The sequence below is a fragment of the Cryptomeria japonica genome, chromosome 1 (genome assembly GCF_030272615.1).
Source record: "Cryptomeria japonica chromosome 1, Sugi_1.0, whole genome shotgun sequence".
NCBI lineage: Eukaryota > Viridiplantae > Streptophyta > Pinopsida > Cupressales > Cupressaceae > Cryptomeria > Cryptomeria japonica.
In genome coordinates, this window is record NC_081405.1 from 98,458,166 (window position 1) to 98,530,254 (window position 72,089).

Here is a 72,089-nt window from a genome sequence, read left to right on the forward strand (position 1 = left end):
AAAATTCAAGTGGGGGGGGGGGGGGGGGGGGTGAATGATTTAAATAAATGTTTTATTTAATTTATTTAAAAGAGGAAAGGGGGATTTAAATTAAATAATAAAATTTATTCATTTAATTGATTGTGAATTTGGTTTAATGAATGAATTAAAATAAATTGAATAATTTATTTAATTAATAGAAGAATATTTGAAGATGAATTAATTAAATGTTAATTTAATTAATTGATGGATAGTGAGTTTTTAATTAAATAAATAGCAAATATTCATTTAATTAAACTGGACAGATGTATGTGACTACATTTGCCCTTCTTTGAGATGATGCGGTTTATCGCATCGTTTTAAAGAAAGAAAAAATAGGTGTGAAGAAACATGCCCCATAGAATGTTAATTTAATGGGTGGTATGCCCCCTCTAGAGATGGGCCGAAAAATTTCAATAAATCGGGCGATCTCTCGAAAAAGAATGAAAATTGGCGAGGTGGTAGAAGAGAAGATTTTAGCAATACTGGTGAAAAATAGAAGAAAACAGAGTGAATATGGAGGAACAACAAGCTAGTGAGTATCCTTAGGTCATGCAGGAGATACAATGAAAATGTGGTGGTTGTGCTTTCGAGTGATGCTATATAATTGATCAAAATTGGTTGAACAATTTGGTGCAATTGGTGAAATTTCCCTGGTCGAGTCAAAGCGTGACAATTGATGTTAGTTGGTCACTTGTACAAGATAAAGTTTGAGTAGGTGAATCACAGTGACCTGATGGTGACTTAGACAATTGATGTAATTGCCTGATGAAGTCAAGGTATATGAAGCAAAATACTCATTGAGACTTAGATAATTGATGTAATTGTCCATTATGATTGTGTTTGATTGGTTGATCAATTGATAGTGTGTGTGTGTGTGTGATGGATGGCTATGGTGAATCATGGCAGCCCCGTTGAGACTAGGTCATTATGAGAAATGTCTATTGTAGTCTAGGATTACCATGATCGATTACCTGTTGATACCTAAAGATACTTGATCAGAGTATCTATTGATATTCTAGGTGTACGTGTGTCGATGTGCTTGTGTAGATAGAGTAACTTGCTTGATTGGGTTGACTTAGGATGGGAAACACAGTCCGTCCTGTTTAGATATGGATGGTGATGAACATGGCTTGATTGGGTTGATGGGAAACAATGAAGGGATTATGATGATGACCAAGATAGGGAGGGTGAGGGGGGGATTCAATGTTAGATAGAAGATATGGAGGACCTAGGACTGAGTCCTATGGAAGAAGATGAGTAAAATGGAGTATGCATTGTTATGACAATGTATGCATGATATGCAACTATTATGAATGTATGGATGGGTGGAATGCAACAAAATGCAATATATACAGATGAGATGAAATGACGATCCATAGTGCTTTATTTTCATCATTGAGCATGATAATATCGAACTTGGATGAGGCAGTAGGAACCAAGGATGGAGCACTGTACCTGCAAACAAACAACATAAATAAAGAATACAAAATATGGACCCTCGATAATGGTTCATGTTCATATGGTCGAGGTATACGTTGTAGTCAACAAGCCATAGCGATCCATGACTGTATTTTGCATATGATCACGTAGCTTAGTGAACTTCCCACGTAGACACCATTAGGACATGCCCCAGAATTTCATTGGATTTATTCACAGAAGAGATACAAACAATGCTTAGGAACCATCCCAGCCACTCTAATCACTTGTGGATATCTCGGAGTAGCATAGGAACTTGATATAAATGAGTAAATAACCTACAAACCAACCAAGTACTTGATAGCTTTAAAAAGATTTTTCTTGTGAAAGAAAACATTATCTTGTCTTTGTTTTGGTAAGGAAGGATGCATCCTTGCTAAGACAGTTTGTGTGTCGATTGTTGATTGTTTGGTTGATTGGATAAGTGGTCATCGTTTGATTATTTCATAATGTGTGTTTGGTGTTTGTTTGAATGTGTATGTACAAAGCATTGCCATGTGTTTGATTGATTTTTGATTTTGTCAAAATGTTTTTGGATTTTGTGAGATAGTTTTCCAATGTTTTTAGTATTTTGATGATTGTTTTCCAATGTTTTTGGTATTTTGAGAGATAGTTTTGAATGGAGAGCTTAATGAATCACAAGCAATGTAGAATCCACTTCCATCAAATAGGTTAAGGGCATTGCCCCTTGTTTAGACATGACTATGAAAAAGTGGGATGCAAGACGCATGAAGTACTATCTTTGATTGCAGATCAATAACAAGCCATGGTGTGGATGGATGGATGAATGGATGAAATGAATGTGATCGCAACAAGTCTGAAAGACAATGGAGCCATAGCATGTACGAGTGGCACCTATTTTCTAGGTTTTCACTATCGTACTTACCCAAGGTGCCACCGGCATGGTTGTTCACCGTTTGGATACATGATTTTTCCTTACTATTTTGAGTTTTTTTGTATTTTCTTCAGGACATTTATCTGAATGTTTTTGGTGTTTTTCCTAATATGCATGGGAGCCTGATGCTTTGTGCAACTTAGGTATAAAACCATTTGAGGTGCATGCTATTAATCAGATTTTCTAGCGGTTCTCCTTTTGAAGTAGCCAACTGATATGCCCCGGACCCAAATACAACTGTGATAACATATGGACCCAGCCAGTTTGATTCAAATTTTCCCTGATGTTCTTTGTTTGGTTGGTTACGAGGATTCTCTCGAAGAACAAGATCACCTACCTCAAATGTATGAGGTCTAACTCGATGATTATAGCTCCTGTTCATGCATTACTGATAGGCTTTGAGGTGATTGTATGCAACTTGTCGTTTCTCATCAAGTAGCTCTAAATCTTGGAGACGCGAGACTCTGTATGCTTCATCATCTATGAGATTATGCAAGGAAACCCATAGTAATGGTATCTCAACCTCAATAGGTAAGATAGTCTCTACGCTATAGACTAGTGAGTAGGGAGTTGCGCCTGTAGGGGTTCGAATGCTAGTTCGATATGCCCATAGTGCTGGATTCAATTGAACATTCCAATCACAACCAACATCATTGACTGTTTTCTTGAGGATTCTTAATATGTTTTTGTTTGATGCTTCAGCCTGACCATTTCCTTGTGGGTAATAGGGAGTGGAAAGCAGTGTTGGATGTGAAGCTTCTCACAGAGCTCACAGACATCCTGATTTTTGAATGGGAGTCCATTATCTGTTATGATCGACATGGGTACACCATACCGGTAGATGATGTAATTTAGAATGAATGAGGCGATTTGCTTGCCGATGACTTGGGTAAGTGGAACAACTTCGATCCACTTTGTGAAGTATTCGGTGGAGGTAATGATGAATTTGTGGCCATTGGATGAAGATGGATGGATTTTACCCACAAGGTCAAGGGCCCATTAACAAAAAGACCATGGTGTTGTGATTGGTTGCAATTCCTATGCTGGTGCATGGATCAGGTCTCCATGAACTTGGCATTTCTTGCACTTTCTGACAAAGTAGTAGGAGTCTTTTTCCATGGATGGCCAATAATATCCAGTGCACATGAGATTCTTGGCTAGGGACGAACCACTTGCATGAGTTCCACAAATTCCTTCATGTACCTCTTCCAAGGCCTTTGTTATCTCATCTTGTTTCAGACATTGAAGGAGAGTACCATCAAGATTGCATCGGTATAGGGTTTCAACAATAATGGTATATCGAGCGGTTTGGCAAATGAAAGTTTTACGTTGGTTATTTGATTGGTCAAGAGGAAGTGTGTGATCGTGGAGGTAGGTGTAGAACTCACCATACCATGGGGATTCAGAACCAACAAGGTGACATATCATTTCAAATTCGCGGATATCATAAGCAGGAATCCAAAGCTGTTCTACCAAGAACTCATTGTGTGTTGAATTCTGTGAAAGATCCAGGAGAGATGCAATGGTAGCCATAGTGTTAGCAGCTCAATTCTGGTCCCTGGGTATCTGTTCAAAGGTGATAGTAGTAAATGATACCTTTAATTTGTCCACCATTTGTTTGTATGGCATGAGTTTATCATCCTTGGTCTGATATTCATCTGTTGCTTTTTGAATGACCAGTTGGGAATTGTCATATACTTGTAGTTCTTGTAACTTCCATTGTATGGCTAGCATGAGTCCTATGATCAAGGCCTCATATTCAGCTATGTTGTTTGTGCATGGAAATGTGAGCCTGTAAGACTTTGAGATGTTTTCACCTTGATGTGTGATAAATAGAATGCTTGCCCCCGAGCCATGCCTAGTGTATGAACCATCAAAGTATAGTTTTCATGGTTGTGTTGTTGTGATCATGAATATCTCTTCATCTAGAAAATTGGATATGAGGGGAGCATCGACCAACTGATCTACAATAACTTGAACCTTGATAGCCTTACGGTCCACATACTCGATGTCAAATTCACTTAGAATCATCACCCATTTGGCCAAACGAACTGTCAATGCTGCTTTGCTGAGTAAGTAATTTAGTGGATTGATCTTTGCAATGAGCTGTACTTTATGTGTCAACAGATAGTGCCTTAGTTTAGTAGCTGCCAAGATTACTGCTTGGCAAGCTCGCTCAATAGGTGTGTAATTGAGTTCATAGCCGACCAGTGTGTGAGAGATGTAGTAAACAACACACTCTTTCCCTTTTGCATTGTGTTGTGTCAATAGTACACCCAATGCTGTATTTGTTGCTGAAATATAGAGCAATAGAGGTCTACTCAGATCTGGTGGGATCAACAATGGTGTATTCATGAGATAGTCTTTAAGCATCTGGTATCCCATTGAAAGTGGATGTTCTTGTGTAACAACTATGTAAATGGGTGACACTTATCTGCCAGTTGTGCAATGAATCTTCAGATGGATTGTAGCCATCCTTGTAATGTCCTTAGCTGACTGATGTTCTTTGGTGGTGGCATGTCGATGATTGCTTTGACTTTTGCAGGATCAACCTCAATACCTTTACTTGAGACAATGTATCCTAGAACCTTCCCTGAGGTTACTCCAAAGACACATTTCTTTGGGTTGAGTCGAACATGATATTGTTCTAGTCTATCAAAGATTTTATCTAATATTTCTAGATGACCTTCTCTTGTTATTGATTTTTCTAGTAAGTTATCAACATAATATTCCATTATGGTATGCATCATGTCATGAAAGATGGTGGTCATTACTCTTTGATAGGTCTCTCCTACATTCTTTAGACCAAAAGGCATTACATTCCAACAGTATGTGCCCCATGGACATGTAAAGGCTATCTTATGGTGATCCTCTAGTGTGATCTTTATCTGATTGTACCCTAAAAAGCCATCCATGAGTGAAAGCATGGCATGTCTTGCTTTTAGGTCCACTGTTATGTCGATGTTTGGTAGGGGGAAGTCATCTTTAGGACTTTCTTTGTTCAGATCTCTGAAGTCAGTACAGATACAGATGCCCCCATTTGGTTTGCTGATAGGCACAATATTGGATATCCAATCCGCATAATCAATTGGTCTAATAAAACCAACATCTAGGAGTTTCTTAAGTTCTGGTTTGACGAGTACTGCAATCTGAGGGTGCATCTTGCGAAGCTTCTGCTTGACAGGTTTGGCTCCTTCTATGATGGTGAGGTGATGCATGACTAAATCAGGATCAAGACCAAGCATGTCTGCATATGACCATGCAAAGTTAATCTGGTGCTTCTGGAAGAATTCAACAAACTTAGGCTGTTCCTGTGGAGTTAAAAGAGATGCCAGATGTATGTGGTTAGGAGTTTCAAGAGTCCCCACGTTGTATTCTTTTGTTTCCTCGATGAGAATTGTTGATCATTCATGCCATATAATAGAAGGGAGAATGTCAAACCTTTCATCCTCCGGTGCCTCAAAGAGGTTTTCACTGGAAGATCCATGTTTTATTGTTATATTTTTGCAGTTGAAAGGTTTGGCATTTGCCCTAAAGTATGCTGCGCTATTAAGTTCTATGGCGAATCTAGCTTTGTGTTCCCCGCTTGGTATGTTATCCCGTAGTTCCAAAAAGTCAATGATTGCCTCATCGTTTTGGAAATGGTCAAGACATGGGGGATTCGGTTGGTTCCATTCGATGAGTTTAGGATGGATAATGGGCATTACCTCATCGATTAGGTTAAGTTCGTTAGATGTGTCAGTGATGGTTAAGACATTGTGGTGAAGGTCGTTGATGGTACTCTCCTTGTTAGAATCAGGCGTAGGATGTGACGTAGGATCTGTGGAAGAATTTTCCAGTTTAGGAATCTAAGAGGTCTTTATCTGTGCTTCTCCATAAACAGGGATGTCTTTGCAAGGTGGAGGTAGTTATTGTCTTCCTCATCTGAAGTATTAAGTTGGACATAATCAAATTCCCACTCATGTGAGTCGGTCTCTGAGTCGCTTTCTAATATTCGATTACTATACCATACTGGGATATCCTTTGAGTTAAACACTGCAGGTGTGATCAACTGATGTACTTGGATAGATGGAATGATTGGTACTACAGGAAGAATTATAAGGATTAGTGAATCTGATACGGGGAGTATCGATAATGTTGAATCTGCTGCTTCTACTGGAATTTCCAGTGTTGTCATACTACTAGGGGTTCTGATACTGCTAGTGGTGTTGTTGATGTGGTTGCTGCGGTTGATGGGGTTGCTAGTTTGATTGGTGGGATGACTGGTGTTGTGGATGGTTTTGCTGGGATTTTTAGCCTCAATGGGGTAGTTGTTATGGTGCATGGTGTTGCTGATATAACCAAAGGTGGCCTCTTTGTAATAGGCTAATATAATGGTTTTTTGGGTTTCCCTTTGAATCTAAGTTTAGGAAGGATCTCCTTTTGAAAGCCTAATCCCATGTTGTCTTTGGGCTTGAATTGTGGCTGCAGCAGTTCATGTCTTCCTTGCTTGCAAGGTTTCAAAGCACTCTGACCATCATAACCCATTCTTTGCATAATGAGAAGGCCTTTGCCATACTGATCTGTGGGAAGCTTAGCTTGTGGGATGTTCGCGGTGATTGGGTCTTTATAGATCCATTCTGCTAAGTCCTCATCTCTGGTTTCTTCTTGTTGACTCTTTCCAAGGATGAATGACGTCAAAGTACATCCTGGCTTGACCAGTGGTGTTTGAAGTAATCGTTGAGGTTTACCATGAGTTCTAGGAGAAGTAGGCATTTGTCCAACACAAAAGAGTTGGCTCAAATTGTCCTCCCCAAGACCTTCCTCTGCTATTTTCATCTTGAGCTTCTCTTGCTTGGGTATAGTGATGTTTGAATTGGAAAGAGAGGCTAGACTTACATATGAGGTGGATGAGATGGCTTCTCTATTATTGGGAATGGTAATTTTTGGTTGATGACTAATATTGTGACAATATGCAAAGGGGTTTGCATCGCCCAGGATTGTGATTTATACACCATTATGCGGGAACTTGATACACTGATGGTAAGTGGATGGAATGACTTGCATGGCATGTATCCAAGGTCTTCCTAACAACAAATTGTATGGCAAAGGAAGGTCTAGAACTTGATAGATGATGTGTTTCACCACATGGCCCACTCAGATTGGTAGCACTACACTACAGCTCCTTTGGATGAACGCTCTACATCATCATAGGCTTTAATTGTTATCTTCTTGCGGGGATCCACTGATTCAATTGCATATCCCAATGCTATGACCAATTGTAGTGTACAGATATTTAGGGCAACTCTATTGTCGATCAAGACTCACTTGATCCTATGTTGATTGATAAACCCTTCAATGTGGAGTGAGGCATTGTGAGGTTGCTAGAAGGATGAGTTTTCACTTTCAGAGAAAATGAGACAAGGTTATGATCTTAGGTTTCCAACCATGTCTTGGAAATGATCTGTGTTTAGGTTTGCAGGAACTGACACCTCTTGGAGAGCTTGATCCAAGATTGTTTTATGAGATGGATATAGGCGTAATAGCTCTAAGATAGATATTAGTGCGGGCATTTTATCTAATTGATCCACAAGGCTATACTACTTTGAGATAGATGGGGTGCCTTGTGGAGCTTCTTTTATGGTAATCTTGCCGTGACGTGTAACAACATTGCAGTTAGAACTGGGATTTTTAATGGTAATGGTTGCAATTTGTTCACTGGCATCATATAGGTGATTCACAGTGTAATTATACACGGCTTGCATATAATCAGTGGTATCTGTGTTTCTCCCTAAAGTGGAAGGACCCCTTTGATCTTGTGATGGAAGTGGATTTTTAAACATGAGATGATCATTGTTTGTTGTCTTTGGGTCATGTCCTTCGATTTTGATTTCACCTCGGTCAATAAGATCCTGAATAAGATCTTTCAATCTATGACAATTGCTTGTCTTATGCCCTTTCCCTTGATGGAAATCGCAATTTTCAGTATCCCTCCACCATGAAGGTTTGACTTGAGGTTCATAATTTGATGTTTTGGGTAAGGTAACCTGATTTTGAGAAACCAACTGATGTAACACCATTTCAATGGGTTCCCCTAAGGGAGTGTGTGTTCTTTTTGGTTTAAAATTTTGTTGACATTGTCTGGGTTCCTCTTGAGATGTATTGGATCCTTGACTTGGAGGAGCAACTGTGTTATTCTTGGGTGGGGGGTTCTATCCTACAAATCGAACCACAGGTTGTGCACTTTTGATAGTTCTTGCATCCACAACCCTGTCATTAACGAAATTTTTGTTTTTGTTCCAGAAGTTAGGCTTGTCACTATTGAAGCGTGGGTGAGGGCCATCCTTTGGCTCATTATATATCTTGATAAGACCTTTTTCGATGAGAGCCCACTCACATTTTAATCCTTTGGTGATCATGTCATTAAAAGAGTCTGTGTCTTTTACGTCTAGGTGAAATTCCATTTCATCATTTAAGTTGGAAATAAATATTTCCACTAGTTTTGTTCAAGTAACTGAAGAGAACGTCTGCTAGACATTTGACGCCATCGTTGCAGAAAGTCTGAAAATAGCTCACCTGGTTTTTGTTTAGTGTTACATAGATCAACCATTGTGATATCACGTTCAATGTTGTGTGAGTAATGTGCCAGGAACTTCTGGATGAGTTCTTCAAATGTCCTAATGCCACCGGGTAATTGGGAAAACCATGATGTGGTTGTTCCTCCCAAGCTTTGGGGAAAAAGTCGCATTAGGTATGTGTCCTCGTATGCCACTTCGAGGCAAGATGAATGAAATTCTCTAACATGATCATGAGGGTCTCCTTTTCCTCGATACTTTTCAAACTTGGGCCTATCAAACCCTCGTGGAAAAGGTGGCATATGAAGATTCCTATCAAAGGGATAGGGACAAATGTCATTAAGTGAAAACTGATTAGTTTTCACACCACTATGAAGCTGTTGGGCAAGATTTTCAACTTGTTACTGCAACATGTCTATTTAATTTTGAGGAGGAGTAGGTGGGAGATTACCTTGATGAAGGTTGTATCTGATGTGATCTCTACCTCTTTCATCCTCATTGTGACTTTGGTGTTCTGATGTTTGCCTTAGTTGTGCAACATCAAAGTCAGAGGGTAGTTTGGCTCCTTCTTGAGCAAGTTTTAAAAAGTGAGCATCAACATTGCTCCTGAGTATTTCATCAAAAAGTCTATTAAAGAGAGGGTTGTGTTGTTTCCTTTCTATTGCTGCAGGAGTAGGAGTACTTGGATTGTCATCGTTTACATTTCCTCCAAGGGCTTCTTGGAATTCATTGATATTTTCCTCCTCTTCCTCTTCAATTTCTAGTTGTCTAGACCTGGACCTGGTATGAGCCATTTTGTTTATAAGTTTTTGTTGAAGTTTGATGAAAATGATGATGAGTTGGTGATGAAATGAAAGATTGATGTTTGGTGAAGTGTTTTGCATATAGATCTCTAACACTAAAGGTAGATGTTACCAAAGTTCTTTCTTGGATTGCTTGTTGTGTTTGATTGACAAAGTTTGATGTGATAAGATTTAGAGAGATCTGAGATGTGTTACAGACCCAACTACCTAGTAATGAGAGGATTCACTCATAGACTAGTTTTAACCTACGTAGAAATGCCTCTTAGGATGAGTTTATCCTAGATGTAGAGACACTCTAAAAAGTGATGTGTTGTGTTTCATTTCAAGCAATATCGAAAATAGAACTTAGGACAAAAACCTCTTGATGTTTTGAGAGTTGGAATAGATTTTGATGAGATATGAATATGATAATAGATGAGATGTTTAACTTCAATAGAAACTTTGTGTTACAAAAGGAACAAACTCTTCCTCTTCTTGTTCAGGGGTCGGTGGTTCTACCCTAGCTGAGTTATATGTGATATAAATATCTGGAAAGAAGTTAGGATTGATTTTGCCTCCTTTGTTCTTGTGATAACTCAAAGCTCGATATTGCATAAACCTCTGCGGTTTAATGACTCTTGATCAAACTCATTTGATTTCCCTTGAAGATAGAGACACATGTGACGTAAAAAATCTCTATGAGAGACAAAGATTTGTCTATTAAGACATAAGAATTTCCTCTTTTTAATAAAATCCTTTAAGCTCAATGGTCTTCTCTTCAAGTTGACATGTTGATGAAGATTCTTCTTTCTCAAGATGTGAAGAATGGTCATATAGTTTGACACTTTTGTTATTTGCACTTTGTTTTTGATCTCTTGTTTTTGAAAATGTTTGTATTGGATGAATACTTATTCTGGATTTGGATTTTATGATGTTTCTTTGACAAGAAAACAAATCAATCACACAAACACAAGAATGTTGCCTCAAAAGGCACAAGTAGGTATGGGTCTAGATCAACCCAATATTTTGAACTTTTATGACCCTTTCCTTCAAATGTTTTTTAGGTGTTTTCCAAAGCTTGAAGTCAGCTCAATTTTCACTGGTCTTGACTCAAAAATGAAAATACATCAAACACTCTTTATCCCTAAGGTCAAATGGCCAGTTGCGATAATTTCAGCCCACATCTTGATATTTCTTCAACTTTGGTACTACATACCTTATGAATCCCACCGTGGCAGGTAAGGATGTGATATACTAAGTCTTGCATGAGCATAACAAATAGATGATCCCTATGATAGGGGAGTCACCACTTTTATCGGGCTACAAGCAACCTTTCAAAAAGCTATGTTTCTACTCAAGGAAATATGTATGGTGAGTATCTTGGGAGCAAAACCTTCTATGCTCTTGCACTGAATTTATCACAAATATCCTCAATCAACAGAATGGGTGGGCTACTACTTTAGAGGTGTTCAGTAATTTTTGATGTTTTTGGACATAAGTTCATTCTGCAGTGACTCACTTAAGAGCCTTGTAACTTGTGGTGGGGCCCATTTGTCCTTTCGGCAAGTTACACTGTAGGAACAACTATACCCAAGGCTACAACTTTCACTCTCACCTGATTTCTATAGCAGCTCGAAGGATTTACCGCACGAGGTCATTCCCAAGAGTGATGTGTCTCTTGGCAGGCCTCTCTTAAAAAGATAAAATTTTGAGTGTTACTAACACTTTTCTCTTGCACCTAGGACCACGAAAGCCAAGGGAGAGGATAGTGTGTGTTAGAAGTAGGACCACTCGACAAACTCTTTTTGCACAAGTGTGCCAAACACAAAATACACTTGTTCTTTTTAACTTGTCATTGCAATGATGTTCTATCTATTTGAAGATGTTGCTCCAACAACCATGATGTTCTTTTTAACTTCAAAGGCAATATGTTTCAGTAAACTAGGAATTTGAAATCCCGGTCAATTGAAATTGAAACACGTATGCATGAAGTAAATCATTTTTGCAAATGAAACAAATTGATTGTTCTTTTTACTTGGACAAAATTGAAGTGTTGATTGTGAATTTCCTTAAGTTTGATGCAAGAAATGAGATTTGTCTTGTCTTGTTTTAAGCACCAAAATAGAGTGTATCCTAACTTGCAATGAAAGCAAATTTGTTTGTAAGTTTTAGAGCACCAAAAATAAAGTGAATCCTAACTTGCAAAGAAATGAGATTTGCTTGTAAGTTTTAGAGCACCAAAATGAAGTCGATCCTAACTTGCCAAGAAATGAGATTTGTTTGTAAGTTTTAGAGCACCAAAAATGAAGTGTTTTTTATTTTAAGCAAAAAAAAGAGGGAGTTTAAAACTTGCACATGAAATGAAAATTTAGTAAAAATCCAAACATATGGTGGGCTTCCACAAGCCTAAAATAATAATTTTATCAGTTACAAGGCCTTTTTTACAATGTTTTGTTACAATAGCGCTACTCTGTGTAAAAACAAAAGCGCTACATAACACAAACGTGTGAAAGTTTAGACAAAAATGCTAAAGAATAAGACTTAGACAACAATACAAATGCGCTAAATATGGACAAACGCGCTACTTAATAGTCAAAAGTGCTACAACATGGGCAATAGTGCTAAATTTGAGACAATAGTGCTATTGTAAAAACAATAGCGCTAAAAGATCAAATTTCAATTACGCTAAAGCGCGAACAAAAGCGCCAAAGTGCGACCTGTGTGTCAAGATAAACAGTCAAAAAGTTAGTTTTTTAAAAAAAAAAATTAATGTTGGATTCACGTCGGGTTCACCAAATAATGCTCTGCAAAAAGGAGATTGTTAGGATGACAAAACACAAACAACAAGCATTAGTGTTAGAAAATCAGAATTTAAACAATAGCCTAATCAAGCATATCAAGAGAGATACTAAATAAGAAATGGAAAGCATTCAAAGATACAAGAAATAAAACTGAATTCCTTCAAATGCTGACCAAAACATCATAGTGGCTCCTCCCTTTTTCCTCTCCTCTCCAGGTTCCCAAATGAGTGTAGCTCTCAGTAGCTTTTTGCACTATTTTTGCATGTCTTATGGAGATTCAACATTATGAAATAACAAGCTCATGAAATGCAAACATGAACAAACTAGATATGAGATTATTGTCTAATCTAGTGTTGATTTTAGTCCAAAAGAGTAAATGTAAATGATTATGTTAAATGCTCTCTAAAATTCACTATAGGTTAAATGCATACAAGTTTTTAGGATCTGGATTATGAAGAAATGGGCTCTATTTATAGGAAAAATGGAGAATGGATGGTTGAGATTGAGTAATCTCAACAAGGGTCAGGATTGAATGATATTAATCCATGTGAGGACTTTCAACCCAATCCTAGGATGATAAGTGTCAACATGAGAGGGGTTGAGAGGAGAGGGAAGAAGCATTAAATGCTTAACATGACCTGAGGGTTAACTTGGGAGTTAAGGTCAAGGTTGGGTTGAGTGAATAAATTCATTATCCAAAGAATAATGCTTTTATCCAATGGATAAACTCTTGTGCAAAGGTTAAAGGGATAACCATGGTCAAAGCATTAAATGCTTGAGGAGACACATGAGTCACATGAGGGTTGAGTTAGGGGTTAACCATAAATGGTCATGTAAGAGCCATAAGTGGTTTGGAAGACTTTAGAGGTTAATTTGTTGAACACACAAAGCATTTAATGCTTTTCAAAGACTTTGAAGTCTTTGAGAAGTGACTCCAAGTTGCTTAGGAATGTGACAATAATTAGGGGATGGATTAGGCTAATTAGGAAGGGGTTAGAAGAATCTAGAAGGGGGTTTAGGAGTGCAAGTGGATTTGGTGGGTGAGGGAAAATAGGATTTTAATTAAAATAAAATTAATTTATTTCAACTTGTGGTTGCAACTTGCATTTGTAGGAAAATGCAAGTGGGGGGGTGAATGATTTAAATAAATGTTTTATTTAATTTATTTAAAAGAGGAAAGGGGGATTTAAATTAAATAAATAAGATTTATTCATTTAATTGATTGTGAATTTGGTTTAATGAATTAATTAAAATAAATTGAATAATTTATTTATTTAATTAATAGAAAAATATTTGAAGATGAATTAATTAAATGTTAATTTAATTAATTGATGGATAGTGGGTTTTTAATTAAATAAATAGCAAATATTCATTTAATTAAACTGGACAGATTTATGTGACTACAACTGCTATTACTTGGTGATTCATATGGACTATTATTTAGGCATTCTCCTTATCACTGTTGTATCATTTGCATGGTTTCTATCTTATATTTGTCAACCAATCTTAGATTTTCCCTCAGGGATCATGTATTTTCTTTCTATTTGTATTCCCCATAATTTGAGTCTTTCTCATACTATTTTTTATATGCTTTCTCATAGCCTAGACTAATGCATAAAGTTCTGTCATAAGCTAGATAGTCCCTCATTGTTGAAAGGAAAACCTTTGAATAGTAGCATACTATTTTACCATCTTATAACAAGATGGCTCCCATGACTTCCTCGGTAGCATTTGTGTAAGCTTCAATGAGCAACAAAGAATTAGGTAAAGTCAACATTGGAGCATTGTGATGCGGAGCATGAAAATTATATTGTCAAACGTAATTGACAATATTCAGAGCATGATTCTGCTAGCCTATTGGACGAACCTGCTTTAACAACTACTCAGTTAGAACTAATGATTCAACCCTCTTCTTAAATAAATCAAAAATTGAATTGATCTCGCTAGCATTGCATTCTTATGAGCATGCCTTTAACTACTAAGTGTCTAATATGTTTTGAGCATGCCTACTCCATGGGTGTTTTATATGTACACTTCCCTCATGTATACCTTGTGCTTGCACCATGTCTTTCATGTGTCTGGCATATGTTTTTTATATCATATGTGTATTTGTGTTACTTCATGAATGAGATGTTTTCAGATGTCAATTCAATGAATACCTCTCTCTTGTATGCTTCATGATCGATGTGTCTTCAGCATGTCAACTCCATGAGAACCTTTCTCATATATGCTTGTACCTTATGTGTATTTTATGTATTACTTCATGGTTTAAATGTATGATTCATGCCTTGCATGTATTCATAAGTATGGTTTGCGCTTTACATAGCTCCTTCATGCCTTATGTGCATTACTTCATGCCTTGCATATATTCATGTATGCTGATTCTTTGCTTACATGTATCCATTATATTATGCCTTATGTGTACACTTCAAATCTTATGGTATTTATGTATACTTTATGCTATGTGTATGCACATCTTATGGTATTTATGTATACTTTATGCTATGTGTATGCTGCATGCCTTAAGTGAATTCATGTGTACACTTCATGCTTTACATGTATTTGTGCCTTATGTGTACACTCTATGTTTTGCATGAATGCTTCTTGCCCCAAGTATATTCATGTGTATGCTCTATATTTATTCTTTATGTTTTATGTGCATACTTTATGCTTTAAGTGCATCCCTGTGCCTCATGTATATTTCTCTTAAATGCATGTTTTATGTATATATACCTGATAAATTATGGATATTAATGTGTCTATTGTGTCTTCAACATGATTTCCTCATTGTATGATTTATACGTGTACTTTTTCATATATGCATTGTACCTTAGGGGGTATTTGTGTGTATTACTTCATGTCTTGCGTGGATGCTTCATGCTCCTGCCTTGCGTGTAACAATATGTATGTTTCATGACTTAAGAGAATTCATGCTCTACATATATTCAAGTGTATGCTTTATGACTTCAGTGGATTCATCCGGATGCCTCATGCTTTATGTATGCTTCCTGCTTTATGTGTTGAGTATATTCACGAGTATGCTTCGTGATTTAAGTTTTCATTGTATGCTTCATAATTCAAGTGTATTTGTTTGTATGCTTCATGCTTTAAGTGCTCATTGTATGATTAATGCTTCAAGGTATTCATTTGTATTCCTTATGACTCATGTGTATTCATTTGTATTCCTAATGTTTCAAGTGTATTCTTCATGCTCCATGCACAACATGTGTTCTTAAGTGAATTCATGGACACTCTACGTGTTACAATGAACATCCCATGCTTTATAAGATACATATATTCACATGTATGATCCTTATTCAAATCACGCCTTAAATATATTCATGTATTTATATGTACTTATTTATTGGTGTGATCCAAGATTTACGTTTGATCAATATCTTATGTGTATTAATGTATCTTGCACACTATATGTGTCAAAGGCATATTTCATACTTTATGTAAATACTTCATCCTTTACAGGGTTGACTCATGTTGTTGTGCTTTCAACATGATTAATTCATGGATGTATGGTCCTCCCTAATGCATACTCATGTTGCTGTGCAATTATTTGAGTTTGCATGGGTATGCTAGTATCATGTCACCTTGATTTTTTCAAGATCAACTTGAATGGGAGAGTGGTTGATAATGTAACTAAATTTGCATGGTGCCAAAATTTGATTTGTTGAGGTTGGTTTGTAACTTGTGTTGGCATAGCTCCCCAACTCACTTAAAATATTGAATCCTTTAATTGGACAACAACATGTATAGTTGACTGTCTACACTTTTGGAAGCTGGAGGGTCTTATTCAGCTTTGTAATGCAATAAATTCCAATATTGGAGCTTGTGTAAAGTAATGTCTTATTCAACTGGAAGGTCTTATTCAATTCTATAATCCAATCAACTCTGATGTTCATCTTTTAGAGTAACATCCCATATAACTGCAATACTTCAACATTAGATGAGCTGTCAATCACAATACTACTGGCTGGAGTATTGGAATGACTTGCAGTGAAATTATATTTTCTAAGTTTATTTTTCGTTGTATTTAATTCTTAATTGGTTTGATTACTTGTTATATGTCTGAAAAATAGTGTGCTAACAAATTTGATTGATAAAGAGGGAAAAATCAGCCCAATGGAAAGTCAAAGAAAGGAGTCTGAAATTGCTGGACTTGAGTATCTCTTGAAAAATAAAACACTCTCAAGGTGGGAAATTATTTTTAATACAATGTTTACTATTTTAAGTTTGTTTTATTCCAGTAGATCTTCATACGGTTCATTCTTTTCTATCTTCCATTATCATTCTTATTTGTCATATTATTTCTTTTCACTCATTGTTTTTTCTTCTTGCAACTTTTATCAATGTAGTTATAATGGAAAGGAGGCAAATCACTTTAATACAATCTCAGTGTCAATTGTATGTCTAAATAAGTTTAAATCTAAAATGCAAAATAAATATTCTATCTATGATAAACTTCTCTTGTCTATGTTAACTTCATAGTGATTCACAGTGTTGCATTTCCATGGAAAGTAACATTACACTGTAGGATGGATTTCTAGATCCAACTGCATAATAAAATTTTCCCAATGTTTTGATCTTCACTAATACACTCATCATTAGGTAAGAACTAAGAAGTTATTGTCATTCATGTTACATGGGATTAGTTCTAAATTTCTAATCATTCTGCAAATGTTATATTTTTTGCAAGTTTTACGAATGGTGTCTAAATGACTGGATATCAACCTTTTTGTTTGCTGCTAATACCTTTACGATTCTCATGTGAGACTAAAACTGATTAAAATTTGGATGAAATCAACTTAGTCTCTTCAACATCCACCTTCACCTTCTTCCAAGCTTTAATTCAACCTTCTTTCATGGTATTGGTAATGGTTTGGGAGTCACTTTCTCAAGCAATTTTTTTCCAATCCTCAATCATAATTTGGAGAACTTTGATCAAAACCATCCGTCAATTAGATTATTGGTTAAGTTTCTAGGTCTGCAGAGATTTAAGATTGTTTGCCCATTTGAGTCCTGAAACTCCTCTCCTCTTCCAACAAGGCAAGGATTAGTCTTAGCTAATTTATCAATTTTTTTTTTAATGCCTTAGGAGGGAGGTTGCTGAACTACTTTAGGCTTATCGAGCGTAACAAATGCTAGCTCGTCATTGGAGGAGGCATACTGCATATATTAACAACTAGGCTTTTTGTTATGTTCCATGGATGTTTTTGAAAATGTTATTGACAAGGACTCGATTTTGTAATATTCAGAGAGAAGTTCAATCGCTTGATAGGTTTATTACAGTCACGAGCTGTAGATAATTCTCCCGGCATGGAAAACTATGATGTAAAAATGAGAGAAGACCTTAATGGTAGAAATGAACCAAACATAGTGCAAGTTGTAGAGACTCAGAGATGGCGAAATGAGAGGAAGAAGGCAAGGGAAGAGAAAGATAACCTTTCTTGTGGCAATGGTTTGTTTTCTGATGCATTGTCTCCCTCTATTATTGGAAATGTAAGTCGACACATTTTGCTTGTGTTATCTATTGTCTAGTTTAATGTGTATTTCATTTTCTTCCAACCCCCATTCAAGAATGACAAATCATCCTATTGAAAATACTTATTTATTCATTTTTTGGTATATTGGATATAATGGCATATGTTGCAAGTTTGTGATGATGCTCATTCTACTCCAACAGATATAGAAAAAGCTTTTATGGGTATGCAGTCTCACAGGGCACCGACATCCACTTCACATTTGCAGCATAGACCTTTTGGAGATGAGAGTACACTATGTCGGTTATTTGGAGATGCATACATGCCAGATAGACCTAATGCTTATCAACTTGTACCAAGAACAACAAAAGGTGAGTTGTTTGGGAATGGGCAGGTTGAAGACCCCATCCAATAGGCTTAATAGCCTCGAATACCCGAGGTCTAAAAACCAAGGTCAAGGCCTGAATCATACCCCACATGCTAAAAGGGAACCAACAGGCACCATTGTAATTGGCATGCATATTCCTTTTTTTTTATAAATAAATCACCATCAGAATTTCAACATCAACCCAAATTTGCACCGACGGCCAAACCATCGGACAAATAGCATCCTTGTTGGTGCATAGTTCCTGGCAGGCGTCGTAATTTCGATGCTCATTGAAGAAACATCTAACGAGGATGCCATATGTCCGATGACACTTTATTGTCGGATGCTCGTCTTAGTCATCGTCACTGCAAATTCTTGGCAACCGTCGTAATTCCCACGTCCATCCGATGAGGATGCTTTACGCCGAATGAAATTCTTTGGCCGGATGAGCGATCATGGCCGCCGTTAGAAGAGTTTAGGACGTCGTCGGAATTTCGACGTTAGATGGCACCGTCGGAATACCCAACGATGAGTTTTAGACGGCTTCATTTGTCGGCAGTCGGACAAAAATAGTCAAAATTCCAATGATAGGCTGTCGGAAATCAGCCCCAAATGTACTATTGAGCGTAATGGTCATAGGTCCAAGTGTTATAAACCTAGAGCTTTGATAACAAAATGTAAAGACGTAAACACTCTAACTTTAATAAAAGAACGAAAAACTCTTTAACTTCAAAACAAATCTATAATTCCTTTAATAAATCTATTAGTTCTCTCAAATCATTCATTACTCACTTAGTATCATTCAAATAAGGTCATTAAATATGTGAGTTCAATAATTGGAATAATCAAGTCTAAATCCAATAAATAGGCATGAAGTAGTATTCTTACAAAATTGAGTATCATTACAAGACTTAGGCTTTCAAATGCCTTAAGCTAAAAATATACAAAAATGAGTTAGATACGTCCTTTGATCTTCAATCAATAAGCTATCTTCAGTTCAATCCTTCGAATGAAGACAAGAACAAGATTTAGGTGCTTTTTCCACCCAACCTTGAAGAATGCACTTCCCCAAAATTCTTAGTAAAACAAGAATACCTGACCCTGCACAAATTGCTTAGCAAGAAGAATTCGACATGCAAGATGGAATCTTGGTGTGTGCCTAGAATGATACATGCATTTTCTATTATTCTCTCTCTTTTAAGAAACAAACAAGATCAATACAAGGATATGGTAGAGAGTCATAAATACATCCATCTATTCCAATGTTCAATGAGTTACTCGGCCGAGTATAATGCCATGCATAGCAATAAATATATTATGGAAAAGAAAACTGTACTCTTTAAACCCCATATTCGACACCCGTCCCGGAATGTAAACTTTCCCCAAAAATCATGACAAGCACATTCGACCGTCTATCATGCCTATTTCCTTTCAAGTTACATCTTTAAATATATATGATATGCACTTTCATTCACAAGCATTCATAGTTCAAATACAATCAAACCGTAGATTTAGTTTGCAAGTAACAATCAATCTTTTCAGTTTTAAAATAAATTAAATAAATTTTAAACAAAGAAGGTGTAACACATGTATGCACGTATATGCATATATAAAAGAGTACAAAAATGAAAGTTATGAGTAATGGTCTAAGTATATTTTCAGCATGCGTTAACTCATTGTTTTAGTTATTCATCATCTATGTTTTCAGTTCTCCAATGGATAAAATCACATAACTCAGGTTTAGGTATGTTCCAATTACAGTATGGTGTTTCCCGAATTTCAGGTTTATATAAATATGTTATTGCATTGGAACTAACCATATTTGCTATACTTCTTATATGTTTGCTATAGGTTCTTTTGAATAATTTCCTAAGTTTGATAAGTTTCAGCCAGTTGTTTCTTCTCAGATTTAAATTTGAGCATGTTTATAGCAACCTGAATATAGAATCTCATTTACTCAAAATGTATATTCTGAAATAATGTTTATAAAGTTTATAAAGTTTATATATATATATATATTACAACGTTGCATTCATCCTTAGTGTATTCTGAAATCAAGAATACAATATGCACAAAAGTATATATATATAGACTAAAATAATCAAACAGAGATGTATTCTAGTATGTCTTTCATCCATTATACTTCTTCTAAAATCAAGATCTGGAAATGTATATACATTAAGCTTATAGGTAAGAAACGGTTTCATGAATTTAATCATTTCGTATATGTATATTTATATACATATGTACACACACATTATACTTATGCAGTGGTTCTATCTTTAGCTAAGAAAACAAAGATGTAATTTCAACAAACAACGATTTCAATTCGACCAACAAATCTTTCAAATTCAATAGAGAAAGATACTTCTCTGACAGAGATATAAATTTGACAGAGATTTCTTCTCAGAAAGTAATTTTGTTTAACATTCTGACATAATGCAAAATGATCAGTTCGACCTACCTCTGTATGTGATTCTTGAGTCGATTGAGCAAATGACTTGTCGGTTTGATATTGATTCTTCCTTCCTCTTTCTTTACTGGTAATTTCTCACAAATCGACTAAGAGTATCTTTCCCTCCTTCCCGCCTTGTGTGTTTAGTGTCTTCTTTTTTCTTCCTAGCTGTGTGTTTTAAACAATGACTTCTTTTCCTCTTATGCTGGTTGGCGTTACCTTATTCCCTGACTTGGTGGGCTTTAACTCTTGGTTCATTAAATGTTTACTGTGTTTAAATCAGTTTTGACGGTCTGGGAGAGGCATGTCGCCCTCCATCTAAGGCTCATTACTCACCAATTGCAGTGGTGTAAGTTTTAAAGTGTCAGTTCTGAATGAGTTTCGGTTTACACAATCCCTTTATATTTGATCACACGTTGTTTTAAAAGTGGTTTACACAACATGGTCGATGTTAATATCGACCCAAAACATCAATGTAAAATACGATAATATATGTGCAGGTATTGTATTTCATGCAATTGTATCATTGCATGGAATATATTACATGCAATTGTATCATTGCATGGAATATATTACATGCAATTTGATGATCTATTAATAATATAATTTCATTTTATTATCTATCTAGTTCAATTTTAATTTCATTTCTATTTCAATCTCATCCATATAAATGAGAATATATATCATTTTCCTAATTTAATAATTGCAGTTAAATATAGATAAAAATGGTACGCGACATAATGACCTCTATGATCTCCTAAGTCCTTCCCAATTTCTCTGTAGGAAACAAGTCCTCACTTACACCAATCATGTATTCATAAGTTTCTAGATTGTTTTCTTTCAACTCATTTCTCATTATAGCGATCGTGTCAACCTTGTTTGGGTTTTTTATCACCTCCTCAATCTTAAATGTATCCACCATCAAACTGACAAAAGAGTTTATCCTTAATCTCTTCAAGGATTTCACAACATACTCCCTTAGGCCCAGGACCACCATTTGGTTAATGGCTCTCTATATGATTTCATGGTTCCTAGTGGTCCTAGCAACATTATACACAAAATGTTCCAGGATTTCAACATTATATGAATGCGTTTCCCCCATAAGCTTGTCCCTGATGATTTGCCTAATAACCTCCTCCTCCACATTGCAACCAATGGCGAATAGCTCCTTTAGCTAGATTCCTACTTACCCCTATTTTCAACTACATTTACATTTGAGAATGGAGAGGAACTCCAACTCCCCTTTCTTAGAAGAACCTGTTGGGTCTCAAATCAACAGATTGGATAGGTTCTAAGGAAATGCCAACTCCTATGATCAAACCCTCCAATTGACTTGGCCAACATATAGAGTGAACCTGTTTAGTTGTTAACTCTCTCACTTCAGGCTCTGCAGGACCTAGGCGGGTGTACCTATTCACTAGTTGTTCTTAATGACCGGTGCTTTTTATAGTAGATTAAGTGTCTTGATCTGGTTCCCTCCTATCTCAAGATGGCTTAGATTCCTAGGATGGAGGTATAGCAGATGAGTTCAAGATTGTTGTTGTAGAAGCTATTCGATCTATGTTTCTTAATTAGTTACTCCTGTTGCTTTTAAAATGACATATGACGAATACGGTGATAAGTGTAATCTGTAAATAACTAGTGCCTTCTTCGCTGTTTGGGCTACAGAGTCATTATATTTTCTTTAGGACTTATTATGCGAACCTGTGAGACAGCTTTTTAACCCACCCCTTTATGGACCTGTCGGTTATTATATCTTTTGAGATCAATTGAATGCTTATATCATAAGTTGCTTGAACGAATTTAACCCTACCTTTAAGGGACCATTCAAGTAAGCACTGCGAAGAACAATTACAATTCGCAAGCAGAACTTTTATTTCAACTTTATAACATATAACATAAATTTCATTCCAAGAATATGAATAACCTTATCTCTTTAGATAATATCACAAGCGATCGCCAAAACAAAATGAAATAATCCACAACACATACGCAAAGAAAAACAACTGATCATAGCATGTATTCCATCAAAATTTGTATAACAGAGAACTTACAGGTTGGCATACATTGCTATCTTGTTCCTATTCTAACTTGTTACTATATTACAACAAGCCTTTCTCACATATATATGAGAGCGAGAGCCAATTATGAAAAGACGTGTCTTTTCAAAACATTAATTGTTAATTTGAATATTCCTAACAAACTTAAGTAAAAAGAGATTAAGAATTCCTAAATGATGAATATAATCATCTTCTTTGAAAGTCTTGATCTTAACACTCTGTTTCTTCAATTCTTCTCCTTGTGAAAGGTATTCGAAGATCATCTGGTTGACGGTAGGGGCCATGTCTTTGCTTCGGTCCAATCTTGACAGAGCTCGATCCTTGATGCTTATAAGCTCATTCCGCAAATCTTCCATGGACATTACTCCTCCTTCTTTATAAAATGAGGGCATTCCAATAGGGCTCCCATCATCCAACTCTTTAAGATCCCGCTTTAGCATATCTTCGAATTTAGCATGATCTTCTATGTGTGAAGTCCCTTCAACCTTCTCCTCTGGCGTCATCACATCAATACTGCTTATCACCTCATCCAATCGTGCTTTTAACCTTTCATGCTCTCTTAATGCTTTTATGGTTCCAGTGTACACCCTCCAGTAATGTTCGACATGTATAAGCATGGTGTTGAATCGGTGTTCAATGATGTCGTTAACCAATTTATCCATTTTTTGCTGGATATTGTTTATCTGTTTGGTAGCCTTATCTGCTTGATACTTCCAATATAGAGCATCAGAAACATCATCCAAGCTCTGTCCTGTAGGATACGAGGCATATTCATTCAAGGGAATCCCTGCCTCAAGTTGTAATATTTTCGTTTGCAACTTTTGATTCTCTTCTTTAGATTTTTCATATAAGCCTTTATAAGTAATATTTTCTCTGACCAAAAACTCCGTCTGATCCATATTTAATTTGGCTACATCCAGGTTCAACTTTGCAGTGACCCTAGGGTCAGTCTTTCCAACCTGATGAATCATGAGGTGTCCAAAGGTTTCTTCGATATCTACAATAATTGGCCTTTTTCCCTTTGGATATAATGCCCATTGTAGGAGAGCCTTTTGATCAGGATCATACCCGAAGCCTAGGAACAATTTATCTACCTCTTGAGGCAACACCTGTTGATTCAAATCCTGTTTTTTCAAGAATCTGTCAAAAAGAAGTGCTGAATTTATGTCCCAACCAGAGAAGATGATGACACCAGCTTCTTTTAATATTTTCCTCCCTTTCTCAGGGGTCATATCCTTCATGAGGGTATCGATTTCATCCTGTAATCTTTTCATCTGTTCTTCTTCGGGTCTTCCAGCCATGCTTCGTTTCACATGGGCCCCTTTATACTAGTACAAGAATGAAAGGAATTCCCTTGAAGAGGCGAATCCGTCATCAGCAACGAAATCCTCATGCTCTATCATTCTTATGTCAACTACATCTTTAATGTTGAATTCACCAGTGTCTACATCCACCTCTGCTTCAAAACCCGGAGGATAATCTTCTCTAGGAGAGTCAGCAGCGATACTACTAGCAGTTGATTTTGGTGACATGTGAGCCAATGGTTGACTATCCTTTTCAGTATTGATAAAATGAAGGAACTGGGGGGGCACCCTATGCATAATCTCTACTTCATGTTGAAGTAGCCTTTTGGCTATCTCCACAGGGTCTTGGAGGTTTCCAAGCAAGTCTCCATCCACCATCCCCCTTGCTCTTTTCTATTTGAAGGCTTCCCAAGTCATTTCGCTTTTTTCTCTCAAAGCCCTGGCCTCTTCCCTTTCAAGGTTCTTGATCAAGTCATCTGGCATTTTAGCCACATGTATTCTGGCCTTTAGTTTTTGTGACGCCCTGGTAGCTCTTATATATCCCTTAGGATCAAAGTTCTCTCTAGGTTCACCCAGAGTCATGCCATAATAATCTAATTTATTTTGAAGTAGATGATAGCTTTTTGAACTTTTAACAATAAAATCGGAAAAAACCAATAACCCTGGAACAATGGACTGTTTACCAAAATCCGTAAGATGTTTGGCACTGACCGTAGATAACTGTCTCACAATCTCCAGGCTAGCCACCCTGTTTGGTACTGTAATTGGAAGCATGTATGGCTTTCCTTCATACCCAAATACCCTGATTTCTGTATGATTATTGTGGCAATACCAGTCACCCCAATTGTGATCAATCTGGGACTCCAGAGAGAAGTCTTTTGGCCTAAGGAATCTCTTAATTTCAGGGGACAAAGTATAATCTCTATGTTGCCCAAAGGCCGCACTAAGGGGTTTCACAAAATATTCCTGAAAGTGCCAGTACTGGTTGTTCATGAATCTTTGATCCCATGCAGAAACCCACAACTGAACTGGTTTCTTCAAACCATTCTTATCATAAGCTCTGATGCAGAAATCATCTGACCAGAAATTGATTTCTTGTCCACAATAAAGAATAATATGCATCAATAAAGAGTACAATGAAAAATGGATATTCACAAGGTCTCCTTTCAACTTCTCCAAACCATGATTTAGGGCATCTGCAACATAAGTGGCATAATCAAATGACCTAGGGTCTTTCGATTGTAAATCGACACACAGAACCATAACCCCAATATCCATGAGAGGATGAGCCTCTAAGCCTAATACTTGGGCTGCAACATAGTATGTATATTTAAAATACAGATGGAAATGGTTGACATCGAATGGCACCTTGTCATTTTTGCTGAATGGAACAATGGACCCACCCACTTCCGGCCGGTGAATAGGTAATCTCCATGTCCTGTAGATGTTTTCCAAGCTAAAGAATTCTTGCGACAGTTTCTGCATATCGATTTTCTCCTCTACTTCCCAGTCTAGATCAAATACCATATCAATAGTCTGTTTGTTAATCACCACCAAGGGATTCCCTCGATAGTCGCATATGGTTTTGGTTCTCGGATCATAGCAATCTACCAGAGCTTTCATTAATTCAACATCCACAAACACATTTGGGACTACCAATTTCCCTAAGTTTTTCTTTCATAGATTACTTATGGGCTCAGGAGCATCCCTTCTTTTGTAACTAAACAGGAACAATTCATGTCCCCTGATTTCGGTCCATATGTCTCCCAGATGTTCAAATCTATCCTCCAATCCTTCTTCTTCACTTTTGATCTTTTTAGACCTCACGCTGGATGTCGGGCACTGGTCTAGCAAATCCTGAGTCAAAGCTCTACCTTCCTTTTTCTGTCTTTTGGGCTTCTCTTCAGGGTTTAGCTCTTTCCCTTTCCTACTCTTTTTAGAAGAAGAAGATGGTTCCATAATAAATACGAGAAATCAAACTTACTTGGAAAATTTGTCTAGCTCCTCTGATTGTCGTTCACAAATTCCAGCAAATTCCTTGCAGCTTTCAGTTTCTTAGCATCAATCTGGTTCTTATGAAAAATTCGATCAGTTCAGCTATAATTGCATGGGCAACTTGTGCACAGTTAATGTCTCTGCATCTATAACGGCTATTCAAATGTTTAAACTTAATTGCAGATGTGACATTCTTCACTTGGGCTTTTAACTCTTTCGCGGGAAGTACTGTTCAACTGAAATGATCGTAAATCGAGTTTTCGATGAAACCCTTGTCTTCGGCCGGATACTTTAACCTTTCATCGAAAGCTCACTTCCTTCGATATCACTTCATCGGTGAATAGCCTATGTCGAAAAACCCTTTTCAAGTCTCCTCGAAATCATCTTTTCTTCGATGAACTTTCTTTCGATAAGTCACTCGCAAGTTTCATCGAAATCATATTTCGATGAGTTCTATTCTTCGGTGAAAGTTCATGCAAGCTCTTCGAAAGTCATTTTTCTTCGACATCCCCCTCATCGATAAAACCCTTCTGTTTTTGTTCGATACAATGCTATCGATGGGATTTGCATTTCGATGAATGCTTTTTGAATTTCTTCGGCAGTTGTTTCTTATTGAAATCACTTTTTGCCTTTTGCTTTTTGCTTTTCGATGAAACTGGAGTATCAATGAGCGGCTGCCTTCATTTATCGAAAGTGATATTCTGCCAAAGACATTTTTACGTAGTGCTTTACACGTCATGCTTTATTTCGATGAAAGCATTCTTTCGGTGAAACTCCTTTTGAGATGCTCGATATGACATTTTGGTCGATAACCTTTTAGTTTTCACGCCCTTAGGAAGATTTTTTTTATTTTGAAACATAGTGTTCAACAGAACCAACCATCGATATGGCATACAATGAGTTCAAACAGAGGCCAAATCTCCATTTATAATTGGGATTTGAGGCCTTTGTCATCAATAGGTCTATCCATATCTTAAAATCCCCTATGATTGTCTCTGGACTCATTCAAACCTCTATTCAACTGTACCCACCACTAAATGAAACCCCTCCCATGTTTGCAGGTCACTTGAGATGATAGATGGTTCAAACTGATCAATTGCATGACTAGAAAGAAAATTTGCATCTGTATTAGCTTCTCTGTACACATGTTTGATGGTGTACTTGCCAAAATATTTTAGGGTCTCTCAGATTCCTTCCAACCACATGCTTGATTTCCAGCTTAGGGCATCCCCTATCATTATGGCATGAAAAAAATTCATAGAGTCTCCTTTGATATCAAGGTTTGATATCCCTTTCTCTTATCACAATTTCAAGCCTCCCATCAAACCTATGAAATCTGCATCATTGTTTGTTCCTTTGTACAATTTGATTGACCCACCCCAAATCAACTCATCACCGTCATTTTTTATGATGGATCTTGCATTGAACAAGCGAGGATTCCCTTGTGAAGTGCCATCAAAATTGAGTTTCGAACGACCACAAAGAGGGAGACACAACCTTGCCTTCTTCCAATCATTTTTATTTTTTATTGCATCACACCTTAGGGGAATAAGATGCAATCAAGTTTTAGTCATTTGGTCATCCCAGGATATAAATCCATGGTGGGGTTTGATTGCCATCTTGCCATTCATGTGTGCACATACGACCACCTGAATTTTATGTAAAATTGAAGCCATGTTTGATGCCTTATCATTATAGATACATTAATTTCTTTCTTTCTATAGGTGCCAAATCAAAGTGGTAGGGATTATAAATTATGGTCACCCCAAATTGTCGTCTGTGCAGAATAGGCCAGTATGTGAAAATTTCTTATAAGGTTTGTGGCATTGGACCATGATAATTTAACTTCCCCAAAAAAACTACCAACATTATTGGGCCACTGCACATTGCACCAATAGATGATCCAAAGATTGCTCATGGTTATTGCATAGTGGGCACCTATATGGTCCCAAAAAACTAAGCTTCATCAAATAGTTGCCAATAAGAATTCGGTTTTGCATAGCCAACCAGGCAAAGGCCCCAACCTTTGGGAAAATGTGGGGGTCCCAACAGTTTTTTTTTGCCATGTGCACCATTTCCAAATCCCATGTGTTACTTCAAAACCAAGCTTAAGAGAATAGTCATGGAATTTTGTCATGCACCAGAAGATTTCATCCTCCCCTAGAATGGGAACAAGATGCCTCAACACCAATTCTTCCATTAGAACTCTCTCGCAATCCCCATCCAATATATCCATGTCCATCCATCTGAAAGAAGTAATTCAATTGTTCCACTCAATCACCAAGTTATCCCAAACCTTCACCCCATATATTGGTTCAATAACCTCTTTTGCACTTATCATACTTGGAAGATCTATTAATAATTTGTAATTGTTCCAGGAATCATACCAGAAATTGGCCTTGCTTCCATCTTTGATTCTCCAGGATATGTGTTCCATGATAATATCTCTATATTTATTCATAAACTTTCATATGATAGATCCATGAGGTGGGTTGGCGATAGTCAAATCCACTTCAGGGTATCATCATCCAAGTATTTCTTTTGTAAAATTTGGCACCATAGGGAGCCTAGATATTTATACATTCACCATATTAGCTTCACTCCCAATTTTTTTTTTGTAAAATTATATCTCTCCTCTCGACACCTACCACATCCTTGGATTGTTTCACCACACCCCATGCAACTAATGGTATTTTGTATTTTTCACTAGTTCCATCCCATAGAAATCTTCTTTGTTGACTGATTATTTCTTGTGTTGATTTATTAGTGATCTCTATTGTAGACAACACATACATATTGGTATTATTGTAAGCACTGATTTGATCATTATTATGCATCTAGCCATGGTGAGCCATTTTCCCTTCCAACATCCCATTTTCTTCCCACATTTTCCCACCATATCCTTCCAAAGTTTATTCTTCATAGAACCACAAAAAAGTGGTACCCCCAAATAAGTTGCTGGTAACTTTTCAATCTGAAAACCTAGAATCATAGCAATTCTCCTCTACATTGTTTGGCCTATATCAAAGAAGAATATCCTAGATTTTTCCTTATTAATCCGCTATCTGGTGGCATCACAACATTTCATCAGAACCCATCTAATCCTTGTGGCTTTTTCCAAGGAGGATTGGCCATACAAGATTGTATCATCCACAAATAACTAATGAGTGAATGAGGGAAGCACATGAACTTCTTTTATTCTACTCCATAATCTTGGTCTAGTAACAACAATGATCTTTCTACTTGACACATTCACTATTCACAAATAGGAAAGGTGACAAAGGATCACCTTGTTGAAGCCCATGTTCACCTTGAAAAAATACACACAGGGAACAATTAATTAGAACCAAATACCTAGGGATAGACTTGCATGCAAACATTCATTCAATCCATTTCTCACAAAATCCAAATCTCTTCATAATCAATATAAGGGATCTCCATCGTACAAGGTCGTTTGCTTTCTTCTCATCTAGTTTCAAAATCATTCCTCTCAAGTTTTACTTTTTAATTGAGTGGAGGATTTCATGGGCAATAAAAATCCCATTGGCAATGTTCATGTTAGGCACGAAACCATTCTATTTCACTTATATGATTCTTGGAAGAACCATCTTTAATCTATTTGTCGTAACTTTTGCAATAATTTTGTAAATCGTGTTTCATAATGAGATAGTTCAAAAATCAAAAAAATATTGTCATGTTTCTTAGGAATCAAAGAAATATTAGTGTTATTCATTTCTTCCATGATTCTTCCACAGCCTCCAAAATATCTCTTGCCATGATTTGTTAGAGTAATCGGGTCTTTACTTGATTAATTAAACAATATTTGTTTACTTCTTTAAGTTCCCTATTATCTCTTTTTACACTTAAGCTAACATTAGGTGCATAATAATTAATTATTTTATTAATTATTATGTGCAAGACTAGGTTTTCCCCTTTAGGTTTTCTTGATCTATTAGAGGTTATTTTTCTTTTCCTTGTATTATTGTCACATTACACATTTTATGAATATTGAGCTCTCATCTTTTTGAGCATTATTCTACTTGTAGAAGATCTTTAGGCACCTGTGGTGTTGTGTTTCTCAACTCTCACATGGTATCAGAGCTTCAGATCTGCAACTATTTGTTCTTGTTTTGAGAATTTTTGCATTGGAAGCAGATCTGGGGTTTCAGGAAGTTTTTCTTTTGTACTTAGGGATAGGTCTTTTTTCTGAGCACTTTGGGCCTAAACAAACCTCACCATTGTGCTCAGAAGGCCCAAAAATCCCTATAGTCATATAAAACTTGCCTAGTTTTGACTCCTGAGCATCTGGGGGTAATTTTTCTTTAGTACCAGGCCGTACGACCCTGACACGCAGTTTGAGAAAAAAATTCAAAAAAATATTTTTTGCCTTTTTACGGCATGCAGGCCAATTTTTTTATTTTAAAAAAAAAATTCAAAAAGAAAATAAAAAAATAAAAAAAAGGCAAAAGAGAAAAAAAGTTTTAAAAAAAATATTTCTTTTTTGGCGTTGGAGTTTTCGCAGGGGTACTCTGTACCTCTGACAGTCCGACCGCTGGCTGTCAGTCCAGCTGACCGGACCTGTCAGACCCGCCGACCTCACCCTGCTAGTCCTCGCCAACCCTTCGACCCCTTGTCGGCCACACCCTACCGGCCCCCGCCGACCACTGCTGTCGACCCCTTCTAGCACCGCCTGCCTCTCTTTGCGCTCTACCGCTCTGCCCGCCAGAGACCACCTTCTCGCCTCCGGCGCCAGCTGCTCCGCCCGTCGGCCACCTTAACTTGTTGCCACCACCGCTACCTCCTCGCTCTGCCACTCCACCACTCCACCTCGGAGCACCGCCCGAGCACCATCGCCACCTGGCCCCTCCACCGGACCACCACCCTCTTGCCTTTTTGAGGGGGGGGTTCATTTTTTGGCCATATCTTGAGCATCTGAAGTCATTTTTTGGAAAACGAATAGGCGTCGAAAATCTGGTTCTGAGTCGGACCTTGTGGTGTTAGATTTTTTTTCTTCTGAATCTACTATTTGAGTGTACTTTTTTCCAGTCAAAGTCGGGACTCTATTCTGCACTTTCGGGGCCTTAGAATGGGCAAACGAACTCCATTTTTTGAAAACGAATAGGCGTTGGAAAGATCTCAACATTATCTATTCAGATATGTGATCTTGTTTCTCAGAATTTTCATCAAGTGTAGATGCAAAGTTTTTTCATGGCAGATCCTTTCAGTTGAGTTGTTGACTTCACACAACTATCACACCTGGAAGCCCCGCATCACAAGGCTTCTTTGGTCACGAGGGTTGTGGTCTTGTTTGGATGAGGTTTGTTGGCATTATGTGAACCGGTATGTGAACATAATGACATTTTATGTTATCATTGATGTCAATATGTTGAAGAGGTATGAACCGACATATGTGAGAACCGGTATAACACTGTGAATTGGCATTTGTGCCAAAGTGAAGTGGTGTGCTTGTTCAAGGTGAATCAACATATGGTTATGGGAACCGGGCTGTGTGCTTGTTCAAGGTGAACCGACATATGGTTATGGGAACCGGCACATGGAAGTGTTGTATGACTACCGGTTGGTAGTCTCAACTTTAGGGTTTCCGGTTGAAATGCTTCAAGCCTATATGGCTCAACCGGTGACATTGTGTGATGAGTTAGCATTGTAATGAAGAATAGATCATGTTGCCACGTCAGTCTTGTGCCCGTGAAGGATCTTGCATAAAGGAGATTGTTCCTAACTACCTCGGGAATGTGCAAAGTCTGTAAACGGTGATAATGTGTGATGGGTTATCAGCCGCCATGAAATCGGTGGAAAACGAACGATGGAGAATGTCTTAAGATTGGATCAAGACTGTTGCATTCAATACAGTATGATCAACGGTCAGGATTGAATCATTTGAATTCCTTAACCTAATAGGTCTAGGGTTTAGGGTTTATGCCACTAACCTGTCTATTGTCCTATAAGGTCGATGTTGTGATTCTTTCAGAAGTTGTTGGCAAAAATTGTGTGTGAGTATCCAAGAGAAGGGATACGTGATTCTTGCCAGACTAGAGGAGAGAAGTGATACCTGTAGAGTGTAAGTGCAGAAGGTGAAGAGGAGCTTAAGCGGATCTGCATTGGCATTGAGTGTTGTTACCAGATCATTGTAATACCTATTGATCTCTAACCACCTCAATAGTTTGAAAATCCCTTAATAGGGTAGCCTTAATCGGCTTGCTGTAAATCCCTTAATAGGGTAACTCAAAGTTATTGAGATCTGGAAAGCTAGAGAGCTTTGGAAATCATTTAGCTATTGAGTTCTTGAAATCCCCTAACAAGGTAACCTATAACAAGGTTTAACCCTTAACCGGGTATTGTAGCCATCCCTTAACCGGGTGATCCCTAACAGGATCGATTCCTAACAGAACCTATTGTATCTGTCTTTAATAGGACAAGGCTCCTAACAGAGCGGACTTCCAAAGAGTTCAACAATAAGCTTGTGGGTATTCATCCCCACCGTGGTTTTTCCCAGTCGGGTTTCCACGTGAAAAATATGTGTGTCATGTGTGATGCTTTTATCTTGTGATGCTTTGTTATTGCCTATTAAGCATATGATGGTTCAGTGTTTTATGCTTGTCAATAAAACATGTTGAACTAGCTGTTGTGAAGATATGATGATAGATTACCTGTTCATGCATAAGGGTGAAATGGTAGTGTAGTTTTGAGTTGAGTGGAAAGCTAAGTGAGTAACCGGTTTATGATTATTTTAGTTGTTCTGGGGTTTTACCGGTTGCACTCTGTTTCAAACCGGTGTCACTGTTTGCCAGTCATTTGGAGTAATTGTTGTTGAACCGGTTTAGGACTGTATTTTGTCTGTACTGATTCACCCCCCCCTCTCACTACTGGTTTGGTACTATTTGCTCATCATTGAGTTATCAATTGGTATCAGAACTTCCTCCAGGTCCTCTGTGTTGTAAGCTTAACTGCTTGAGGTAAAGATCCCAGTCAAATGATGAAGAGGGAAGGTCCAAAGTTTAACAAGGAAAATTTTGGTATATGGAAAGATAGGATGAAGATATTTATCAGAAGCATGGGTGCTCAACATTGGAGCTATGTTGAGAATGTCTATGTTGCCCCTACCGGTACTCTCACTGATGACCAAAAGAGAGAGATACAAGAAAATGGGCAAGTCATGGAAGCCCTTATTAGTAGTCTATCTAACATTGAGTTTATTGATGTTCAGGACAAGGTAAATCCCAAAGAGGTATGAGATTCTCTTGAAAATATCTATGGTGGTGATGAACATGTAAAACAGGCTAAGGAAGAAAGCCTGAGAGGGAAGTTTGAAGATATGCGGATGGTTGAAGGTGAGACCATTCGGCAGTATGGAATAAGAATCAAAACAGTTGTTGGAGAAATCAGGAGTGCAGGTGGTAAAATAGAAGATTCCATTGTGGTAAGAAAAGTCCTGAGATCCCTATTGCCAGTCTATGCAATAAGGGTTGCTGCTATTCAGGATCTGAGATCAATAGACAAGACTAAGGTATCCTTGGACTCCATCATAGCCAAGTTGACAGCCTATGAGCTAAATAGTTTTGATGGCAGTGTTCAAAAGACTAAATCAGCTTTTAAAGCCTCTGCTATACCATCCAAAAAAGGAAAAGAAGCTAGCACTAGTGGTGAACCTAGACAGAGCAGAGAAATGGACGATGAGGAGATTCTGATGGCATTTGAAGCTCTCCTTTCCAGGAAGCTTCCTAAATGAACCGGTAAATACAAAGGTAAGCTACCTTTGAAATTCTTTTCTTGTAACCGAATAGGACATATTGCTATAAACTGTCCTAATGGCGATAACAAGGACAAACCAGAAAGGTTCAGGAAATTCAAAGGAGGAAACTGGAGAAACTGTTTTGTGGTAGTTGATGAAGGTGTCACAGATGAAGAATCAGAGGATGAAGAAAATGAAGATATTGTGTTTGTTGCTATCAAAGAAGATGTGTCAGACAAGAAGGCTCTTGTCTCTCGGTTTGATAATTCCAATGAGTGGATCATTGATAGTGGTTGTTCTCACCATATGACTGGTGATCGGAGCAAGTTTCTATCATTGGAGGAGTATGATGGTGGTGTGGTTCACTTTGGAAATGATGCACCATGCATGGTCAAAGGCAGAGGGTCCATCTCTCTGAATGGAAAGAGTAGTGCTGACAATGTGTACTGGGTTGATGGTCTCAGACACAACCTTCTGAGTGTTGTCCAACTGAATGACAGTGGCCTCACTTTGGAATTCAAGAATGGAGTTTGCAGAATCAAAGGAAAAGATGGTGAATTGGTGGCCACCGGCATGCAGACCAAAGGTAACCTATTTCATCTGAATGCAAATATAAGTACATGTCTTATGGCTAAATTTGATGATAGCTGGATATGGCATAGGAGACTCTGCCATGTAAACTTTGATAACATTGTAAAGGCTAGTAAGATCAAGGCAGTTAGAGGGTTGCCGGTGCTAAGCAAACTGGATAATACGTTGTGCAGAGAATGTCAATTGGGGAAAATGTCTTCCTCAACCTTTAAAGGTAAATCTTTCACTGCTGACAACTTGCTTGACCTTGTGCATACTGATTTGTGTGGTCCTATGAAAACTAGGAGTGTGCAGGGTGATAGGTACTTCATGATTCTCACTGATGACTGCTCAAGAATGATGTGGGTCACATTCTTAAAAGACAAGTCTGAAGCCTTTGTAAAGTTTAAAGCTTTCAGAGCATTAGTGGAGAAGGAAAGCGGTAAAAGGATCAAGTGCCTAAGAACTGATCAAGAAGGGGAATTCACTTTCGGTGAATTCAACAAGTACTGTGAAGAACATGGCATCAAGAGGCAATTATCTGCCCCCCGGACTCCACAACAGAATGGCCTAACAGAGAGGAATAATTGGACTGTGGTTGAAGCAGCTAGAACTATGTTGATTCAAGGAAAGGTAGCTCACACCTTTTGGAGAGAAGAAGTAAGCATTGCAGTCTACACAATGAACCGGGTACTCATCAAGAAAGGTAAGGACAAAAATCCTTATGAGTATTGGACCGGTAAGACACCTGTGGTTAGCTACTTTAGGGTATTTGGTAGCAAATGTTACATGAAGAGAAGTGAACATCAGGGCAAATTTGAAGCTAAATGTGATGAGGGAATATTCCTAGGATATTCCACCAAGAGTAAAGCTCTCAAGTGTTTCAACAATAGGACTCAGAGAATTATGGAAAGCATCAATGTGAGAGTTGATGAAACCTGTGAGAAACCAGAGGAAACCGACAGTGAGCAAGCTGTAAATGATCCGGTTGCAACCTTCTAGGAACTAGTTGTCAGTCAACCAAGTACCAGTAACAGTGTTCCTGAACCGGTGAATGCTGATACTGATGAAGATGAGGATGAAGAGGAAAAGAAAGAAGAACCAGTCAAGACTATTCCTCGGTATGTCAAGCTGAATCATGATCCTAAGCTGATCATAGGAGATAAGGATGCAGGAATCCTTATAAGAAGAATGATCAAATAAAACTCATGTATGATCTCTGAATTTGAGCCTAAATCATTCAAAGAGGCTCATAAAGATGAATACTGGATCAAGGCAATGGAAGAGGAACTTGACCAGATAGAGAAAAATGGTACATGGTCCTTGGTACCCAGACCAGAGCATAAAAATGTCATTGGCACCAAATGGGTGTTTAGAAACTAGCTAAATGAGGATGGCATAGTGATTAGGAACAAAGCCAGACTGGTATGCAAAGGATATGCCCAAGAAGAAGGAGAAGAATATGGAGAAACCTTTGCTCCTGTAACCAGATTGGAAGGAGTTCGTATGCTTCTTGCATATGCAACTTTTAAAGTCTTCAAAGTATATCAAATGGATGTAAAATCAACATTCCTAAATGGTGTACTTGAAGAGGAGGTGTATATTGAGCAACCAGATGGGTTTGCCCTATCTGAAGACAGTGACATGGTATGTAGGCTACATAAAGTCTTATATGGTCTAAAGCAAGCACCTAGGGCATGGTATGAGCACCTACATTCCCATCTTGTGAAGATTGGATTTGAGAGAACAAGTGAAGATAGCAATATCTACTTGAAGTCTACAGGAGATCGGATCCTGATCTATGAGGTATTTGTTGATGACATTTTCTTTGGTGGAGATGACAAGATGAGTCATGAGTTTACAGATGAGATGAAGAAAGAGTTTGAGATGTCACTCATAGGGGAGATTAAGTTCTCCATTGGACTGCAGATCCAACAGATGAAGGATGAAATCTTTATCACTCAGTCCAAGTATGTCAAAGAGGTGTTGAAGACCTTTGGCATGGAAGATAGCAAACCGGTTGGTACACCGATGGTGACCGGTTGTAAACTATCCAAAGAGGATGACTCAGAATTGGTTGATGAGAAGGAATACCGATCAATGATTGGTAAATTGCATTATGTAGTGCATATCAGACTAGATATTGCACATGCAGATGGCATTACTGCAAGGTTCCAGAAAAGTCCAAGAGAATCCCACTTGGTTGCAGTCAAGTGGATTCTTAGGTATCTACAGGGAACTATTGACTATGGATTGTGGTATCCATATAGCAAGGACTTCAACTTGAAAGTGTTCACAGATGCTGATTGGGCTGGTAATGTAGATGACCGGAAGAGCACAACCGGTGGTGCATTCTTTCTCGATGGCAGATTGGTCTCATGGATGAGTAAGAAGCAGAGCTGTATCTCTCAGTCTACAGTGGAAGCGGAGTATGTTGCAACTTTCATGAACTGCACTCAGACAATCTAGATGAAGCATGTATTAGATGGCTTCAAAATCCCTGTATCTGAACTGGTAAGTATATTATGTGATAACACAAGTGCTATCAATATTTCAAAGAATCCGGTTTTACATTCTAGAACCAAGCACTTTGAGATTAAGTATCATTTCTTGAGGGAAAAGGTTCAGAACAAAGAGATTCCATTGGAGCATGTGTCCAGTAAGGAGCAGTTAGCAGACATATTCACCAAACCTCTCCCAAAGACTACATTTACACACTTAAGAGGTGAATTAGGGGTACTGCCCCCTTCAGGAGGTGAACTAAAGGTATATGCTCCACATCAGTCATGTATTGCATAGTCAAATCTTTCTTCAAGATTGATGTGTTGAAGGATGCTACTCCTCAGGGGGAGCAACATAATGGAACAGGGAAGCTTATGCCTCCACTTTGGCATTGTTGTCAAAGGGGGAGAAGATGTAAAGCGGAGAAGATATCTGCAGAAATTGGGGGAGAAGATGTGAAGCAGAGAGATATCTTTGTATATTGCCATCGATGCCAAAGGGGGAGATTGTTGGCATTATGTGAACCGGTATGTGAACATAATGACATTGTATGTTGTCATTGATGTTAATATGTTGAAGAGGTATGAACCAACATATGTGAGAACCGATATAACACTGTGAACTGACATTTCTGCCAAAGTGAAGCGGTGTGCTTGTTCAAGGTGAACCGGCATATGGTTATGGGAACCGGGCGGTGTGCTTGCTCAAGGTGAACCGACATATGGTTATGGGAACTAGCACATGGAAGCGTTGTATGACTACCGGTTGGTAGTCTCAACTTCAGGGTTTTTGATTGAAATGCTTCAAGCCTGTATGGCTCAACCGGTGATGTTGTGTGATGAGTTAGCATTGTAACGAAGAACAAATCATGTTGCCATGTCAGCCTTGTGTGCGTGAAGGATCTTGCATAAAGGAGATTGTTCCTAACTACCTCGGGAATGTGCGAAGTCTATAAATGGTGATAACATGTGATGGGTTATCAGCCGCTATGAAATCGGTGGAAAACAAACGATGGAGAATGTCTTGAGATTGGATCAAGACTGTTGCATTCAATACAGTATGATCAATGGTCAGGATTGAACCGTTTGAATTCCTTAACCTAACAGGTCTAGGGTTTAGGGTTTATGCCACCGACCTGTCTATTGTTCTATAAGGTCGATGTTGTGATTCTTTCAGAAGTTGTTGGCAAAAGTTGTGTGTGAGTATCCAAGAGAAGGGATACGTGATTCTTACCAGACTAGAGGAGAGAAGTGATACCTGCAGAGTGTAAGTGCAGAAGGTGAAGAGGAGCTTAAGCAGATCTGCATTGACATTGAGTGCTATTACTAGATCATTGTAATACCTATTGATCTCTAACCACCTCAACAGTTGGAAAATCTCCTAACAGGGTAGCCTTAACTGGCTTGCCATAAATCCCTTAACAGGGTAACTCAAAGTTATTGAGATCTGGAAAGCTAGAGAGCTCTAGAAATCGTTTAGCTATTGAGTTCTTGAAATCCTCTAACAAGGTAACCTGTAACAAGGTTTAACCCTTAACCAGGTATTGTAGCCATCCCTTAACCGGGTGATCCCTAACAGGATCAGTTCCTAACAGAATCTATTGTATTTGTCTTTAACATGAAAAGGCTCCTAACAGAGCGGACTTCCAAAGAGTTCAACAAAAAGCTTATGGGTATTCATCCCCACCGTGGTTTTTCCCAGTCGGGTTTGCACATGAAAAATATGTGTGTCATGTGTGATGCTTTGTTATTGCCTGTTAAGCATATGATGGTTCTGTGTTTTATGTCTGTCAATAAAACATGTTGAACTAGCTATTGTGAAGATATGATGATAGATTACCTGTTCATGCATAAGGGTGAAATGGTAGTGTAGTTTTGAGTTGAGTGGAAAGCTAAGTGAGTAACCGGTTTATGATTATTTTAGTTGTTCTGGGGTTTTACCGGTTGCACTCTGTTTCAAACCAGTGTCACTGTTTGCCAGTCATTTGGAGTAATTGCCGTTGAATCGGTTTAGGACTGTATTTTTTCTCTACTGATTCACCCCCCCTCTCAGTACCTGTTTGGTACTATTTTCTCATCATTGAGTTATCAAGGTTCAGCCTCTATTGAAGCATCCTCATGAGCTTCTTCAACATAGAAACAAGATGGATGAGCCAATGGGTTTTCTCTCTTTGCATGTCTCTGACAGTCTTCTGTTTCACCTTGATGAGTTGCTCACTCCTCGGGCTATGTGGTTGAAGTTTGAGTCTCTCTTCAGGAGGGTTAATGAGATTCAAGCATTACAGATTGAGGCAGAGTTATTTTCCTTGTCACCTGATTCCTTTCCCACCATTGAGGATTTTTTGAACAAGTTCAAGACTACCAGATCTATTCTTGAGGGATGTGGCAAGATCAAGATAGACATAGAGTGCATTCACTTGATTCTTTTGAAGCTTCAAGGGCATTTTTAGTTTTTTGTCTCTGCGTTCTACTCCACCATGGATGGCTTGGGTGCTCATTTTACCATGCCTACCTTTGATGTCTTTTGTGAGAATGTGTCTCGTGAGAAGTCTCATCTTTCTCAGCTGGATATGCTTTTGGGATCCAATAACAAAGCATTGGTTGCTCAGTCCTCTAAGGAGAAGTAAAAGCAGAAACCAAAGCCAAAGAAGAATTCTGCAGGCAGTGAGCATTCCTCCAAGCCTCCTCCTAAGTCTGATTCTAAACCACCATTTCCTCCGAAACATGGGAAATATTCACCATCTAGTGAGTCTTCCTCCAAGACTAAGAAGAAATCAGGAGACACTTGCAGTTTTTGTGGCAAGGAAGGACATCCAGTTTCCAGGTGTTGGAAATGCTTAGAGGCTTTAGAGGAAGCCATGCAACATCATCACATCTCCTCACCTCAAGCGTCTTCTCCTTCCACAGGGAAAGGTCATGCTCTCACTACTCGAGCTTCAACCTATGGGTCCACATGGATACTTGATTCTGGTGCTTCTCACCATATGACTCACACTCAACAGTTGGTTACTTCTCTTGCCTCTTGTGGTACTTCACAGATTGCAGTGGGTGACTCGGTTCAACTTTAAGTCTTGGGTTCAGGTTCTGTCTCTTTGGATGGGGGTACTCTGCAGGATACTCTAGTTGTCCCTGACATCTAAATGAACCTCCTATCCATCTATCAGATTTGCCATTCTAGCTCTGGTAAGACAGTTGAGTTCTCACCACATGATGTGGTTATTCGGGACATCCATGACTCTGATTTAGTTGTGGCTACTAGGAGTGTTGATACTGCATCTCGTCAGTACAGATTTGATGGATTTGAGCCCTTTGCGGGTGCAGGTTCTTCTCTTATAGCACATGCAGATTTAGTGAGTAAGCTTTGGCATGAGCGCTTGGGCCATGTCAATTACAGATATCTTCAGCAGATGAGTACATAGGCACTTGTTCTTGGGCTCCCATAGATTTCCTGCACTGATGGTGTTTTTCATGCTTGTGTGCTTGACAAGCATCACAAAGATCCCTTTCCGAAGGGAAGATCCCCTCATGCTTTGGCACCCTTGGAGTTGATTCACAGTGATCTCATGTCATTTCCCACTCCTTTTTCTGGGGCCAAGTATGTACTCACTTTTATTGATGACTTCTCTAGACGCATGTGGGTGTACTTTCTTAAGTACAAGTTTGATATCTTTGATTCATTTGAATCTTCAAGACATTTGTAGAGAAGTAGTCTAATTGTTCTATTCGACGGATACGTACATATAATGGGGGGGGGAGTATGTGAATCAAGATTTCAGAGATTTTTTCACTGAGCAAGGTTTGCAGCATCAGTTTACTGTTCCCTACACCCCTCAACAGAATGGTGCCACTGAGCGCAAGAACAAAACTTTACGGGAGATGGCAAATTATATGATTTAGCATAGGTCCATGGATTCATCTTTTTGGGCTGAGGTAGTCAATTGTGCCAACTATATTCAGAATCAGATGCCTCACAAGGCGATTCGACATATGACTCTTGAGGAGGCTTGGTCTCATAACAAGCCCGATGTTTCTTTTTTTTGAGTGTTTGACAGTGAGGCATGGGTTTTTATTCCTGATTCTCAGAGGAAAGCCATGGAGTGGAAGAGTCAACCCCTCATTTTTGTTGGCTACTATGAGGATGTTAAGGCGTACAAGTTGTTTGATCCTGATTCCAGAGAGGTCCTATTTCGACGGGATGTTCAATTTGATGAGCGCCTTCCCATAGTGGATACCCCGACTCCAGTGTCTACTCCTCTGCCTACTCCTTCCACTATATCTCTTCAGGATTATTTTGAGGATGATTCTAATGATGGTGCTGATGATCGACCATCCCCACCTCCACCTACTCCACCTCAGATGCCTAAGTGGGCTCGCTTTACTGTTGGGGCGACAGGTTCTATGGCCGGTGATCCTTCAGATACTCGTCACACCCGTTCTCATACTATGGGTTCTATTCTTTTGAGTCATGCCATTTCAGATGATCCTCAAAAGTTTTCAGAGGCTACAGGACACCCTGAGTGGGATTGTGCTATGGAGGAGGAGTATTCTTCTTTGATGAGGAATCATACTTGGGATCTCTATCCTCTTCCTAAGGGCAGAAAGATGGTTAGGTGCCGCTGGTTGTATCACACTAAGTATGCCGCTGATGGTTTCATTCATAAGTACAAATCACATCTTATTGCAAAGGATTTCTCACAAGTTGAGGGTATTCATTACTCTGAGACCTTTGCCCCTGTTGCCAAGATGAATTCTATTGACTTTGTACTATCTCTTGCAGCTTCTCGGGGATGGCCTATTTTTCAGATGGATGTGAAGAGTGCCTTCTTGCATGGGGACCTACAAGAGGAAATCTACATGGAGCAGCCTCAGGGATTTGTGCAGGATAGTTCTTTGGTTTTCAAACTTCGGCGTTCATTATATGGTCTCAAACAGGCCCCTCGGGCTTGGTATGAGAAGATGGATTCTTTCTTGCTCTCCATTGGTTTCACCTGCAGTCATTCTGATCACACAGTGTATATTCAGCTTCTTGAGGGTGAGATCCTGATTCTTGTGCTATATGTTGATGATCTCCTCATCACAGGTAGCTCATCCTCTATGATTCATCATATTCAGCGAGCCTTGATGGACTAGTTTGAGATGACAGATCTTAGTCTTCTGTAGTATTTCCTTGGTCTTTAGGTGATTCAATCTTCTGATGGGATCTACATTTACCAACAGAAGTATGCTCTTGACATGCATCGATGCTTTGGTATGCTTGATTGCAAGCCTGCTCCCACTCCTTTTCAGTCAGGGGTTGTTTTGATTACTACTTGTCCCACTCCTTCAGTAGATTCTACACTTTACAGGCAATTGGTTGGTAGTTTGTTGTACCTGACTCACATGCATCTTGATCTTTCCTTTGTGGTTGGCCTTGTCTCTCGATTCTCCCATGATCCTTATGAGAGTCATTGGCAAGCTGCCAAATGTATTTTGTGGTACATTCAGGGTTCTCGTTCTCATGGCATTCACTACACATCAGGGGAACCTCACATTGTTGGCTACACTAACTCAGATTGGGCTGGTGATGTCATTGATCAGAAGTCTACCTCTGGCTTTGTTTTTTGTCTTGGCTCTGGTCCTATCACATGGTCTTGCAAGAAGCAGACTGCTCATGCATCATCATATACAGAGGCTGAGTACCGAGCTGCCGTACTCGCAAGTCAGGAGATCTTATGGCTTCAACAATTGATGATTGAATTTGGTTTTCCTTCTGATAGTCCCACTGTTCTTTGGTGTGACAATTAGAGTGCTATTCATATTTCTCGCAACCCAGTAGAGCATTAACGGATGAAGCACATTGAGCTTCACATGCATTTCATCCGCCAGTTGATTCAGGATGGTTCTCTCATTCTGGAGTATATTCCCATTGCCGAGCAGGTTGCAGACATCTTCACGAAACCTTTTGCATCACCGCACTATCTTTAGTTGCACTCTATGCTTGGGGTGAAGGAAGTTGTCCTTGAGGGGTCTTTATGAGGCCTTCCTTCCTTCTTCTTTTAGCATGTTCTTTTATCTCTTTTTGGAGAGGAGTTTTTTCCCACTGGGTTTTCTCATTTTTCTCCGTTTCATAGAGATTTCATTGTATTTGGGTACCTAATCAGGCCTTGTTACCGGGACCCATCTTTCCTACTTTCAGTAGCTGTTCTAGGTTTTAGCTTCTCCCTAAGTCTAGCTTAAGTGGGGGTGTTAGAGTAATCGGGTCTTTACTTGATTAATTAAACAATATTTGTTTAATTCTTTAAGTTCCCTATTATCTCTTTTTACACTTAAGCTAACATTAGGTGCATAATAATTAATTCTTTTATTAATTATTATTTGCAAGCCTAAGTTTTCCCTTTTAGGGTTTCTTGACCTATTAGAGGTTATTTTTCTTTTCCTTGTATTATTATCACATTACACATTTTGTGAATATTGAGCTCTCATCTTTTTGAGCATATTTTTTGTGTTTTGCTTTTAGTTATTTTTGCTTCCTTGCTTCTCCTTGTAAAAGATTATTCAGCTTGTAGAAGATCTTTAGGCTCCCGTGGTGTTGTGTTTCTCAACTCTTACATGATTTCCCAACAATTTTTAAAAACTAAGGCGGTAAAACCATTACGGCCAGGGGCATTATCAAGGTTCATTTGGAATGTAGCTACTTTGACTTCTTCTAAGGATGCAAGAACAATTAGAATCTGATTGTCTTTATTATTGATTAGTCTAGGAATCTCATTTATAAAATCACAGTTCGAAGCCTCAACATGACCATCACTTCCTAAAAGATTACTATAGAAGCGTGCTCCTTTATTTTGAATGTTTGATACATCTATTAGGATTCTGCCATCTCTATGCATAATCTTAGTGATTCCATTCCTACTCCTCTTCATCTTTGTTGAGTTGTGAAACAATTTAGTGTTGCAATCACCATCCTTCAACCAACATTATCTAGATTTTGATCTCCAATAACATTCCTCTCTTTTTAACACCTCATCATAATCTCTAACCAACTCTTTTTCTTTATCAAATTCCAACTAAGACATCCCATTTTATATGGCATGCTCGCTAAGCAATTCCATTTCCTCTTCTATTCTTCTTTTATCTTCAAAGATAATTTTAAAAATAGATTTATTCTATACCTTTAACTTTTCTTTCAGTAATTGTAATTGTTTGCAGAATGTAAACATTCTTGTTCCTTTAATGTGTTGCAAGACTTGCCACCATTGATTTAAGATTTTTGTCATCGCCAACCACTGAAACCACATACTATCAAATTTGAATTGAGATTTCCTAGGACACACGTCTTCCATAATGTTCAATTCTACTAGGTATAGATATGAAATTGGAACAGGTTTGGTTAGGGTGCTAGGAATGGATGGGGACTCCAACCATTCTTTAGAGAAAAAAAACCAATCAAGCCTCTTAGCAATGTTCGATAGGCCACATATCTGATTTGTCTATGTAAATTTGTTGTTGGTTGGTATTTTGTTTGTTAATCATCAGTCTGAAATAGGGACCTAGAACTTAGTATGCAGTCACAAATTATTGAGAAAACACCATCATGATGGTAATCATACAAACTTAAAAAAGAAACATTATGCACTCATTTCTAAGATCAAGTAGCAAGTTGAACATCAATTCAAAGAATAGTTCTAGAGGTAAAGTTGTATTTTTTAGTTTACCATCATCAAAGCCTAAAGTAAAGAGATTTTCTTAGTCAATATTGCACTCTTCATCAGTTCAAGGATCAGACTAACTGAAAAGAGGTTTAGTTTTATTTCCAAGCATCATTTTGAGCCTATAAAAGAAGAGATTCCAAAGGCAAGAATATTAGTTCAAACTCAACTTGAGGCCCCACATGGGCACTATATCACTTAAGATTGAGTTTTTAGTAGTTCAACTCCTATTTCTAGCAGTTTTGACCCTATTTATGCATGATTTTCAATCAAATTTGACCAAGGATGATAAATTCATGCAAGGTGAAGATAAAACCAATGTTGAAGAGCCCTAGTTGGAGTTGAGTTTGAAGACAACATGTTGTTGAGAGTAGGAGTTCACCTCAGTTCTTTCATTTAGTTAGGAAAGAGGCTTCATTTTCTATAAAGTCTTCTTGTCATCTCTATTTTCTCTAGTTCTTTTCTTCCTTTCAGTTGGCGTTGTAGATTTTGGCAAAGCTCTTTCAGACTAAAGAAGCATTGTAACTCGATCTTTTAGAATTATTTTCAGATTTGTATCAACAATTCCTTTATGATCAATGGTTTTCCTTCTTAATACTTCATGTGTTGTGTTGAATGAAATATTTGATCAGTTTTTTGTGGTTTATATGCAAATCATTTGATTTTGTCTCTTTCAAGCAGTATTAATTCAAGAATTTATGCACGATTAATGTAGGTCCTAGACTGTGTAATCTAATTTTGGTAAATTTGAAGTTGAGAAGATAGTTTATTTTCCATTAGGAAAGATTCCTAATCAGCTCCTTTCTAATGAAATACTGATGTATTACATGCTTAGTTGAGTTGTGATAGACAAAGTTCTTTTGTTGAATGTATTGTGAGCTAGTGCAACTGATTAGGCTTCTCAAGCATTTGGTGCATCACCTCTTATGATAGGTTTTAATTCCAGTTATCCTTCTATCCTTTTACCATTAAAGGAAGTTAGTTTTTAGGAGATTTCATTGGAGAACCAACTCAATTTGGAGGTTGATTTCTATTATAGGCAACCCACAGGCCTGAAAATCATCCCATGTTTCACAAGATTGTTGAGCTTTCAACTTAAGAATTATGGGTACAATCTTAGTGACAACAATGATATGATATGCTATGATCTAGATGCATTTATCTTTCAAATTCACAAATCAAATTTCTTAATTAATTGGTTAATCAATCATTTTCACAAAATTTTGTATTGCTTAATCATAATTTTCAAATTTAAATGTCAAATTTCTTTTTACAAGAGGAGGTTCTTAAATTGAAAGGATTTAATATATATAAAAATCAAATCTATGAGCCTTTCAATGATTCTTCTCCCAAATTTTCTCTCCAAAAAGAGGACATATTGATGCAAGAAAATATTTTTAACACTTCTCTCAATTATCTCCCTATTTGGGACGAACCATTGGAGGATGGTGTGGATTATTCTCTTAATATGTTCCTCCTCCATGAGGGTACCTTGGTGAAAGAGGATGATATTATGGTAAAATAAGTTGATATGAGTGAGAATTATTTTGACAATACTTCACCTTCTATTCATTTCAATAACCCCCCCCCCCCCCCCCCCGCCTAGAGATGAAGCATCAATAAGACATAATTGTCCCTTTCCTAAGGTTTGTCATGAAGATACTTTAGAACAAGAGGATAATACCATTTCTCATCATGTTTTAAATGCTATCTCTCCCAAAGATGAAGAACCTAACCAATATCCAATCAATTTTATTTATGTTGTTTATGAACCTAAAATTGTTGTTAAGGATGGGGTGACTTGTCAACCTAACTATCATGTAGTTTCTTACATATATAATAATGAAATGTTTGCTTTGGAAATTGACATGAATATACAAATTTATGCACAATATAATTTATTTGCTCCTACAATCCTCTCTTGAATTTAGACAAATACACCATCTCCTACTAAAGAAGTTCTTAGAGAAGAACTCGTATACACCTAAAAATCGTTTGAAGATAATTAATTAAATACACGGTTATTTAATTAATCTCCCTTCAAAATTAATTGAATTCAAAAATAATTTGATTAATTTCCCCATTCATCTAATTACAAATAAATCTAAGGATTTATTCATTAAGTTCATTTCAATAAACCCCTTTTATTAATTAATCTAAATTAATTAATCCTCCCCCCATTTAAATCAATTCTTCTAATCCCATAATTAAGATTAACAAATTCAAGTTTGTTGAGATTAATTATCCATTTTCCTAATTATTTTAATTTCTAAATTCAAATGAGCACATGGCTCCTAACTTCTACCACCTAGCCTAACCATCCCCTAACCTAACCCATTCTATCTAATCCTAGGTTTAACTAACCCTATCCTATCTTGCACATCCTAACCTCTTTTATTCTAACCTCTCATGGGTTGGATATCCCCTCCTTGAGACACATGGCACTTTTGCCACATGTCTTCTCCCTTGGACACTTGCCCTCTCATGAGAAAGGTTCCTTGACACTTGCCACCATGAAGATGACACGTGTCCCCACCTTCAACCTCTTCTCCAACTTCCTCAATTATAGTCCTTGATATCTTTAGATCAAATCCAGACCATTGATTCCTTCCACCTCAGCTTTGGCCTTGGAATTCCTATAAATACCCCTCATATTGGAGTAATAAATATCCCTTGCATCCTATATTTTAGCATCATTGAACTATAGCTCCATTTTATATCTTAATCTCTAGCATAATTGGAAGTTAGATCAATATTAGCATGTTTAGAATAACTTTTAGCATGTTAATTTAGTTTTCATTTTATCAATCATGTAGCTTGAATAGATCATTCTAGCTAAATCATCCATCAATCATCATGCATCTCATATCGTTTGCACAATAAATCATGATCAAGTAGCTACTCAACTCTTGAGTTGTCACTATTGAAGGTCATTGCTTCGCTGAGAGCCAAAAATTCTACAACCTTTAAGGTCCTCAAGAATAGAGGAAGATGGGACATTTGAAAGAAGGCTATGGGTTTGCATCTTTAATTTAGCTTTTTTATTTGATTCCTACTTATGTTTTATTGTCTCGTCTATGTGTACGATTGTTTCCATTGACACACATTTTTAGCATCACATAACTCTTGGAGGATGATTAGGGGTCATTAGATTTCACACTTTCTTTTAGTAAAATATCTAATATGACTGAATTTGATACTCAAAACTTTTATCCTAACACATGTCTAGATATTGATAAGGACTCTTTAAACCTCAATCTAATTCCACCTAAGAGAAAACCCTCTCCTAACCCTACACATGGATACAATGGACAAGTGCAACAAAGTAATGAGAAATCAGACTTTTCTAATGAAAAGCTAGGTTTCCAACCTCTCCCATTGTCAACATCCCCTCCTCCATTGTCTAATGGATTTACATCTTCTCATTCCCATATAATATCCCAACGAGCTAATATCTTGTCGAATCTTCTATATGCAAACTTGAATTCACTTCTTTGCTATAAACTTAAGCTTAGTAACCAGGGACCAGGGCGCCCAGTGCCTTGTTCTCCTTAGAATCAAGGTGCCCAACACCTTGGTCCTCCCAGTTCAGATCCAATTTTTTAGTTTCCCTTCCAAAATGTTTCAAAATATAGATTTCCAATTTGTAGCTCCAAAGACCATAAAAATAACATAAAAGTAACAGGTGATGATGGATGGCATATTTTTCATGATCTTTTCAAATAACATTCAAGTTCCTATTATGTTGCTCCTCACTATGTGACATTGTTAGCTTACCTATTGGGGGCTCATTGTCATTCATGGTAGTACAATTTCAAGTGCATCATACTTAGTGATCAACATAATAGTTTATTTATTCTTTCCTCTATGCTTGGGGGACAAGAATATATTCTATCTTATCTCTTTCTTCTCTCATGTGTCACTATTCCCTTTAGGGGTTGCGTTTTCCATGTAATGATATCCTTTCTTGCATAGAATGGTATGTCTCTTATTATTAATCTCTTCTTAGTGGGGTATGTGATCCTTCTTATAATTCTTTCATTTTCTCTTTGAAGATTACCTCTTCTTTAGAGTAGCATTTTATATAACTTAATGTCTTTTCTTGCATTTGAATATTTCTTCATGCGAGTATATTGTGCATTTTCTTATATTTGATCTCTCATTAGAGGTTCTGTAATTCTTCTCATTGTTCCTACACTTGGGGGGAAATGATTTCTTTTCCTTTCTCTCCTTTCTAAGGATCTACTTTTCCTTTGTTGAGCGGTGTTTGCTTATGATTTGATGTCATTCCTTGTGTCAAGTTATTGTTTTCTCAAGGATTCTCTCTTATGCAAGAGGTGTATGTCCTTGGATACAACCTCTTTGTCACTTGGTAATGTATGTCTATTATAACTTTACCCCTCACATTGGGTCAATAGTGTGTCATCCTTCATCAAGAATCTCTTTCACCTACTAATAGCGAGAAGGTATGCATTCTTGTTCTCCTTCCCTTCTTTTGGTAGAAGATGCAATGTTTGTTCAAGAAACTCCGCTTGGAGGTAGATGATTTTTGAATAAAGATCTCTTCTCCTCCAAGGATCCTCTTTACACTTGTTGCAAGATATCTCTTTTTCAAGTATCTTATCCCTTCTTGAAGAGTGCTCTAGCTTGGATTTATGACATTGTTGTCTAAAGGATATCTCCGTGGTGTTCAAGGTGGGTATTCTTGTTTCTAGCTTCCTTAAGACATCAACATAGGGCTATGTTGACATCTTAAGGGGGTGGCACCCATATCACCCTCTATGTACCATATTTTTGCATGTCTTAAATTGGGTGTTCATTCTTGAAACTAGAGAAAACAAACTCTTATACGAGATGCTTCACACTTGAAACCAGATGCAACATTTAATATATGTCTTAGATGGTGTGAATATTCTCGAAACTAGAGAAAACAAACTTTTACATGGGATTTCCTTGAAACTAGGCATGTATCTATCTTAAACGTGGTTAGACATTCTCAAACCAGAGAAAACAAACTCTTATATGAGATATTCTTGAAATCAAACATTCGCCCCTTGGCATTTACACATTCACCCCTTGGCATTTGCATTTTCATTATAAGTCTTAAACAGGTTGAAACACACTCAAAACCAAAGGAAACAAACTCTTATACGACATGCTATACACTTGAAATTAGACATCATTTGCACACACATACAAGGATGAGTGTGTAGAGGAGGGGATTTGTCACCTCCAAGATAATGAATCTTAGAGGAAAAATCGATCCGTCGCTACCTCACTCAAACTAGCGCTAAGGTAAGCCAGGTGATACAAACAACAAAACTAGATGATTATGCCACATAGAAGACCTCTGAATGATCTTCCAAAGCCTCTATCTTCAGGGCGGATGCGCAGAGCTGGGACACTAGCGCGACACTATCCTCTTGTACAAACATAGTACAGAGACTATACAACGAACAAGGATGCAATAATATAACTAAATTAACAATACTATGATAAAAATAAATAAAAGTGATAGAGTGTTAATAACTAAAATAAATTAAAGGAAAGTTGAGGGAAGCTTACAACCGGTTCACGATTGAAGCCTCTAGTAAGATAATCTCCTTTCTTTGATTACAAACCTGCACACAAGCAAGAGGGAAAATGTTGGGGGTTGTGTTTTGGAGTCTGCCTCAGTCAGACCCTAGTTTTGGTGTCTCCACCTCTACGGACAACCCAGATAGATGGATAGATCAAAAGATAAATAGCTAGAATGATAAAATGATAAATAGATAGGGGATGTGATAAATCCCAAGATGCTCAAAGATGAGATAAATAGATAGATATTACCAACGAGGCTTGAGAAAGCCAAGAGAGTTTCCAAAGATTTTTGTGAGAGCTGTAGCAAAATAGAGATTGTTGTAGCAAGCAAGAGAGATCTTGAAAAAGTTGTGATAGCCCAGAGAATAAGAGAGATTGTGTCCAAAATCTAGAGAGCTTGAAAGAAAAAAAAGATGGGTTTTAAAAGAGAGAAGAGGAGGGAAAAGAGGGCTGGCGAGCCGTTTAGAAGATTTAGAGCCTTTCCCACTAACCAAGATAGGTGACAAGTGGAAAGGCGTGCTCAAAACTGACATTCAAACATTAAGATATCACGGGACGAATGCACAACATGCATACATCCGTGTGCCATGCTAGTGTCCAAATGAATCATGCTAAAAAATGACAAGTGGTAAGAGAAACAAAAGCTGAAGGATATATGTTAAAAGGTGTCTTGAGCATCCTGAGAGAGGGAAAAGGCTAATACAAGGGCTGAAGTGAGCCTACTCAGGTGCTAGGGGATGGACACCAATGTGGTTACAAAAGATGTAGGTCGAATTACAAAGGGGTAGCAATTTTCGACACTACATAGTGAAACTAGCAAAACACAGGTAGACTATTCCTAGTCTCCTCCCCAACATGGATCACCTAGAAAAACACATCTAGAATGTGTATCCATGTCGTCTCTCATTCTTTTTCTCATGGATCATCTAGAAAAACACATCTAGATTGTGTATCCATGTTTCCTCTTTTTTCTCATGAGCTCATAGCTTTGCTATTGGTGGTTCATGGATGACGTGTGCTTTACTCTTAGGTGAACTCACAAAGTTGGTTCCCACTTTTCGGTACATCTTGATTTTCGCTGAAATCATACATTTTTTAGAAAATATAATGATTTAAGCTTTAAGAGGTCCCATTTGAAGTAACTAATTGAAGAGAGTTAGATCAAAGGCTCTTAGATCAAAATTTCTTCGATAGAACCTCTTTGCTTCTAAATCATACTTGCAATGGAGTCTCCTTTGCATCTATCAAATACTGATAAAAAACCAATTTTACATTAGCTTTTGAGGGGTCAAACAAATTCATTAAGAAGTTTTGTTTTCTTAAGGATTTACTCCTTACTATAAGCTTTCCAAATAGTATAATTTTTAGTATATTTAATATCATTAATATATTTTAATTTTATTTTTTATGAATGTAGGTTTTTCACCGAACATGAACTTCTTTGTTCAATGCATTGGGAAAAATAGTAAACTAATTCCAAAAAATTCTGAAAAATATCTATGCACTAGGTATTGATGTCTTCTTTCTAACAAAAAAAATAAAACTGAATTTTGATATATATAGAACAAGTTATGTGTTCAAACGTACACCTATATCTAAATTATAATTAGTCGAACTTCAAAAAATAATAAAATAAAAAATATTCAACATATCACTATCAAACCAACTGCATGCCCTGGGTATTGATGTTACAAACCAAAATTTAAAAGAGATAAGTTTTTATCATTTATAGAAAAAAAGTTATACATTTCGGGATGCACATCACTCTTAAAAAATGTTGTTTCCTATAAAAAACTACTTTTGAGGGAGATGGAAAAATCAATAAAAATTTATTCAAAAAAAATTGAAAAAACTATATTTAGAATCTACAAAAAAGATGTTACAAATCACTAGTTTACATCATCTTCAAATTCTTAACGATTTAAAAGTTATAGGTGCCGGAAAGTGAAGGTTTTCTGCAAAATGTTCATCTAAGTGTCAAAGTTGGTCAGAAAGTGGGAACCAGTATTGTGGGTTCACCCTCTTTTATCTGATCACTTGTGTTCTTGAGATGACATTTTTCAAGAATGATATTAGTGGTTGAGAAATTTTGATTATCGAGGTCTCTGAACAACTAGTTGACTTGAGGTCTTGTTTTCAATATTAAGCCCTTGTGTTATGTGTCCTGGCATATGATTGTGTGGGTTAAGATCCTAAGATTGGGGGCTTGGTACCACAAAATTAGTGAAGTCTTATCTCCTTGTGATTGCATTCCTATTTTCTTCTCTCTCTCATATTTCTACTTTACTGAGAGTATGATCGTAAGCTCATACTTCGCTAAAGTGGGGGCTAAATGTAGTGTCGTAAATTGTACACCCTCTATTAGTGTGTCCAATTTCACACTCTCCTAGCACCTATTTTAGTATTTCCCTTTCCTCTATGCATTATAGGACCTTTATTATAATTAATTAATATTTAATTTAATATTATGGGTTTTATTTCACTTTATTACATCATCACACTCTTATTTGGGCCCTTAATTATAGGTGTGCCCTTTATCTTTTTATCCTGATTTTTCCTTAATCCTACCCTAATTTCAACTCTCAAAGCATATTCCACATATTTACACATCTTGGGTTGAGCCACCGAGGTGGATTTAGCATTACAATCACAATAGCTTGCATTCCTCTAAGATATTTGGAAAAAAGTGGTCAATATCGGAGTGCCCATCGCTCAGCTCCTGCGCTTTTTTCCCCAAATTTTGGGAGGATGATTGGGTGGTCTTATCTTATTCAAATTTAGCTCCGTACAAAAATATATTAATTCTATGTCATTCTAAAGGTGATTTAAATCATGAAATCCCTATATAAGGCATCTTGCTCAACTCATTTTCATCTATCTATCAAATCTAAGCAATTCTAAGACTCCAAGCATTCAACCTAAAGCATTCATGCATTGAAGTGTTCATCATTGAGAATTTCTAGAGATCTTCAAGATTGCATTTACTTCATTCAACTATTGTGGAGCAAATTACAACATTCATATGCAAGCATGTGTGTGTGATTAGGGTTTTGTCATGTTCATGCCATTTCATGCAACATATGTGATTACATTCAAGAAGCAAAACATCATTATCAGTCATTGCAGATCTGAGGTATGTCTTTCCATTATTTATTTTAGTATTTGTAACATTTTATTCAAGGTTAATTTAGTAAACCGAGGTTTGACTTAGGCAAACCCCTATTTCTAGCCTATTTCCCCTTCTTTCTGGGTGTAGGAAGCAAGTACAGAGCTGTGATCTCCAGGATAAGCTTTATTTATAGAGACGAATCAATCCCCCATTGGAGTGTGAAAATTTTGAAGGACCAAAGAGACCATTACATTGGTCCCAAAAAATTAAGTGCTCCTTCTAGGAACAGATCCGAATCCTCTTGCAATCCTCAAATCTAGGTTTGTGGCTCAATCTGATGGTTGTAGCTTATTATTTATGTGTTTTTACATCAATTCCAACACATTTACCCTAATTTCAACAAATTCAACAATTCAATTCAACTTAAGGGAAAGAAGAGGCTCATCCAAAACCCCCTTGGAATTAGATCAGAATCTAGATCTATTAGGTTTAGATCTATCTAATTCCTATCTTTCCCTAATGTAATGGTCCCTAAGAAAAATTAGTGGTTTTACTACATTCAATGGTGGAAACCCTAATTTTCACCATTACACTATGTTTATGTAGGCATCCTCTTAATTCAGCCTAGATCTAAAAGAGACTTTATTTTCCTTTATGCTATGATACTTTCAATTTAATTTTTTTTAAAATCTTAAATGTTTGAGAGTTTATTGTAGATGGATTAATTTAATGATTACATTTTTAATCTTTTGGCATTTGACTTAGTGATTTTAAGTGTGATTCTAACAAGTTGCTATTATATTAATAATATTTCATGAATCTATAGTTTTTTAGATTGTAAATAGTGCAAATCAAAAATTAAAATAAATGTTAATGTTTTTTTCATTTATTTGTGACCATATAATTTGTTGTTTCTAAATTTTCTATTGGTTAAAAAAAATTGTCTTGAATTGATGGATGTGAAAAAAATGATAAAAAAACAAGTGTTGGTTTAAGCTCTAGACTTCGTGTACAGAGGTTATATAGTCTCCTAAACAACTATCTTGGTCATAAAAAATACAATTTGTGTACATGAGTTAAGAATGAGTTATATTGCATTGACTTGAATAAAAGAGATGCATTTTAGATATTTTTGTTGGACTAATCAGTAGCGTCCTTCTTCGGATTTGGGGCATGGACTAATTTCCTCTCGTGGATTTGTTTATCTTTGGCATTTGTATTGGGTGTTAACATGTTAATCATTTGACACAACGAAAAATTTATTCCAACAATTGGTATTAAAGATAGGTTATGAGTTCAAATCCCCTCGAGTGATGTTGAGGGGGTGATTGGTGGACTAATCACTAGCATCATCCTTCAGATTTAGGACATGTACTAATCAACTCTCATGGATTTGTTTACCTTTGGCGTTTGTATCAACCGTTAACAAGTCAATATTTTGATGCAACAACAAATGCATTTTAATAGTTTTATGGTAAGGTCATTGTTATACATTCATTTCTCATCTCCATGCAACTCATTGTACTCAATTATTAGCTCAATTGCTTACTTCTAAAAGCATTGATCACAAACATGTCATCAATTCTACTCTATTTAATAAAATGGTGGTAGAAGTATTAGTATTGATGGAGTGTCAAGCCATAGTTTGCTTATGTCACTTTAATGGTAGTAAACAATGGGAACCACTCACTTCCTAGACCTTGCAAAAACCTTATATTCCCTAATTTTCTATTATTATTATTATTATTATGATGTGTGCTTTATTATTTTTAAACAAATGGCTTTTGGTTAGATAATTCAATGTATCGTCTATATTTCATAGCTCAAAGGTCATATTAAACCATATTTTTTAATGATCACTTATTGTGCATTGTGTTTTATTCAATCAATTTATCATTTTTATTTGATATGTTTATTGGTACATATTTTAGCTTTGTACATTAGACAAATGTCTATTTAGCATGTGCTTTATTTTAGAATCTATAACATGATCATTATGGAATTTTAATGTGTGATGCAGTCAAACACTTTTACCTTTATACAATGTGTTTTATCTTACCCATTGTATTGTTAATATGTAGTAATATTGAATCTTATTGGTAAAATGAAGATCCCTGCTTCTTGTGAAACTTATGCAATCATCTAGTTCCATGTGCACTATGGTCATGAAAGAGGTTTGGTTGGGGTATATTGTTAGATCATAAGAGGAAAAATTCTTCCTAATTTTTATTAGTAACCCAAGTCATAAATGTATCATTTTTTTTTTATAAAATGCTACAGGTCTAAATATATTAATATATGGGTATATAAATTTTACAAATGGTACCAAAATAAACCCATATAACAAATGGGTTTAGAATAGTACAACCTATAGAGATATGTAGATTGTAATTACTTATGGATATTACATTTTTTACATACATGTCTACTAGAGAGATTGAGATAGAGATATAACATCTATACAACAATCCACAAGTTTGATCAAATTGAGGACAAGCATCCAAAAAACCACTAGATGCTATCAAAAAATATACTAGTGAAGGAATAATTATGTCATATTTATAACTAACTTCTCCAAGTTCACCCGAGCACTTGGTCCTACGTCCAAATTGATCTTCTAAATTTTAGAGGGAGATGTTGGAACTTGTACCTACTTAATCTTTTTAGGGGATGTTGAACGTGATGCAGGGGAATCTCAAGAGCATAAAAGACTTCTAAGAATGTTTGGATAGTTTGGAATAAAATAATTTTGTTAAAACTGTCCAATTCTGATTCAAATAAATTGCATTTGTGTTTATCATAACTTTTCTTTGTGGCCTCATATATTGTGATGTAAAGATTCTTCTTTTCTTAAGGAAGCACTATGAGAAGCTACTCTTTAGCCTTTGCCATCGAACATATCATAATTTCTTACTGCATTTCAAGAGTATGTCTTGGAAGAAAATCTCCCCTGATGATTTGAATGCTTAATTTCACAAGGAAACCAAAAATTTGCAATAAATAAAGACAAATTGATAAAAATATAGATAAAACCTAGGAGGGAAAGATAATTCTACAATTTGCATCCAAAATCTTCTGTCTTATTATTGTCATGATTGCCTTTTTTACATTATCATAGTCAATAATGAAAAATATATTCAGGTTCTCATATTCAAACTTCCCACTAACCAGGAATTTCAATATGTGAATTGGTATCTTTACACGATAGTTCTTGGCTTGATATACCATTTTAAGAATTAGGCATCGAAAGGGGAGAAGAGAGCCTCTTCATAGGGAAAGAAGTGCCAAATGCAAATGATGAAAACCCCATCCCCAAAAATCCATGTTTAAAGGAACTACAAACAAAAAACAATAAGTGCTATTTCCTTTCCAAGATCACTTCGCATAGCTTGTATAATTTATGAGGCATACTCTCCACAAGTTCTTATAAATAAAAGGATAAAATGGTTGTTGTACCAACATCTGTGAAGTGTGATAGGTGTCAAGTGTTGAATTGTGCAACACAAACATGTGCAAGATCAAATAGAAAACAAGAACACCTTTCAAAAATGAGAGCTACACAAATGAATGCTATATTACTCAAAAACAAAGAATATAGAATTACATGATGAGTTACAATTGTACAATGAGGTGCTTATAAAGAAAGCACATAGCTAAAGTTAGGAGAACTAAAGTGCAAGAATGATGAGCTAAATAAAGTTCAATTGTAGTTAAACTAGATGAATAAAAGCTAAACTAGGTGCACAACTAAAATAAGCACTCCTAAGTGAACTTAAGAAAAAAACATAACTAGTTGGAAAAAAACAACTAATAGCTAAATATGCTCTAACATTAAGGAAGGTAAATGTGGCAATTTTACACACACCTTGCTTGATTGAGAAACTTTCATAAGTCTTATTTTAATTGATGTGAAATGACATTTCCATAATGATGACAAATTTGTAAGGTCTTCTCTCGATGACAACTTTGTAACCTGAAATGCTTTACAATGATGATGTTAAATTTGAGAATTCATCTCTCATTAGCAAGTGTTTAACTTGAGATGGGACAACACAAGTAAGATGGACATGCAAAGGGAAAATCATATGTTAGAAACAAAAATCATGTTGCAATAATATTCTCCTCCAACTCCCTTGCCACTTTAATAACATTTAGAAGGTTTTTATGGGAAAATAATTTTCACCATAGTTAAGGTTATTTCCCTTGTTGGCTATGCAATCAACCAATTTGTTACCTTCCTGATAACAATGCGAAATTTGATAGCTTTGAAATGAGGATAATAACATTCATGCCTCTTGGAAAATGTACTTAAGCCTCTAATTGGTGATAATTAAGGATTTTCCTTTGATGAACAAATGATTGATATTTAAGCTCTTGGTTAATTTGAGACCAACAAATAAAGCTTTCATTTCTACCAATTGTGAGTGCCCTTTGAAATCTTAGTTGAAACTGTTGATATTATTTTTCTTGAGTGATTCCTTAGAACACTTCTTTCTCTTGAAAGCCCTAGATTCCTTTTGTAGCACCATCAAAGTTAAGTTAATGAAATCTAGTGTAGGAGGTTTCCATTTAATCAACAATCTATTTGGTTTTGGAGTAAGATTGTACATTAAAATTCCCTTGAAAGGTATTTAGATATTTGTAACATGTGAATCCCAAGAAGTGAATCTTCTTGAGAGGCTTTTGTATCTAGATGTGAAAGCTTTAACATTTTTTGAAATAGAAGACTCTATCCCTTCTAAAACTTTATCAATTCATTGTGAATGCCCTTTGAATATCCTTTTGTTTCTCTCCCACCATAAGCTCCAAATTAAGATTGGATAAATATTACAAATAACTACAAAAAAGGATTCTTAGTGAATTAAAGGCTAGCAATCTAAGACATCTTTGAGCGTATTTGGGATAGGGGATATCCAAAAAAAATTTCTTAAGCTAATTCTAACACTCCTTAAGAAAAAGGACACTGGAGGAGGAGATTATCAAGACTTTCTATTTGGTTAGCTATTTTCAATTGAGACAAGTAAGAACCAGTGAGAACTTTTTGTTTCAAATCATGCCAAGTAAATGCCCTTGCCTTGGAGAGCACTGCTTCATTCCAACAAAAGGATTATACTCTAGTTTTTTGGGATAAACTATTATATCTTAATGATTCATAACCTCCTTTAACTAAGCATTTACCATATTGTGGAGGGATACCAAATAATTGTTTTTGGAATTGAGATGATATGTGGATCTCTTTTTAGAATCAATTTGAGAAGAAGAGATTTATGATCACTAGGGAAGGGAAGGTTTGAAAATTCTTTCCATTTGAATCGATGAATATTGTTTTCATGGTGGACTTGGATATAGTCCTTGAATTTGTTACCCCAGTGAATCTAAATAAATGATTTAGCTTCTATTGGTTCTTGACTATTGGCCACAAGTGGATGCTCATTCTAGTTGTCTTCCAAAAAAATACCTTATTGCTATGTTGTATGATCCAGGTTAGGTGAGGTAGGATTACTTCTCTACAAATTAAAATGAAGTTCCACATTTTGGAACCATGCGGAAGATTAAAAACTGAAAATATTATCTTAAAATCATTTGCATCAAGATATTTATCTTAGATGATATTTGGTCATCTTGTGTTTGGCTTGGAATAAAAGTTTCGGACTATCTTTGCACCTAGAGCTGAAATTCTAGCCCCAAGCTTATGAACATCTGATACTCTGTCTGTTTTTGGTTTGCATAGATTATCTTTAGAGATCAGAGGTATTTTGTGTTTATTATCTAAGTTCCCTTTCCAAAGAAAATCCCTCATTTTCTTTCCAGGTCTATGCGAATACCTTTTAGAATTTAAAGAACTAACATTAGATAATTTGGTATTTAATGATAACACCAATTTAATTTCTAGGATTCTTCTGTTAAAGAAAGTCATCTATTTTTCCAAGAAGATATTCTATCTTGAATGGACAAAGAGATTGTTTACCAATATGAACTTTTATTTTTTCTACAAAAAAATGAATGATTGGGTACTTACATGGCATATAGTCCTATTTGAAACCTAAGAATCTTTACAATCTACTGCATTCTAGAGCTAGAGAGTTGATGAAAAAATCTTGGATTTTTAGGGAACTAATTTTTTGCCTTCAAATGGAACAATACTTATGGGTTCCTGGAAGAAGTTGAGTCCACTTTTTGGCCAAAAGGTGGAAGTGTTTTCCCTATTTTTTAGATTTTGCCCTGTTTGACCTAAAACTTTGAAGCACTTAAAGAGTAAATAGTGAAAAATTCAGTAATAGAAAATGTAGTGCTCGAAGTCTACTTTCCAAATATGTAATTTATTTTAATACCCAGATCTTAAAAATTAAGTTTGAATAAGCATTACTAAAACCTATAGTTTAAAAGTCACTTTTTAGGACCATACAATGCCCATGTATGGCAAGCATAATTTGTCCTAAATGAAAGTATTTTTCTAAATCCTTTTGGGAAAAGATCTTTAACTTACTCACCTTTGTTGAGGAATTTTTTTGTAATTTTATTTTGCTTTTTTTTTTGTTAATTTTTTATTGAGCATAATCATTGCTTTGAAAAATCCTCATGTACGACAAACATATTTGACCTAAACTTAACATTTTTTTATTTTTTATTTTTTTAAACTGTATAGAATTGTCTCTAGTTTGATGCCATATAATTTTTTACCAATAAACTTAAGACAATAAAGTTACTAAAAAACTAAAAAACCCTATTATTTCAAGTTTATGGACCTCTTTCATTAGAAATTATTTTAAAAATAAAAATATTGATACATTTTTTTAAAACATTACATATTTGGAATCTACACAATCTCCACTGTAATGGGTTTTTATTGTTTTAAAAAATTCCAAAAATTTGGTGTTTAGATATATTTTTGAAGTCATTATATTGTATGAAGATTGATTTGGCCTTCAAGTTGCAGGTCAAACCAAGCCCAAGCCAAAGGGTCGGCTATCCAAGCCATTTCCCAAGCCAAAATCCTAAGGAACAACTGGGTCAAAATTCAAAATTTTTAGAAACGAGATCTCGTATACTAAACGGGATCACATATCCTAAATGAGACCCCATCTATGATACAGGATCCCATTTTATTTTTTCAAATAATTAAAAATACAAAAACAAAACGGACCCCGTTTTAAAATTAAACAGGATCCCATTTCATATTTCATTTTATTTAAAAATATATGTATATATAGCAATTATTGTAAGTGGTAGAACATGTCCTTTTGTGTGGCTTTTTATGCATTATTTTATGATCTAGTGGTCCTTTGGATGCTCTTTTGTTGCAATTTTACATCCACTTTTTGAAGGTGGAAATCATTGCATAATTTTTTAGTCATGGGGTCTAAACAATGTCAGAAGAAAAAATAGAGAGGGGAAATGACTATTGAGGAAATTCAAGCAGAAAGAGAGAAGGAGGCCAAACACCATAGAGATAGAAGAATGAGGATTCGACAAATGAATAAACCCGACACTTCTAGATCCACAACAATGGAAGAGACAAACATTCAGGATAATGCCTTGGGAGATAAGATGGATGCAGATGATGCAGTTATGGATGATGTTGATGTAGATGATACAATTATGGAGACTAATCCAGGTACTACATCCTCAAACCCAGGTACATCTTCAAATTATCCAGCTACATATTCAAATCCTTCTTTGAAAGACAGGGATAATGTGATTATAGATGATATTCATGTTGATGATTTACTAGAATTTGGATATACCAATGTTGAGATTGATACAATTGTTCATGACAAAATGAAACAAATTAGAGATGTTGAAAATGAAAACGCTCGTGTTGGTGAAGATGAAATTCCTTTGAATGTTGAAAGTGAAAATCCTCTCATTGTTCAAGATCAGTAAAACTTTTTTATAAAAAAAGAAAAAAAAGTTTTGGATAAACTTCCTGGTAAGATTTCTTGGAGACGAATAAGAAATTATGCCAATAGAATATACAAAGATTTTTTTTATCGAAAAAAACTTGCAATTGAATGTCAACTGATGATGCAATTGATGAGAATGTGGAAAATAAGAAAAGTGATGAAAAAAATAGGCATCTTTGTGAAACCAACAAAAAAAGATGAATTAGTTAAGCATGCCATGTCTACTGTTGCAAGTGTCATTGAATCTATTGGAAAAGGAGTCAATCTAAAGATAAGAATGCAACACAATGAGTTATAACAATTGCTATAGTGAATAAAACAACCTTGAATAAAAGGATGTTAAACAACATTAGTGGAATTTTAAAGATGCATCCTAAAACATTGGTAAGAGCAGCTAAAAGAAGAGAAAGTATTGAAAATGATCCGATTAACCAAAGTTGGAGTTTTAGTGGTAGACTTCCAAGGTCAGATATGAAATTGAATATTGAGGTGAAATCTTTGGTTCAAATTTTTTGGCATGATAATACAAGGGTATTGTATAATACTAGAGATGTTCTAAAGTTGAGAGTGGGGTCGAAAATTCGTGATCCTCATCCAAAACACCTATTCTCAAACTGAATTTTAAAGAAATTTTTGAATGAAGTTGTGTTACCTGGAAATATTACCATAAGTCAAAGATCTCTTGATAAATGAAAGCCTTGGTATGTGAAAATTAATAAGCAAAGAATCTCTTGTTGTTGTAAAATGCACGTGCAATTTCATTATTATTAGGATATTTTTCAATATATATGTTGTGTTTTGCATAGTAACATACATATCCAGGAATGTGGTATTGATATGCCACCTGAAATAATCAAGGAATTTATACCAAGTTTATTTTGTGAAAGAACTAATGGGTAATTATTTTATTTACGTTCATGTATATTTGGACAATGTTCTAGTTGTGGCAATTTTTCATTACTAGTAGAATGTATGCATGAGAGTAGTGAAAATGATTTTGGACAACAACTAGTGGATGTTAGAATATTTAAAAATATTGAGTATCCCTTAAAGGATGGGAAAACATGAAAGCATGTCGATTTAATCACATAAAAGGTTAGTGTACATCAATTCATGTCAGAATTTAAGAGTAAGATTGTACCAGAATATGTGACACACTCTCAACATGCCAGATGGTTTGATGCTCATTTTCGCACATGTAGAAATTCATTTCCAGTTGGAAGTATACTATCAGTGGCAGACTTTGCGAAAAACTATACTCTTAAGCCACAAGAGGAAATTCAATCTCAGTATTACAATTCCACTCAAGTTGCTATTTTTGTTCATATTGTTTATAGACATGCAGATGATAGCATAGACGATGATAGAAATTTTTTAAGGGAGTACTATTTCTATGTGAGTGATAATCAGATGCACTCGTCAGAGTTTGTCAATATTGTTTCAAAAATATTTTATAAAAATTTAAGAGAAAGAGGAATCCGGATGACATAACATCTTATATGGTCAGATAATTGTATTGGACAATTCAAGAATGCTCCAATGCTTTATTGGTTAAGAAGGGCTCACAAGGAATACAATATCCAACATATATGGAGTTTTTTTGAAGCTGTATATGGTAAAGGAGAACATGATGGAGCTAGTGCATGTGCTAAAATAATTCTTGCTAGAGAGAAATTAAGTTTGAAGATAATGTAAAATTTAAAGATGCACGTGCAATTGTGGATTGGTGCAATATAACACTGTCTATTCGATGAGGTGTGAACTCTACAATTCAATGATTCTTTTGGTTAGTTGAAGAAGAGAAAATTATTCCCAAACTTGATTATGAGACAATTAGTGGATCGAAAAAATGACATTCATTTAAGAGTTCAAATGCAAGCACATGGACTATATGGACAAAGGAACTTGCATGTTTTTGTCAGTTTTGTATTTCAAGTGATTCCAATGTATGTGAGAATACTGAATGGGTTGAAGAGTGGAATCAAAGATCGTTGAAACCTGCTCAATCACAAGATAAGATCAACGCAATTGAAGATAATGATCGTGTTTGAGACCTTGTACAAAAGGTAATTATTTAATTATTTTGTTTCAAATCTATATGTTTCTAGTTCATGTTTAATAATTAATTTTAAACTTTCTTTATATAATGTAGAAAATTTTGGTGAAATTTTATTAGAAATTTTGATAAAATTAATTTTGTTTGTAGGACATGTGTATGTTGTTGTTGTACCCAAGGACAATGAAGAGGAAACAAAATATTGGTTGTCTCAATGTATTGAGATTAAACACAAATTAGTTAATACTCGAGAAGATGATTATGGCTTTCATTATTTGACTGGTTCAGTGGTATTTGTTGGAACTTGGCTAAGGAAATATTGGACAAGGAAGAATGGTTTTCCTGCATTTGAAGATTATGAAATACACAAGAATATTATACACTACTCACATTTGATTGTTGCAACAATATACAACTAGTGAGATATCACGGGAGACCTGCTAATAAAGAGTTTGTGGACAATTTCTATGGAAGATCACGAGACAATTATAGATGCTTTGAAAAAACAAGAGAGGATGCAGATGGTACGATGGAATAAGTATTTATATTGGTATGAACATACATATATATAATTTCTATGGTCCATCCCCTTTATTTAATTTTCAGATTATCTATATAATTGCTTTTTATTACCATTTGATCTATAGTTTAAATATTATTGTTTGATATCTAGGTCCATCCCTTTAAGAGATTACTCGATGGTATGTAATGGAATACGTATTTAATACAGAGGTATGTATAAGTTTTTAAAATTACATGTTTCTCAATGATAAATTGATAAATTTCTTTTAATACATGTTTCTACAATTTATTTAAGATGTTCAACCATTTTGTACTTCAATCTAGATTCTAATTTTAGGTCTCGTTAAGCCATGTCCTTATCAGTTTGATCCCCTTAAGCCACATGTCTCAATCCGGCCCATCCCCTTAAGCCATGTCCTAATTAGTTCAAATGATACTCTTTTAAGCCACATGTCTTATTTAGTTTGATCCCCTTAAGCCACATGTCCCAATTAGGCCCATCCCCTTAAGCAATGTCTTAATTAGTTCAAATGATCCCCTATTAAGCCACGTGTCCTATTTAGTTTGATCTCCTTAAGCCACATGTGTCAATTAGGCCCATCCCCTTAAGCCATGTCCTAATTAGTTCAAATTATCCCCTTTTAAGCCACATGTCCTATTTAGTTTTATTCCCTTATGCCACATGTCCAAATTAGGCTCATCCCCTTAAGCCATGTCCTAATTAGTTCAAATGATCCCCTTTTAAGCCACATCCTATTTAGTTTTATCCCCTTAAGCCAGATGTCCCAATTAGGCCCATCCCCTTAAGTCATGTCCTAATTAGTTGAAATGATCCCCTTTTAAGTCACATGTCCAATTTAGTTTGATCCCCTTAAGCCACATGTCCCAATTAGGCCCATCCCCTTAAGCCATGTCCAAATTAGTTCACATGATCCCCTTTTAAGCCATATGTCCTATTTAGTTTTCAATCCCCTTAAGCCACATTTCCCAATTAGGCCCATCCCCTTAAGCCTCATATCCTATTTAGTTAATTTCCCCTTAAGCCATGTCCTAATTAACTTTTCACCCCCTAGTTCCTATTTACATATATCTAACTTTTTTTTTTGTTGTTGTTGTAGGTTTATCTTAGTTTTTTGTTTTTGGTGGCATGTAAAACGAGTTCATGAATTTAATTAAATCAAGATTTCCAATAAATTGGTAAGCATCATTTTTTTTTGTTAAATGTTTAGCTAATTTCTATTTTAATGTGTATGTTTAATTTAATTCTAATTAACTCATTAAATTTATTGCACGTAGGCTACTACAAATCAAAATTTATTTCTAGGTGAGGATCTAGTTTATAGATCTTTCAAGAACATGATTGTCTCTATGTAGGGATCAAATTTAATATGTTATTTCCTAGATTTAAATTGAACTTTTAATGTCTTAGATTGGATAAAACTTTTAATGTTTTAGATTGAATAAAACTTTAATATATTTAAGATGTGGATCAAACTTTTATATTTGAGATGTGGATCAAACTTTTATATTTGAGGCGTTGATCAAATTTTTATATATTTAAGATGTGAATCAAACTTTTATATTTCAGATGTGGATAAATCATGTGTACAATTATACATGTTATTTATGTTGCTTCATATGTGTATGTTCTAGTTATCATTGCTTCATTTACTTAATGTATGTGTATGCTATGTATTGCTTCATATATATACATGTATTATTCTATTTATTGCTTCATTTTAAAATAATAAATGTGTAATGCATATGAACATTATTCCCCTTAGGCTTGAATCTTGTTAAGCCACATGTCTTAATTAGGTACATCCCCTTAAGCCAAGTCCTAAGTAGTTTCATCCCCTTAAGTCATGTCCTGATTAGGTTCACGTCCCCTTAAACCAAGTCCTAATTAGGTTCATCCCCTTAAGCCATGTCCTAATTAAGTCCATCCCCTTAAGCCATGTACATCCTGAATAAACACCTCCTTTTAAGCCATACTTCCTAAATAGGTTCATCCCATTTTAAGCCATGATGTGTCATAATTTAATTGTGTACACATATTATCTAATATAGATGTATATTATTGATTGCTTCATGTAAATTGCTTATGTGTGTATTATTAAATTGATCTTGATTCATGTAAATTGCTTATGTGTATATTATTAAATTGATCTTGATTCTTCTAAATTGCTTGTGTATATATTAAATTGATCTTGTTTCTTGTTTCATGTAAATTGCTTTTGTGTACACATATATTTATTATTGTGTAACTTATTAAATATGCATGCCAATTGTTTTGAACATTTGTATAATGTTTTAATTAAATGCACTTGTATATTTAATTTAAATGTGTATTAATTATTTAAGTTATATATGATTAAGTTATGTAGATTGCTTTTGAAATTTGTAATCAAGGTACATATATATGAGCATTACATTAAAAATTAATATATAATTTAACACATGCACGTGTACATTTAAGAAGACATAATTATAAAATCCATATACATACATATATAAAAAAATGTTCTATAAAATATGAATGTCCATACACGTATGATGTAGAAGTCATATAATATATAAAGTATATATGTTATATAAAGCATATATGTTATATATAGCATATATGTACTGTCCATGATGAAACAAGTCCATGACATGAAATAAAAAACCTGCACAAAATAAACAAGTATGACATACACAGGTCCTGAAATGTAAAATAAGTCCATGATGGAAGAGTTTAAAACTCCATGAAACATGTAATAAATCTATATCTAGCCCATAAAATCAAGAGGACTCCCTAAAATCTAGACTCCTCTTCAAGCCACACAAACCAAAATGAAGAGAATCCCTCTACAAGACAAAAATGAACTTGTGAGTTACGACATGAAATATAAATTTGAAACTATTTAAAATGATTTAATTTTTAAATTATAAATTATAAAACCAATTTAAAGTTACCTATTACAATTAAAAAACTTGTCGTATTTACATGAGTAGGCTCATCTCCTCTCTCCACCGGATGCTCTGCATCTCCAAGTGCTATGGGGGTTGTCAATGTGTCTCCTATCTCATGCTATAGTTCACATAGATCTCAATGAATTTAAAATAGAAACATTAAATTTAAATTCAATGTTAAATTATATAAATAAAAATATTACGACATAATCAAGCAAAAAAAAAATATTAGGTCCTAGAAATTTTACATGTATATCCTAAAATTAGGTGCTTTTAAAATAGGTACTTGAGTTTAAATACATATCGTGTACCTGATGATCATCTCCTATACGCACATCCTCGTGCTCTAAATCAGTATGTGCAGGTGTTGTGGTCTGAGTGGTTGTAATATCATAAGCAAAAGTGGTATTCACGAGATCCTACAAGGTCAAATAGAGCACATACATCAATGTGCACACGAGTTGTACGGTCTATCTACATATACATGTACACATGCACATAATTGTTGGCATTGTATTATCATTGATATCAACTGGTATGCAAGATATTGTTATTAGCATTAGAGATTGTTGGCGTGCTGATGTCAACCGGTATGGGATGTCAAATGGTAAGTATGTCAACCTGTAAGCAAGCAAACCTGGTAAGTGCGGTCCGAGGTAGCATGTTCGGTCGGTGACCAAGTTTGAACCGACATAATCAAGTGAGTTGGATGTTGACAGAGATATCACATGGATTCCAGGTGGCGAACATGTATTGATAGGTGAATGATGCATCGACGAGGTAGTTGTTGACTAGGTCGCTATTAAATTTTGACTATGAAAAACACAGATCGGTTGCAGAGGATTGCGGCTCAAAGCAGATCGAAGGGCAAAGATTTTATTCTTTGACATTATGACCGAAGTAGGATATCTGATCATCTTGCCGATCTGGAGAAGGAAACTGCTAGATCATTTATTGTGATCGACAAAATCAAGATCGATGAACAGAGTCCAGTTTGCTAAATCTAGTAAACCTTTATAGGAAGAATAAAAAGAGGAGAGAGATTTTTTCTAAACTGTTGCAGGTTGTCGATTCATGAAGATGAGATTTGATTTGATACAGATCAAAGTCGATGAAGAAAACCCTAAGCACGTGAAGTTTGAGTTTTTTTTTTGGCGGGAAAGCATGCATATAAATATGCAGTTCAAAAACTTAAGCATGTTGATAGATGATGTTGGCTGAGAGATTTATGATAAAGTGAATCTTTGCGAGGCGAGAGTTGATTTGTCTAAGTATGATAGAAAAATACTAAAGCAATTGAGTGTTGGAGAAGAACCGGTAAGATAGGTGTAACCGACAAGGTTTAAGGTAACCGGTAAACTATTACAGAGTATAACAGTCTATTAAACCGACAGTGTTTGAACCGATAAGATAACAACAAAGAGTGAAGGAGAGCAGAGTGAGTTTTAGAGAAGATCCGACAAGGCAGAAATTGAATTGCAAAAGATTCAGACAGTAAGAACAAAGGACTGGTAGAGAAGAAGCAGTGTGATAGAAAGAAGTTTAACTGACAGAGAGAATTGTTTGCAGGAGTTACAAAACTCATTTGTAACCAGGTGTTTATCCTTGTATTGATTTTATATCTGATTGTATTTCACTGAGTGGGTGCTCGGTGCAGGGGTTGGTGCTCCTTGAGTTTTTGCTCAGAATAGATTAGGGGTTAGTGCTCCTTGAGTTGGTGCTCTGAATAGAATAGGAGTTGGTGCTCCTTTGGGCAGGTGCCCATAAATTTCTAGGGGTTGGTGCCCATAACATTGTAAACTGTTATTTCATTCTGAGGTTGGATTGGTGCAGTAGATCTCCAACAACATTTCTCACTGAGGTTTTTCCCACATTGGGTTTTCCTCATATATCTGGTGTTATGTGATGTGCTCTTGTGTGTGGTTGCTTGTTAGTGCTTTCCTTATCCTACCGGTTGCACACATTGTTTGAAATTATTTATAATCACTAATTCACGCCCCTCTCAATGATATCTTGTGTTCTACAAAAAATTTATTTAAAAACTCAAGTATTTATTTAAATCAAAATTTTCACTTGAAATGCAACAGATGTCTATAGAAAATGAACAAGAGGGTCACCATGATATGGGTCTGAAAAACCCATCCTAATACTCGTGTCCACTTGTAACAAAATTTATTTTTTACATTTACTTAAGCTCTTGATTGTTCAAATGTACAATTTATATCTAGATGTATAAAATATTGATTCTAGAGTCAACGTACAATATCTGTAGGCTCATCTGCAACAAACGATGTTGGAGGAGAACTCACAAAAATCACATGCAGATGATCTGATGTGGAAGTCGGTGTCACAGTCCCCTTTAAAAAAGTTCATGTAAATGTTTATACCAACAAATGAATAATATGTACACATGTTGTCTATTAATCTACATTTAAAATTTAAGTTACTCGACTAAGGTAAATTTATGTAATTTATTTAAATTTTTAAAAAAATAAATCAAATTTTAAAAATATTACCCCAGAAAGCATGTTGAGATCGAGAGGTGTCGACAGTACAATAAAACAATCGAAAGATCTAGTTGACGTGCGAGACCCAACCATGGCCTAGAGACATAATCGAGACATATGTACTTGTTATATATACATTATATATATATATATATATATATTAAATTTTATATATAATAAATTAATTTCATTAAAAATATATATCTATAACTTACATGCATGCCTGTCTATCACATTCATTTGTCGGATGATCATCAACACATAAGAAATTGACATATGAACGAATATTATCATGATCATTAGATGCTCCCTATGCAATTGAAGAGGATGGATGATGATATGAACTAGATGCACCTGGATCATTGCTGGGCCCATAGCATAATAGATGACAACTAGTAAAAAATGGGGTGTTGATGTATGAGGAATGGCTGTAATGTCATCATCATCTCCTCGTAAATCTCCACTAGGATCATGGCCAGCTACCAAACCAGATGTCTGCTCACTAAGGTTACCAGTGAGTGCAATCAATGAGCCCAATGTCGAGAAAACACTGGTGAACAAGAACAACTATAACAACAAAGGGGGATCTACAATGGGCTAGCGAGGGAAAGGTTGGTTGGGTTCAATACGTGCCCCCGACCTATGTTGTGGCATGCCACCACCAACACCCTAGAATGATCTCATATCAAAATAATTGGTTTTTAATCCCAGAATAAACTCTACATATAATTTTCTCAAAAAGTATAGGGGGCACTATAAGTTAGCATGTGGTGGTTGGTCAAATACCATATACCACCGCTCCCAAAAACTATCATCCATCTACTAATGTATACACCACCTCATTGATATGTGTGATTTGTTTGTAGGAATCGATAGGTTTATGATAGGGCCTACAAAATAAGGATCTATGTGTGCTTTCGTTATTTTAAAGTTTAAAATGTCCCTGTAGGAGAGGCCATCTGAATAGAACTGGCATCTCTCCTCTCTCCATGCATGATGTGAATCAAGCTCCTCATCAATGGTTCTAACTACATCAAGAATGTTTTGGATCTTCGATGCAAAACACACCATGTGACATGATATGTAGGGTGCTCTAAGGATCTCATGTACTTTTTCTTGTATGGTTCCAACATTCTCATCAATCATGGCTTGATATTGAGCCTCATCGGATACAAGGGGTGGAGGTGTAGGTGGGGGTGGAGGTGGAGGTGGAGGTGGAGGTGGAGGTGGTGCACCATCAGCTGGGTCATCTGGGGGTGGGGGTGGAGCTTGTTATGGATTAAGCAACTCATCTATTTCAAACTCATCCATATAATTTGTCTAGATATATGCACACGTAGATGTGGGATGGGTAATCTGAGATCTACATAAATACATTTATATTCATTTAATGATTTTTTTTAAAAATTAACTTTTAAAATGAATAAATAATAAAATATATACATACATACAAGCTAGAGACACATTTGAGAACATACATATATGAAATCAAGAATATTTGATCACATAAGAATCCAATAACATATTGAACATTTGATCACATGTACACATTGAATTTGAAACTTTCAAGAACACATATACATGCATATGTATTTTAAATAACATTCAAAATTTAAATTTCTCTCTAGATTGTGGCTTAAGGGGATCCAACTAAAATATCTAGAACATGAGGCTTAAGAGGATCCAACTAAATAGGATATGTGCCATAAAAGGGGATAATTTGAAATAATTAGGACATGGTGCATAATAGGTCCTATTAGGAAAAATAGGTTCTATTATGTCATGAGATCCCTTAAGACCCCTATTATGCCACTATAGGTCCTATTATGGCCTAATACCCCTTAAGACCCCTATTATGCCTAATAGGACCTATTACATGCCTAGTAGGACTTGTTATGACCTAATAGGACCTATTATGACCTAACAAGTCATATTATGGCATAATAGGACCTAATAGGTCCTACTAAGACCTATTATGACCTAACAGGTCCTATTATGACTTAATATGACCTATTATGACCTAATAGGACCAATTATGACCCGATAGGACCTATTATGACCTAATAGGTCCTATAAGTGGTCTTAAGGGTTTTTATGACATATTAGGACCTATTATGACATAAAAGGTCCTCTTGTGGCATAATAGGTCCTATTATGGCATGTAATAGGTCCTAAGGGGTCTTATAACATGTAATAGGATCTATTATGGCATAATAGGATCTATTATGTCATAATAGGTCCTATTATGTCATAATAGGTCCTATTATGTCATAATAGGTCCTATTATATCCTTTTATGTCATAATAGGTTGTATTATGCCATAATAGGTCATATTAGGTCATAATAGATCATATTAGGCATAATGGGTCGTATTAGGCATAATAGGTCGTATTATGATTTTAATAGTTCCTATTATGGCATGTAATAGCGGTGTTAAGGAGCCTCATAACATAATAGGACCTATTAGGTCATAATAGGTCCTACTAGGCATAATAGGTCCTATTAGGCACAATAGGTCCTATTATGCCATAATAGGACCTAATAGGTCATAATAAGTCCTATTAGGTCATAATAGGTCCTATTTGGCATAATAGGTCCTATTATGCCATGATAGGTTAGGTGTTATGACTTATTATGCCATAATAGGACCTAATAGGTCCTGTTATGACCTGTTAGGTCCTAATAGGTCCTAAGGGGTCTTAAGACATGTAATATGGCCTATTATGTCACAATAGGTCCTATTAT